The sequence below is a fragment of the Oncorhynchus mykiss genome, chromosome 5 (assembly GCF_013265735.2).
Source record: "Oncorhynchus mykiss isolate Arlee chromosome 5, USDA_OmykA_1.1, whole genome shotgun sequence".
NCBI classification, from domain to species: domain Eukaryota; kingdom Metazoa; phylum Chordata; class Actinopteri; order Salmoniformes; family Salmonidae; genus Oncorhynchus; species Oncorhynchus mykiss.
Window position 1 is genome coordinate 3,131,729 of NC_048569.1, and position 71,659 is coordinate 3,203,387.

General features: G+C 45.5%; 2 protein-coding genes across 7 annotated transcripts; one reads left to right on the plus strand and one right to left on the minus strand.

Annotated features, from left to right (window-relative positions):
• Positions 1–8,313: 8,313 nt before the first annotated feature.
• On the plus strand, positions 8,314–16,862 carry si:busm1-57f23.1 (CY domain-containing protein). Of its 4 annotated transcripts, none has more exons than XM_036976612.1 (5): positions 8,314–8,373; positions 13,744–13,881; positions 14,728–14,879; positions 15,899–16,003; positions 16,534–16,862. In XM_036976612.1, exons 2-5 carry the CDS (start codon positions 13,776–13,778, stop codon positions 16,618–16,620), a joined length of 450 nt encoding a protein of 149 aa, XP_036832507.1. In that variant the 5' UTR covers positions 8,314–8,373; positions 13,744–13,775; the 3' UTR covers positions 16,621–16,862. The 4 variants fall into 4 exon arrangements, with proteins under 4 accessions (XP_036832507.1, XP_036832508.1, XP_021457194.1 ...); XM_036976613.1 differs by lacking the exon at positions 8,314–8,373 and adding an exon at positions 8,690–8,869; XM_021601519.2 differs by lacking the exon at positions 8,314–8,373 and adding an exon at positions 8,931–9,386.
• Positions 16,863–24,954: 8,092 nt separating this feature from the next.
• Positions 24,955–53,481, minus strand: rassf6 (Ras association domain family member 6). Of its 3 annotated transcripts, none has more exons than XM_036976616.1 (11): positions 52,899–53,481; positions 51,452–51,527; positions 49,603–49,681; positions 36,905–37,059; positions 36,707–36,810; positions 31,737–31,939; positions 27,483–27,584; positions 27,312–27,363; positions 26,949–27,067; positions 26,743–26,857; positions 24,955–26,493 (listed from the first exon to the last, which is right to left on the minus strand). In XM_036976616.1, exons 2-10 carry the CDS (start codon positions 51,496–51,498, stop codon positions 26,792–26,794), a joined length of 927 nt encoding a protein of 308 aa, XP_036832511.1. In that variant the 5' UTR covers positions 51,499–51,527; positions 52,899–53,481; the 3' UTR covers positions 24,955–26,493; positions 26,743–26,791. The 3 variants fall into 3 exon arrangements, with proteins under 3 accessions (XP_036832511.1, XP_036832509.1, XP_036832510.1); XM_036976614.1 differs by having other exon boundaries at positions 26,743–26,840; positions 52,899–53,473; XM_036976615.1 differs by lacking the exon at positions 52,899–53,481 and adding an exon at positions 52,261–52,292 and having other exon boundaries at positions 26,743–26,840.
• Positions 53,482–71,659: the final 18,178 nt, after the last annotated feature.

Genomic DNA, 71,659 nt, shown 5'->3' on the forward strand with positions numbered 1-71,659 from the left:
TAAAGATATCCATAAAAAAGTGTTGTTTAAAGTTTGCCACAAGCCACCTGGGAGACACACCAAACATGTGGAAGAAGGTGCTCTGGTCAGATGAAACCAAAATTGAACTTTTTGGCAACAATGCAAAACGTTATGTTTGGCGTAAAAGCAACACAGCTGAACACACCATCCCCACTGTCAAACATGGTGGTGTCAGCATCATGGTTTGGGCCTGCTTTTCTTCAGCAGGGACAGGGAAGATGGTTAAAATTGATGGGAAGATGGATGTAGCCAAATACAGGACCATTCTGGAAGAAAACGTGATGGAGTCTGCAAAAGACCTGAGACTGGGATGGAGATTTGTCTTCCAACAAGACAATGATCCAAAACATAAAACAAAATCTACAATGGAATGGTTCAAAAATAAACATATCCAGGTGTTAGAATGGCCAAGTCAAAGTCCAGACCTGAATCCAATCGAGAATCTGTGGAAAGAACTGAAAACTGCTGTTCACAAATGCTCTCCATCCAACCTCACTGAGCTCGAGCTGTTTTGCAAGGAGGAATGGGAAAAAAATTCAGTCTCTCGATGTGCAAAACTGATAGAGACATACCCCAAGCGACTTACAGCTGTAATCGCAGCAAAAGGTGGCGCTACAAAGTATTAACTTAAGGGGGCTGAATAATTTTGCACGCCCAATTTTTCAGTTTTTTAATTGTTAAAAAAGTTTGAAATATCCAATAAATGTCGTTCCACTTCATGATTGTGTCCCACTTGTTGTTGATTCTTCACAAAAAAATACAGTTTTATATCTTTATGTTTGAAGCCTGAAATGTGGCAAAAGGTCGCAAAGTTCAAGGGGGCCGAATACTTTCGCAAGGCACTGTATATAATATAACATATAACATATAATATATAATAAAATATATAATTGAACATAAAATATAACATAATATAACTTAATATAACACATAATGACATAATATAAGATAATATATAATATAACATACAATAAAACATATAATATCATATTTAATATAACATATAACAGAATCAATAGACCATTTATTTTGGCATTGCCCTCAGGTTGCCTGTTTCTGGTCTCAGGTTCAGGAATGGCTGAAAATGCAGAACATTGATCTAAAATTGACCCTAGAAATATTACTGTTAGGAGATCTGGAGAGACCGGGTCAGTCAATTACTAATATACTCAAATCAAATCAAATCAAATTTTATTTGTCACATACACATGGTTAGCAGATGTTAATGCGAGTGTAGCGAAATGCTTGTGCTTCTAGTTCCGACAATGCAGTAATAACAAGTAATCTAACTAACAATTCCAAAACTACTGTCTTGTACACAGTGTAAGGGGATAAAGAATATGTACATAAGGATATATGAATGAGTGATGGTATACTAATACTCTTACTAAAAGTATTTATCTTCAACACGCAATCTGTAGATTCTATTCAATTAGATAGATTGAAACATCACAGCAAAGTTGAAAGATATGTGTTGCGTAGAAACACGAAGTGGGTGGACAGCAGAGATAGATGGGACGGGCTGAGGGTTGGTATGTGGAACTGGAGATAGATGGTATGGGCTGAGGGAAGCTGAGGGTTGGTATGTGGAACTGGGGATAGATGGGATGGGCTGAGGGAAGCTGAGGGTTGGTATGTGGAATTGGAGATGGATGGGATGGGCTGAGGGAAGCTGAGGGTTGGTATGTGGAACTGGAGATAGATGGGATGGGCTGAGGGAAGCTGAGGGTTGGGATGGGATGGGCTGAGGGAAGCTGAGGGTTGGTATGTGGAATTGGAGATGGATGGGATGGGCTGAGGGAAGCTGAGGGTTGGTATGTGGAATTGGAGATGGATGGGATGGGCTGAGGGAAGCTGAGGGTTGGGATGGGATGGGCTGAGGGAAGCTGAGGGTTGGGATGGGATGGGCTGAGGGAAGCTGAGGGTTGGTATGCGGAACTGGAGATGGATGGGATGGGCTGAGGGAAGCTGAGGGTTGGTATGTGGAACTGGAGATAGATGGGATGGGCTGAGGGAAGCTGAGGGTTGGTATGTGGAATTGGAGATGGATGGGATGGGCTGAGGGAAGCTGAGGGTTGGGATGGGATGGGCTGAGGGAAGCTGAGGGTTGGTATGTGGAATTGGAGATGGATGGGATGGGCTGAGGGAAGCTGAGGGTTGGGATGGGATGGGCTGAGGGAAGCTGAGGGTTGGGATGGGATGGGCTGAGGGAAGCTGAGGGTTGGTATGCGGAACTGGAGATGGATGGGATGGGCTGAGGGAAGCTGAGGGTTGGTATGCGGAACTGGAGACAAGTGGGAGTGGAGTTGCTGTGTGAGAGAGAGAATGATGGTCAAAAGATAAAGGAAAGAACATTTAAAATAAATCATAATAAAAGTACATTTGAATGACACTAAGTGGCAGTGTTTTTACAACTACTGGCGGTTTGCCTGAGGCTGATGCCGTGCAGGTGTTGGTACACATGCATATACCCACACTCTCATTCAAATAAACACATACTGTACAAGAACACACATATACATGTAATAGTGCCAGACATGCACACAAACATACAGTCGGCATTGCTGTTATGATTTTAGTTGTCCTTGAAGTCCTTTGTTTAAAAATAAATATAATATTTTTTTTGCATTGTTGTTTGCTGTTTTCTTCGGTCTTTTCCTTTTTGTCTTTAGTTCATTCTCTTGGTTGTTGGTGCATTGGGGGGGGGGGGGGGGTTCTTGGGGGTGGGGGTTCATTCTCTTGGTTGTTGGTGGTTCTTGGGGGAATTTAGTTATTTATTTTCTTCCCGGGGGGTGGGGGGGCTGTGGGAGGGGTCTTGAATGGTTGAGAGACAGCTATTGGGGAACTGTGGGGGGGATCTTGGAGGGTTCGGGTTTCACTAGATTGTAATCATGAAAAAGGAAACTATGACATATATTTTAAATCCCTATCATGCACACGCATCCTCAAACATAAGGATGGCTGTATTGTTTGTCCTTCATGTTCTAATACTTTAATGTTACCCCTTCCTTGTGTTTTTAGTAATAAATCATTATAAAGGACTGAATATCAGCCATTGTCTTTGAATGAAAGGCAAATGTCAGCACAATGGAACTCTCTGATGATCTTTTAAAGTTGATCCTTAGCATGGTGGTGATAGATGATGATGATACGTAGTAAATGGTTTTCCATTGTTGCTAGGGATCTATTTACCGTAGCTAAAATTCTCCCTAATCCCCAGAAACACATACTACACTTTGTAGAAAGACCGATGGCTACACATCACTCAAATGTAAACTTGCATACTTGCTACGTCTCGAACGCTACCCCCAGAGGTATAGCACCACAGTCGTTGTATAGATGGTTAGAGCAGAGCAAGTTTTTGAAAACAGCTTACAGACATTTTACTAATATTTGAGACTTGTTATTGAGTTTTTACCTGAAATTGTAACATTCTGAAATTGTCGCAATAGCGGAAACCTATCCTCCCCACAAAAACATGTAAAATGTAGATCATACAAATAGGACATGTTTTTCATTTGTAACATTGTGTGGTAATCTCAGAGGTAGCACCAAACAATCCCTTAAAGTACTACTTAAGTAGGTTTTCGGGGGTCTCTGTACTGTAATATACTATTTTATATTTTTGACAACTTACTATTACTCCACTATATTCCTAAAGAAATAAGGTACTTTTTACTCCATACGTTTCCTCTGACACACAAAAGTACTCGTTAAATTTAGAACGCTTTGCAGGACAGGAAAATGGTCCAGTTCACGCACACATCAAGAGAACATCCTTAGTCAGCCCTACTGCCTCTGATCTGGAGGACTCACTAAACAGAGAACATCCCTGGTCATCCCTACTGCCTCTGATCTGGAGGACTCACTAAACAGAGAACATCCCTGGTCATCTCTACTGCCTCTGATCTGGAGGACTCACTAAACAGAGAACATCCCTGGTCATCCCTACTGCCTCTGATCTGGAGGACTCATTAAACAGAGAACATCCCTGGTCATCACTACTGCCTCTGATCTGGAGGACTCACTAAACAGAGAACATCCCTGGTCATCACTACTGCATCTGATCTGGAGGACTCACTAAACAGAGAACATCCCTGGTCATCCCTACTGCCTCTGATCTGGAGGACTCACTAAACAGAGAACATCCCTGGTCATCACTACTGCATCTGATCTGGAGGACTCACTAAACAGAGAACATCCCTGGTCATCCCTACTGCCTCTGATCTGGAGGACTCACTAAACAGAGAACATCCCTGGTCGTCCCTACTGCCTCTGATCTGGAGGACTCACTAAACAGAGAACATCCCTGGTCGTCCCTACTGCCTCTGATCTGGAGGACTCACTAAACAGAGAACATCCCTGGTCATCACTACTGCCTCTGATCTGATAGACTCACTAAACAGAGAACATCCCTGGTCATCCCTACTGCCTCTGATCTGGAGGACTCACTAAACAGAGAACATCCCTGGTCATCCCTACTGCCTCTGATCTGGAGGACTCACTAAACAGAGAACATCCCTGGTCGTCCCTACTGCCTCTGATCTGGAGGACTCACTAAACAGAGAACATCCCTGGTCGTCCCTACTGCCTCTGATCTGGAGGACTCACTAAACAGAGAACATCCCTGGTCATCACTACTGCCTCTGATCTGATAGACTCACTAAACAGAGAACATCCCTGGTCATCCCTACTGCCTCTGATCTGGAGGACTCACTAAACAGAGAACATCCCTGGTCATCACTACTGCCTCTGATCTGATAGACTCACTAAACAGAGACCATCCCTGTTCATCCCTACTGCCTCTGATCTGGAGGACTCACTAAACAGAGAACATCCCTGGTCATCCCCTGCCTCTGATCTGGCGCACTCACTAAACACACATGCTTCATTTGTAAATGATGTCTGTGTTGGAGTGTGCCCCTGGCTATCAGTAAATAAAAATGTAATTAAATTTAAAAAGTGTCAATGTAGAAAACTGCCTGTTCAAATTCTGCACCAGATGGAACATGCGGGCATTGATGGTCTGACAGAAAAAAAGAAAGACAATGAAGGATACATGGAAAACCACAATTTAGGTTTTCCTTATAAATACAGATTAATCACACATATAGTTTAACGTATACTGTATGTGCAACACAGTCTTACCTCACTTTCCAGCTCCATATTTGGACCAGTTCTGTTGAGATCCTGAAAAAAGATGTTATATGTGCCGATTCTAGACAACAGCATAAATACATATTTTCCTCCCCAAGCCTCTGCAACTCCTGGAAAAATATACCTGTAAGTGTACTGAGATATATACATGGATCAACCTGACAAGATTACAAACATACATTTGTTTATATCAGTAGCTGCTGCACCTGTTGGTGTGGTGGTTGTGGAGGCTGCCCCTGCTGGTGTGGTGGTTGTGGAGGCTGCCCCTGCTGGTGTGGTGGTTGTGGAGGCTGCCCCTGCTGGTGTGGTGGTTGTGGAGGCTGCCCCTGCTGGTGTGGTGGTTGTGGAGGCTGCCCCTGCTGGTGTGGTGGTTGTGGAGGCTGCACCTGCTGGTGTGGTGGTTGTGGAGGCTGCACCTGTTGGTGTGGTGGTTGTGGAGGCTGCTCCTGCTGGTGTGGTGGTTGTGGAGGCTGCCCCTGTTGGTGTGGTGGTTGTGGAGGCTGCCCCTGTTGGTGTGGTGGTTGTGGAGGCTGCACCTGTTGGTGTGGTGGTTGTGGAGGCTGCCCCTGCTGGTGTGGTGGTTGTGGAGGCTGCCCCTGTTGGTGTGGTGGTTGTGGAGGCTGCCCCTGTTGGTGTGGTGGTTGTGGAGGCTGACCCTGCTGGTGTGGTGGTTGTGGAGGCTGCCCCTGCTGGTGTGGTGGTTGTGGAGACTGCCCCTGTTGGTGTGGTGGTTGTGGAGGCTGCCCCTGCTGGTGTGGTGGTTGTGGAGGCTGCCCCTGCTGGTGTGGTGGTTGTGGAGACTGCCCCTGCTGGTGTGGTGGTTGTGGAGACTGCCCCTGCTGGTGTGGTGGTTGTGGAGACTTCCCCTGTTGGTGTGGTGGTTGTGGAGGCTGCCCCTGCTGGTGTGGTGGTTGTGGAGACTGCCCCTGCTGGTGTGGTGGTTGTGGAGGCTGCCCCTGTTGGTGTGGTGGTTGTGGAGGCTGCCCCTGCTGGTGTGGTGGTTGTGGAGGCTGCCCCTGCTGGTGTGGTGGTTGTGGAGACTGCCCCTGCTGGTGTGGTGGTTGTGGAGACTGCCCCTGTTGGTGTGGTGGTTGTGGAGGCTGCCCCTGCTGGTGTGGTGGTTGTGGAGACTGCCCCTGCTGGTGTGGTGGTTGTGGAGACTGCCCCTGCTGGTGTGGTGGTTGTGGAGGCTGCCCCTGCTGGTGTGGTGGTTGTGGAGACTGCCCCTGTTGGTGTGGTGGTTGTGGAGGCTGCCCCTGCTGGTGTGGTGGTTGTGGAGACTGCCCCTGTTGGTGTGGTGGTTGTGGAGGCTGCCCCTGCTGGTGTGGTGGTTGTGGAGACTGCCCCTGTTGGTGTGGTGGTTGTGGAGGCTGCCCCTGCTGGTGTGGTGGTTGTGGAGACTGCCCCTGTTGGTGTGGTGGTTGTGGAGGCTGCCCCTGTTGGTGTGGTGGTTGTGGAGACTGCCCCTGCTGGTGTGGTGGTTGTGGAGGCTGCCCCTGCTGGTGTGGTGGTTGTGGAGGCTGTCCCTGCTGGTGTGGTGGTTGTGGAGGCTGCCCCTGCTGGTGTGGTGGTTGTGGAGACTGCCCCTGTTGGTGTGGTGGTTGTGGAGGCTGCCCCTGCTGGTGTGGTGGTTGTGGAGACTGCCCCTGCTGGTGTGGTGGTTGTAGAGACTGCCCCTGCTGGTGTGGTGGTTGTGGAGGCTGCCCCTGCTGGTGTGGTGGTTGTGGAGACTGCCCCTGCTGGTGTGGTGGTTGTGGAGGCTGCCCCTGCTGGTGTGGTGGTTGTGGAGACTGCCCCTGTTGGTGTGGTGGTTGTGGAGGCTGCCCCTGCTGGTGTGGTGGTTGTGGAGACTGCCCCTGCTGGTGTGGTGGTTGTAGAGACTGCCCCTGCTGGTGTGGTGGTTGTGGAGGCTGCCCCTGCTGGTGTGGTGGTTGTGGAGGCTGCACCTGTTGGTGTGGTGGTTGTGGAGGCTGCCCCTGCTGGTGTGGTGGTTGTGGAGGCTGCCCTGCTGGTGTGGTGGTTGTGGAGACTGCCCCTGCTGGTGTGGTGGTTGTGGAGGCTGCCCCTGCTGGTGTGGTGGTTGTGGAGGCTGCCCCTGCTGGTGTGGTGGTTGTGGAGACTGCCCCTGCTGGTGTGGTGGTTGTGGAGGCTGCCCCTGCTGGTGTGGTGGTTGTGGAGACTGCCCCTGCTGGTGTGGTGGTTGTGGAGACTGCCCCTGCTGGTGTGGAGGTGGAGGATGCAGATTTTATTTTATCAGGGATCCGAGGAGTTTCCTCTACATGAGGCATCAGGTGATCAGCGCTTATGTCGTCATCTAGTTTGCCCCTTGTCCTCTGCACTCATGTTGACTTATACAGTTGAAGTCGTAAGTTTACATACACCTTAGCCAAATACATTAAACTCAGTTTCACAGTTCCTGACATTTGATCCTAGTAAAAATGACCTGTCTTAGGTCAGTTTAGATCACCACTTTATTTTAAGAATGTGAAATGTCAGAGTGATTTCAGCTTTAATTTCTTTCAACACATTCCAAGTGGGTCAGAAGTTTACATACACTCAATTAGTATTTGGTAGCATTGCCTTTAAATTGTTTAACTTGGGTCAAACATTTCGGTTAGCCTTCCACAAGCTTCTCACAATAAGTTGGGTGAATTTTAGCCCATTCCTCCTGACAGAGCTGGTGTCAGGTTTGTAGGCCTCCTTGCTCGCACATGCTTATTCAGTTCTGCCCACACATTTTCTATAGGATTGAGGTCAAGGCTTTGTGATTTGAAAATAAAAGAGAGCCGCTCACTCTAAGAGCTCAGATGCAAAAATTTAAAACCAACGTTTCGACAGCCAAACTCAAGAAAACAATGTCCCTTTTTCTATCTTCCAGTTTTTCTTGCGCTTTTCGATGAAACACACGCTCTGTTATAGTCACAGCCGTGATTTAACCAGTTTTAGAAACTTCAGAGTGTTTTCTATCCACACATACTAATCATATGCATATACTATATTCCTGGCATGAGTAGCAGGACGCTGAAATGTTGCGCGATTTTTAACAGAATGTTCGAAAAAGGAGGGGGTAGACTGAAGAGTTAACAATAAATTATCAAGGTCACCCCCTCTCCGAGGGAGGGTGACATGTTCGATGCCAATATAACGCAGAGACGAAATCGAGTGGCCTGCCTCCAAGAAGTGGGCCGCAACTGGGTAAGTAAAGTTTTTACACCTAATGGTGCTACGATGCTCTGAGATACGTACATTTAATTTGCGCTTTGTTTTACCTACATCATTTTTACCACAAGGACAAGTTATAAGATAAATAACTGCCTTAGTGGAGCACGTAATAACACCTTTTATTGGGATCGATTTCCCTGTTTGTGGGTGTTTGAATGATCTACATTTATAAGTGTCATTGCATTGAGCACAGCCATTACATTTGTAATTTCCATCCAGTAGGGGTACAAATAGACGTTGTTCAGGAATATCTTGGGGTGGTTAATCAGAATTTACCAATTGGTCTCTGAGATTTCTGCCCCTCGAGAATACGACCAAGGGAAGGTCCGAAAACACATTATGGAGACTATCATCGGATTATAGGATGTGCCAATGTTTGAACAATTCCCTTAATTTGTTCAGAGCACTTTGAATAGCGGGTAGTTAGAACGCAAGAATGCGTCTTTTTGCGAGACTGACCCTGAAAAAGGTCATGTCTCGTTTTGTTTTGAATTTTCTCAATGGCAATATTAATCTGATCACTCTTGTAGCCCCTCTCCAGGCGCCTACCCTTCTGATGCTCCCAGTATCTCATGTGTATTTTGCGCTGGTGAGCATTTCCTGGTCGACTGCCAACAGGTGAAGGCACAGCCACACGAAGCCAAGGTTGAGTTTCTGAGATCAAAAGGCCTTTGTTTTGGCTGTTTGATGAGGGGACACTTAAGCAAAGAATGTAAAAGAAGGTTGACCTGTCAGAAATGTCAAAGACAGCACCCCACTATCCTGCACATTGAAGGAAGAGAGAGATTTAGATCTCTGAAGGCAGATACGAGGGGTGTAGCGGTAAAGACCAAAGGAAGCCACTACATTCAAGTCAAAAAACTCAGTGAAGGATTTCTATCGGAAGGAAATCTCCGGTTCGGACACACGCTGGATATTGTTCTATTTGTAATTGCATGTAAGGACAGCTCGCTTGGAAGGATTTGAACTACTAGAATTCGCCAGCCGTGAGTAACCACTGCGAATGAATGAGCTGCCCTGTTCAATGCGATCGTTTGATCATGCTTATTATGGAAGCGCAAATGTGCTTTTAATTGGAATGTTTGATAAACTTGGGAATGGAATTCAAAACACAGCGCTGTGAAAACAATTAAGAAGTTTAAGTTTGGGAAACACTGAGATCCTACGCACAATGTAGCCTAATCTTACGTCTAATATTTGGCCTAACGTGGAAATGCAATGGATCAACGCAACGCATGCAATCTAAGGATACTGCGTGTTTAAACTTCATTAAAGGGACAACTTATAATGGGATGAAATGTTTAAAACGCATCTAAAATGACGAACTTGCACATGTTCAATTCAAAATGGGTCAATATGCTGAAATGGAGGACTGTGTTTTAAAGCATTAAAGGAGGTCTAAAGGGACATTGCGTTTAACAATCAAAAACCAACAACTGTGTCATTGTAAATTGAGTGAACTAAAAGTGAATGATGGAGGCTGAAATCCCAAATAAGACTCCACTGGAGAGGGCAGAGGGGCATCTAAATTCACTCCATGCAGCCCGGAGAGGCAAACTTGGAGTGTGTACACGCAAAATGAATGAAATAAAAGCCCTTCTTGTTGATAGAGGAAACATTGAAACTGTGGATGAGAGTCTTGAAGCATTTCATGCTGTTCTCAATGACTTTAAGAATGCTCATGATTCTGTGCTAGAGCTGGTCACAGAGGAGGAACACGAACAGGAGAGCATTAACTATTATCAACCAAGAATGAGAACTTATGAACATTTCCTGAAAGAGGTGGAAATATGGAAAAAAGCTGAAATCGAGTCACAAACGCTAATTGAACCACATGACAGCATTTCCAATGTGTCAAAAACATCAAGTAAAACAAAGTATTCTAAGACTGCTTCCTCAGTGTCCTCTGCACGCCTAAAAGCTGAGGCAGAACGAGCAGCTCTACTAGCTCGCCAAGCATCATTACAGGACAAGCATGCATTGGAACTGGAGAAAGCTCAACTGAAACAACAGAAAGCTCAACTGGAACAACAGAATGCTCAACTGAATGTTAGGATGGAAAAAATGGCACTGGAAACGGACATAGCAGCATATAATGCCAAACTGAAGGTTCTGGAGAGTGTTGATTCAACTTCTCAATCCCATGCTGTGGCAGCCCATTTTCTAAGCCAAGAGGATGGAATGAACTCATATTTTGAGAACCAGGAACCCGAGGTCTATAAGGAACCTGAACCATCACCTGTTGAGTTTGCTACATTAGGTGCAGTTCCAAAGAGTTTTACAACAACCGACCACAAAGCCATCAAAACCTATTCAGAAAACAGTCATAAACCACACCCTTCAGCAGCCAACATCAAGGTCTAGCAATCAACACAGAATCAACACTGCGGGTATCAGCCATAATACCAGCCATGATAACCTCTCTACTGTCATGCAAAGGCAGAATGAAATTGCTGACCTCCTTGTACTACAGCACAAACAGGCCACACTCCCTGTTAGGGAGATGCCTATGTTTGACGGTGATCCTCTAAACTTTAGGCCATTTATGCGTGCATTTGAGCATGGTATAGAAGATAAGACAAGCAGTCACCAGGATAGGCTTTATTACCTGGAACAGTACACCTCTGGTCAGCCCAAGGATCTGGTCCGTAGTTGTCTGCATATGGAAGCCAGAAGAAGCTAGTCCTTTACATACACTCAATTAGTATTTGGTAGCATTGCCTTTAAATTATTTAACTTGGGTCAAACATTTCGGTTAGCCTTCCACAAGCTTCCCACAATAAGTTGGGTGAATTTTGGCCCATTCCTCCTGACAGAGCTGGTGTAACGGAGTCAGGTTTGTAGGCCTCCTTGCTCGCACATGCTTTTTCAGTTCTGCCCACACATTTTCTATAGGATGAGGTCAGGGCTTTGTGATGGCCACTCCCATACCTTGACTTTGCTGTCCTTAAATTTTGTCACAACTTTGGAAGTATGCTTGGGGTCATTGTCCATTTGGAAGACCCATTTGCGACCAAGCTTTAACTTCCCGACTGATGTCGTGAGATGTTGCTTCAATACGTCCACATCATTTTCCTCCCTCATGATGCCATCTATTTTGTGAAGTGCACCAGACCCTCCTGCAGAAAAACACCCCCACAACATGATGCTGCCACCCCCTTGCTTCACGGTTGGGGTGGTGTTCTTCGGCTTGCAAGCCTCCCCCTTTTTCCTCCAAACATAACGATGGTCATTATGGCCAAACTGTTCTATTTTTGTATCATCAGACCAGAGGACATTTATCCAAAAAGTACAATCGTTGTCCCCATGTGCAGTTGCAAACCGTAGTCTGGCTTTTTATGGTGGTTTTGGAGCAGGGCTTCTTCCTTGCTGAGCGGCCTTTCAGGTTATGTCGATATAGGACTCGTTTTACTGTGGATATAGATACTTTTGCACCCGTTTCCTCCAGCGTCTTCACAAGGTCCTTTGCTGTTGTTCTGGGAATAATTTGCACTTTTCGCACCAAAATACGTTGATCTCTAGGAGACAAAACGCGTCTCCTTCCTGAGCGGTATGACAGATGCGTGTTTATACTTGCGTACTATTGTTTGTACAGATGAACGTGGTATCTTCAGGCATTTGGAAATTGCTCCCATGGATGAACCAGACTTGTGGAGGTCTACAATTTTTCTTGGCTGATTTCTTTTGATTTTCCCATGATGTCAAGCAAAGAGGCGCTGAGTTTGAAGGTAGGCCTTGAAATACATCCACAGGTACACCTCCAATTGACTCAAATGATGTAAATTAGCCTATCAGAAGCTTCTAAAGCCATGACACAATTTTCTGGAATTTTACAAGCTGTTTAAAGGCAGTCAACTTAGTGTATGTAAACTTGTTACCCCCTGGAATTGTGATACAGTGAATTATTGTAACAGCTGTTGGAAGGAGGTGCGGACCAAAGCACAGCGTTGTTCATGATTTTTATTTGACTGAACACTAAAACACAAAACAACAACTTGAATAAACGAAACCGAAACAGTCCTGTAAGGTGCATAAACACTAAACAGAAAATAACTAACCACAAGACACAGGTGGGAAAAGGCTACCTAAGTATGGTTCTCAATCAGAGACAACGATAGACAGCTGCCTCTGATTGAGAACCACACCCGGCCAAACACACAGAAATAGAAAACATAGATCAGAAAAAAACATGCCCACCCCAAATCACGCCCTGACAGAACCAAAATAGAGACATAAAAGGGATCTCTAAGGTCAGGGCGCAACAATTATAATTGAAATAATCTGTCTGTAAATAATTGTTGGAAAAATGACTTGTGTCATGCACAAAGTAGATGTCCTAACTGACTTGCCAAAACTATAGTTTGTTAATAACAAGACATTTGTTGAAAAAAACGAGTTTTAATGACTCCAACCTAAGTGTATGTAAACTTCTGACTTCAACTGTATATTTTAATTTATTTATTTATTATTATCATTATGTATTATTATTTATAGTTAACTTTCATTCAGAAATTACTTCATATTTCTGAGTTAGTCAGATATTAGTTTAGAAAGATTTGGGATCTAACTAGCTAGCATGCTACCAGCTAGCTATTACTAGCTAGCTGCTTATGAAAGGTAGGTAACTGGTTAATTTGACACCCAAATAATTGTTCAAACTATTTCTCAATGTTTCTCAATTACTGTCGCTGGCTAATGAATTTGATCATGCTTTGTGACACAGCCAGTTTTATGTTGTTTTAGTCCACACATGTTGCCCTGTCACCTACAGTAGAACATGAAGAACAGCATTGGTGAATGTAGGGTGTGTCTATATATATTTAAACTCTGCATCGTTGGGAAGGGCTAGTCAGTCAGTCCGTGATGGTAAAGTCTGTTGTATTCGGTGCATGTGACAAATACAATGTGATTTAGGTTCACATAGAAACATCCACACCTTTGAAAACCCCTACACACACAAAATACACACACCCACAAAATACACACACCCACACAATACACACACCCACACAATACCCATCCACCCAATGCCCAGTCATCTATATTAAAGCCCTGCTGACTGGCATAATACCCACCCACCCAATGCCCAGTACTCAGTCATCTATATTAAAGCCCTGCTGACTGAGTACTCAGCTCTTACTGCTGTTACTGCCAGGAAGAGGGTGTGGACTTAACTGGCTGGTTAAACATTCCACTGCCTAAATACAGAACCCTTCCTTTCTCTCATTCAACAGCAAACTGACTCAGACCACAGAGGATAGCTACTGGTAATACAGCTGTCTCTGTGTCTCTCTCCCTCTCTCTCTCTGTGTCTCTCTCTCTGTCTCTGTTTCGAGCTAACAGCTTCATCTAACTGCCCAGGATACCATAGCACCATGGCTCCCCAGTTGTTGCCGTTGTTGTCTCTGGTCTCAACTCTCTACCTGGTGGCCCAGGGACAGGAGCAGCCTCAACCCATAGAGGAGGAACCTATCACAGCGAGTAAGTACTGTGGACTAGCTTATCTTACCTTACTGTTATTTACCTCAGTTAATGCCTGTTCACTAACTGGTCCTACTGCAGACTAGATTCCATTTTAAGATAACTCTGCATCCAATCCAAAGTTGTTGCTTTTTGTTAATGATAAACTCAACTGCGTAATGTATTTCAGTGTGTTGTGATCGTGTCTGTTTTGAAGTTGTAACAATGTGTGTTATGAATGATACTATAGGAAATGTAACTACAAACTTGACACTGGAATGATTGTGTACTTTACTAATGAACCCCAAACAGGGAAAGTATGAAATGGTTCAATTCCTTCATCCAAACCCAGTTCATTTGATGATTCATTAAAAATGTTGATGTCAACAGAACTAACAAGACATAGTGTTTTAAAAGTCTGCTTGCTCTGGTGGACGTGAAACATTTAATGGGGCAATCCGGAATTGGTGCCAATTTGGACTTTAAGAAAAATATATACAATCCAAACAATTGGTACATACATTTTTGGCCTCAACTCTTTTTCGAATCCCCAAATGCCATTCTAAGGTGTTTAAAAAAACTGTCTGTTGTCCAGACATTAATGAGTCTCAGAAATATCAGAGCAGTTGATGTCATATGTTGAGTTGGGCAGAAGGCAGAAATGACTCAATTTGCGGCTGGTTATTTTCCCTTTTTACCGCAATATTGACGCCATCCTGCCCACTCAGCTCTCTGGTTCCTATGAGTCAGAGGAGTTGGACTGTGTTGTTGTTCTGTTTTTACTGACTGCTCCTACTTTAGTACAGGAGTTAGCTTCCTAACCTCACTGCTTGTTCAGCTCCATGTAACTGAGTGTTGTGGTTGTAGAGAACATCCAGCTTCTGGGTGGCTGGTTCAGCAGAGACCCAGAGAGCCTGGAGGTGCAGACCACTGCTAAAGCTGCTGTGGACCACTTTAACACCCAGTCTAATGCCAGGAAATTCTTCAGACTGATCAATGTCATCTCTGCTGAGACTCAGGTGACAGTATTATCCAGGTTTCATCCTAGATGGTCCCCTATTTCCTCTAGGCTACATCCTAAATGGTCTCCTATTACCTCTAGGCTACATCCTAAATGGTCCCCTATTTCCTCTAGGCTACATCCTAAATGGTCCCCTATTTCCTCTAGGCTACATCCTAAATGGTCCCCTATTTCCTCTAGGTTACATTCTAAATGGTCCCCTATTTCCTCTAGACTACATTCTAAATGGTCCCCTATTTCCTCTAGGCTACATCATAAATGGTCCCCTATTTCCTCTAGGCTACATCCTAAATGGTCCCCTATTTCCTCTAGGCTACATCATAAATGGTCCCCTATTTCCTCTGTTACATCCTAAATGGTCCCTATTTCCTCTAGGCTACATCATAAATGGTCCCCTATTTCCTCTGTTACATCCTAAATGGTCCCTATTTCCTCTAGGTTACATTCTAAATGGTCCCCTATTTCCTCTAGACTACATTCTAAATGGTCCCCTATTTCCTCTAGGCTACATCCTAAATGGTCCCCTATTTCCTCTAGGCTACATCCTAAATGGTCCCCTATTTCCTCTAGGCTACATCATAAATGGTCCCCTATTTCCTCTGTTACATCCTAAATGGTCCCTATTTCCTCTAGGCTACATCCTAAATGGTCCCCTATTTCCTCTAGGCTACATCATAAATGGTCCCCTATTTCCTCTAGGCTACATCATAAATGGTCCCCTATTTCCTCTAGGCTACATCCTAAATGGTCCCCTATTTCCTCTAGGCTACATCCTAAATGCCCTCCTATTAACCCTAGAGTGCACTACCTTTTTCATTTGGGACACTGTCCTATTCTTCTAACTACCTCCCTTTAAGTGGTAAAGTCATTTACACAACTTCTGCTATTCATGTATAACATTCATTGTATATACTTGCACAAACATCTCTTATTATTAATTTATTCAACTAAAAAGCTGATGTCAACAGGTGGTATGGTTGTTTCTTACTAAGGCTCTCCTTTATATGACCCAAACAGGTGACTAACATGATCAACTATAGGATCGAGGTGATCATCGGGAAGACCAAGTGCCTCAAGACAGAGCACAACTCAGATGTGGAGTCCTGTGTTCTGGGGAAAAAGGTTACTTTTTCTGATGCTCATGGATATACAGAGCAAAGATGATACGGATATACTGTACGGGACTTAGAAACTGGATGTATGTCCCACATGGCACCATATTCCCTATACAGTGCACTACTATTGACCAGAGTAGTGCACTACTTTTCACCAGAGTAGTGCACTACTAAGGGAATAGGGTCCCACATGGTGTTACATAAGTATAATTATGATATAAGTGCTTCTGCATTGGAAAGCTACAGATTTAGCAGTTCTTTCCTTTTAATGGAGAGATTTAAGCACTGAATGCAGATACTGAGCTGGGCATTAGAGCCTTTTACTTACGTAAGTAAAACAAAATGACAATTTTATAGCATGCAGTACATACCTGGTGGTACCAGAACGGTTTGTGTTATCATTCCACTCCATGTCATGTCCCAGACAGGTCTGGTACTCAGGCTATACATACAGTACACCATGTAATATTGACCTCATAGATCACAGTGTCTATACAGTTTATTGACATTAATGTGACGTAATCGTTTGTTTTACAGCGCCTGACATGTACATTTGAGGTGTGGTTTAACCCTCGCAATGAAAAGTACGAGATCACCAACTCCTCTTGCCAGAAGCAAATCTGACTCCAGATCAGTTTCAACCAACAACTACATGATCTGTCCTCTTCCTCCTGTAATAAGTAACACTGACTCTAGACCAGTCATCACAGTCTACTGACTACCTGAACATGACAATGACTATCTACAGAGTTACGCTACAACGGAATGCTTCATCATTGAATGACTTGACTTTTCAAAACTGCTTAGATTTCTTTTAGGATTTGATGTGATTTTGTTTCTAATAAAATCGTTTTCAACTGACATTATTTAAGGACCTATTTTTTGTGGTTTTTAATCATATGATTTTGGGGGAAATGTTATCAGTGGATGACCAGATTCATTTTACTCTTGGACAGAAATGACAGAGTTCCCTACAGGGACAGAGATGACATAGTTCCCTACAGGGACAGAGATGACATAGTTCCCTCCTGGGACAGAGATGACACTGGGACAGAGATGACATAGTTCCCTCCTGGGACAGAGATGACAGAGTTCCCAACAAGACCAGAGATGACATAGTTCCCTACTGGGACAGAGATGACACTGGGACAGAGATGACATAGTTCCCTCCTGGGACAGAGATGACATAGTTCCCTCCTGGGACAGAGATGACATAGTTCCCTCCTGGGACAGAGATGACATAGTTCCCTCCTGGGACAGAGATGACATAGTTCCCTCCTGGGACAGAGATGACATAGTTCCCTCCTGGGACAGAGATGACATAGTTCCCTCCTGGGACAGAGATGACATAGTTCCCTCCTGGGACAGAGATGACATAGTTCCCTCCTGGGACAGAGATGACATAGTTCCCTCCTGGGACAGAGATGACATAGTTCCCTCCTGGGACAGAGATGACATAGTTCCCTCCTGGGACAGAGATGACATAGTTCCCTCCTGGGACAGAGATGACATAGTTCCCTCCTGGGACAGAGATGACATAGTTCCCTCCTGGGACAGAGATGACATAGTTCCCTCCTGGGACAGAGATGACATAGTTCCCTACTGGGACAGAGATGACATAGTTCCCTACTGGGACAGAGATGACAGTGTTCCCTACTTGGACAGAGATGACATAGTTCCCTCCTGGGATAGAGATTGCATAGTTCCACACTGTGACAGAGATTACATAGTTCCCTACTGGGACAGAGATGACAGAGTTCCCTACTGGGACAGAGATGACATAGTTCCCTACTGGGATAGAGATTACATAGTTCCCTACTGTGACAGAGATGACATAGTTCCCTACTGGGACAGAGATGACATAGTTCCTTACTGGGACAGAGATGACATAGTTCCTTACTGGGACAGAGATGACATAGTTCCCTACTGGGACAGAGATGACATAGTTCCCTACTGGGATAGAGATAACATAGTTCCCTACTGGGACAGAGATGACATAGTTCCTTACTGGGACAGAGATGACATAGTTCCTTACTGGGACAGAGATGACATAGTTCCCTACTGGGATAGAGATGACATAGTTCCCTACTGGGATAGAGATAACATAGTTCCCTACTGGGATAGAGATTACATAGTTCCCTACTGGGACAGAGATGACATAGTTACTTACTGGTTACAGTCATGACATAGTTCCCTACTGGGCCAGAGATGACATAGTTCCCTACTGGGATAGAGATGACATAGTTCCCTCCTGGGATAGAGATTGCATAGTTCCCCACTATGACAGAGATGACATAGTTCCCTACTGGGACAGAGATGACATAGTTCCCTACTGGGACAGAGATGACATAGTTTCCTATTGGGATAGAGATTACATAGTTCCCTACTGGGACAGAGATGACATAGTTACTTACTGGTTACAGTCATGACATAATTCTCTACTGGGACAGAGATGACATAGTTCCCTACTGGGATAGAGATAACATAGTTCCCTACTGGGATAGAGATGACATAGTTCCCTACTGGGACAGAGATGACATAGTTACTTACTGGTTACAGTCATGACATAGTTCCCTACTGGGACAGAGATGACATAGTTCCCTCCTGGGATAGAGATTGCATAGTTCCCCACTGTGACAGAGATGACTTAGTTACTTACTGGTTACAGTCATGACATAGTTCTCTACTGGGACAGAGATGACAGAGATGACATAGTTCCCTACTGGGACAGAGTTGACATAGTTCCCTACTGGGACATAGATGACATAGTTCCCTACTGGAACAGAGATGACATAGTTCCCTCCTGGGATAGAGATTACATAGTTCCCTACTGGGACAGAGATTACAAAGTTACTTACTGGTTACAGTCATGACATAGTTCCCTACTGGGACAGAGATGACATAGTTCCCTACTGGGACAGAGATGACAGAGTTCCCTACTGGGACAGATATTACATAGTTCCCTACTGGGACATAGATGACATAGTTCCCTACTGGGACAGAGATGACATAGTTCCCCACTGGGACAGAGATGACATAGTTCCCTACTGGGATAGAGATGACATAGTTCCCTACTGGGACAGATATTACATATTTCCCTACTGGGAGAGAGATGACATAGTTCCCTACTGGGACAGAGATTACATAGTTTCCTACTGGGACAGAGATGACAGAGTTCCCTACTGGGACAGAGATGACAGTGTTCCCTACTGGGACATAGATGACATAGTTCCCTACTGGGACAGAGATGACATAGTTCCCCACTGGGACAGAGATGACATAGTTCCCTACTGGGATAGAGATGACATAGTTCCCTACTGGGACAGATATTACATATTTCCCTACTGGGAGAGAGATGACATAGTTCCCTACTGGGACAGAGATTACATAGTTCCCTACTGGGACAGAGATGACAGTGTTCCCTACTGGGACAGAGATGCCCACTCTGTAGGACTGCATGGCCTCAGACAGTTCCATCACCAAGTACGCTGACAACACAACAGTATTAGGCCTGATTACCAACAGCGACGAGACGGCCTACAATGAGGAGTAAGGCACTCTGATGGCGTCGTGCCATGTAAACAACCTCTCCCTCAACGTTAGCAAAACAAAGGAGCTGATTGTGGACTTCAGGAGGAACCAGGCTGAACTCAACCTCATCCTCATTACCGTGGAGACCGTCAATAACTTCAAATTCTTTGGTGTACACATCTTAGAGAAGCTGAAATGGTCAAACCACACGGACACTGTGGTGAAGAAGGCACGACAGCGACTCTTCAACCTCAGGATGCTGAAGAAGTTTGTCCCGGGGGCCTCACATTGATTTACAGGAGCACCAGCGAGAGCATACTGTTGGGATGCATCACATCATGGTACGGCAACTCCCCTGCGGACTGCAAGGCACTTCAGAGGCTGATATGTTCAGCCAAGTGCACTATTGGGTGACCAACAAAAACCAGCACTATTTTGTCCTTACAGTGAAATTCTTACTTACAAGCCCATATTAACCAACAATGCAGTTAAGAAAAATACATGTTAAGAAAGTATTTTCTCAAATAAACTGAAGTAAAAAATAAATTAAAAAAATAAATAAAAAACAGTCCAAATAAACAGTACCAGTCAAAGTGTGGACACACCTACTCATCCCAGGGTTTTTCTTCATCTTTATTATTTTCTACATTGTCGAATAATAGTGAAGACATCAAAACGAACAAACAACACACATGGAATCATGTTATATCCAACACAGTGTTAAACAATGATGAAAGCAAAGATGAAAGCTTTGCACATGCTTGGCCTTCTCTCAACCAGCTTCATGAGGTAGTCGCCTGGAAAGCATTTTAATTAAGAGGTGTGCCTTGTTAAAAGTTCATTTGTGGAATTTATTTCCTTCTTAATGCGTTTGAGACAATCAGTTGACTTGTGACAAGGTAGGGGTGGTATACAGAAGATAGCCCTCTTTAGTAAAAGACCAAGTCCATATTATGGCAAGAACAGCTTAAATAAGCAAAGAGAAACGACATTCCATCATTACTTTAAGACATGAAGGTCGGTCAGTGCGGAACATTTCAAGAACTTTGAAAGTTTCTTCAAGTGCAGTCTCAAAAACCACCAAGCGCTATGATGAAACTGTCTCTCATGATGACCGCCACAGGGAAGGAAGACCCAGAGTTACCTTTGCTGCAGAGGATACGTTCATTAGAGTTACCAGCATTAGAAATTGCAGCCCAAATAAATGCTTCACATAATTCAAGTAACAGACGCATCTCAACATCAACTGTTCAGAGGAGACTGTGAATCAGGTCTTCATGGTTGAATTGCTGCAAAGAAACCACTACTAAAGGACTCCAATAAGAAGAAGAGACTTGCTTGGGCCAAGAAACACGAGCAATGGACATTATAACGATGGAAATGTGTCCTTTGGTCTGAAATCCAAATTGGAGATTTTTGGTTCCAACCACTGTGTCTTTGTGAGACACTGTGTGGGTGAATGGATTATCTCCGCATTTATATTTCCCACCATAAAGCAGTGAGGAGGTGTTATGGTTTTGGGGTGCTTTGCTGCTGACACTGTCTGTGATTTATTTAGAATTCAAGGCACACTTAACCAGCATGGATACCACAGTATTCTGCAGCGATACACCATTCCATCTGGTTTGGGCTTAGTGGGACTATCATTTGTTTTTCAACAGGACAATGACCCAACACACCTCCTGGCTGTGTAAGGGCTATTTGACCAAGGAAAGTGATGGAGTGCTGCATCAGATGACCTGGCCTTCACAATCACCCGACCTCAACCAAATTGAGATGGTTTGGGATGAGTCGGACTGCAGAGTGAGGGAAAAGCAGCCAACAAGTGCTCATCATATGTGGGAACTCCTTCAAGACTGTTGGAAAAGCATTCCAGGTGTTGCTGGTTGAGAGAACGCCAAGAGTGTGCAAAGTTGTCATCAAGGCAAAGGGTGGCTATTTTAAATATATTTAGCTTTATTTATATCTGTTTAACACTTTTTTGGTTACTACATGATTTCATATATGTTAGTTCATAACAGGCTTTGATTACATTTCCAATATCCTTGCGGAAATTCTGTAAGAATAATGGGTATACCAAGTATTTGATGGTCTGACCGCATTCTGTCCTCTGTCAACACATTTGAAACTTTTGGTGCAAGAAAGAATAACATGAGAAAGCAGTCAAGACGACTAGCTTCATTAAAGCCTCGGCAATGTATCTCTCACTAGGTCAGGATATTTAAGTCTCCATATATCCACTAATTCCAATATATTCATGACTTTCGTAATTTCCTTCAGTGCCCGAGGGTGAAAGTTTGTAGTGTGATTTCCTGTAAGGTCCATTGAGGTATTTAAAACCGTGTTATATTCTCCCCATATTGAGTTGTCCTCCCAGTGACTGGCTGACCATCCCTGTACTCATGGATCCTAGGGGCCTTTAAGAGATATGGACCTATCCTTTAGAAGACCACATGAATCCTAAGGGCCTTTAAGAGATAGGCTCAGGTGGTAAAAAGCTATTTTGGTCACATTCCTAAAGTGTGATTCAATCAAATCCTTTGTTTTGTTGACATTGAGGAAGAGGTTGTCATGGCACCACAATGCCAGTTCATGTTTGCTGACAACACCACAGTTGTAGGCCTGATAACCAACAATGAAGAGTCAGCCTACAGGAAGGAGGTAAGTGAACTGGCATTGTGGACAACCTCTCCCTCAATGTCAACAAAACAAAGGAGTTGATTGTTGACTTCCGGAAGCAGAGGAGGGAACATGCCCCGATCCACTCTCTGCAGTAGAGAGAGTCAGCAGCTTGAAGTTCCTGGTCGTCCACATCACAGAGGACTTTACATGGACCAACAACACCACCACTCTGGACAAGATGGCACAACAGTGTCTCTACTTCCGAAGGCAGCTGAAGAAATTCAGCATGCCACCCCAGGTTCATCTCCAAATACTACCCCTGCACCATCGAGAGTGTCCTGACCAGTTGCATCACGACCTGGTACGGGTCCATGACCGCAAGGCCTTCCAGCGGGTGGTGAAGACGGCCCAGTACATCACATCCATCCAGGCCTAACCCGGACAGGAAGAGCACGTCAGACTCAAGTGACGCCTCCTGAAGTGACGCCACACCTCCTGAGTCTAAATAGGACTCTTTTTTTCCGGGATGAATGGAACTAGCTTTATGTTCCTATTCTCATTGTTTATTATTTCTGACTGTCCAGAAGGAACCTGCATTTTGTTGGAAGATGTATACCATGTGTGTCATGTGGTACTAATTAAACCTCAAACTTCTTGTCTGTCACTATTTCCTCAAACTATCCTCTATATTCCCACAACACGCTTTTCTCTCGTCAATACATTGCATTCAAGGTAACAAAATAATGTCGATAAAGCTGAAATTGGTGAAAGTCTCAGTCAGACAGACGGACAAAGAGACAGACAGGTCAAATCTAATCAAACTTTATTTATACAGCACATTTCAGACGTGGAATGCAACACAATGTTCTATTTAAAACAACTAAAGAATAATAATATAACCTGAACGACTCAAATCACCCTAAGGAAAATCAAAGCTAAAATTGTGTGTTTTGATCTCTTTTAAAAATGTCCACAGTGGCAGGTTATTCCAGAGACGGAGGGCATATTAATTAAAGGTTGCCTCTCCATGTCTCTTGGTCCCCCTCAGGTTCTCTGGCATTCTATTCCAGAGGCTGGGGGCATAGTAATTAAAGGTTGCCTCTCCATGTCTCTTGGTCCCCCTCAAGTTCTCTGGCAGACTATTCCAGAGAATTGAGGGCATAGTAATTAAAGGTTGCCTCTCCTTGTCTCTTGGTCCCCCTCAGGTTCTCTGGCATTCTATTCCAGAGACTGAGGGCATAGTAATTAAAGGTTGCCTCTCCTTGTCTCTTGGTCCCCCTCAGGTTCTCTGGCATTCTATTCCAGAGACTGAGGGCATAGTAATTAAAGGCTGTCTCTCCATGCCTCTTGGTCCCCCTCAGGTTCTCTGGCATTCTATTCCAGAGGCTGTGGGCATAATAACTAAAGTTTGCCTCTCCATGTCTCCTGGTCCGAGGCTTTGGGATAGTTAAAAGGCCAGTACCAGAGGACCTGAGGAACATACTGGGTACAAAACTTAAGTGCGTGTGTGTATTGGGGTTAGAATAATCTTTAAATTAATTCCAAAACTCACAGGCGGCCAGTGCAGAGACCTTAGAACTGGTGTAATGTGTTCTCTCCGTCTAGTCTTGGTCAGTACCCGCGCTGCAGCATTCTGTATGTTTTGCAGTTGACCAATGGCTTTCTTGAGTAGACCAGACAGGAGAGCATTACAGTAGTCAAGCCTGCTTATAATAAAAGTATGGATGAGTCTCTCTGTATCAGCCTGAGAGAAACGCCTGCACCGTGGCAATGTTCCTCAGGTGGTAAAAAAACTATTTTGGTCACATTCCTAAAGTGTGATTCAAAATGGAGTTCAGAATCTAAAATAACAGCCAGTTTTTTAACTGGTGTTTTATCTTTATTGCCTGTGATTTAAAATGTGCGTTGAGATTCTCTCTCTGTGCTTTGTCTACAACAACTATTAGAAGGACATCATGGTCAACAGTCAGGAATGCACCATTTAAATACAAGGACATAGAGCTGTTTGGCATCTGTATTGGCTCTAGGATCATTTGCCTCTAACTAAGGCTGTCTCTCTGTTGGCTCTGGGATCATTTACCACTTGAACTAACGCTGTGGTGGGCTGCAAAACCAGATTGGTATTTGTCAAAAATACAGTTGGCACTTTAAAAATCATTCAGCTGTTTGAAAACTAATTTTTCCAGGATTTTGGTTAAGAATGGAAACTATTTTGAAGAAGGTGGTGGGGACATACAGTATCTGGTACTGTAAGACAATTAGGACCAATGGAGGTCAACAATCCTTTTGGGCAGATTGAATTCAGATTTCATATGCCGGGTCAAAACTGTCCCCTGGTCACAAATATTTGAAACTCTTCAAAACCACCCCTATGACCCCCAGTTAAGTCACGTCCTGTAATCACAGGAATCTGAAAATATATGTACGGCCTCCAGAAAAACATGAAGCATCCGGAGGAAGCTCCCAATGTAAATGACGCCACTGGCCAATATTAGGTAATTATAATCTTTGCTATGATCAGACAATCACTTTATAGGGCTTATTAAACAGTTAGTCCGGGACAAGTAATCTGATTGGTCAAAAGTACATTCCAGCCATGATGTTAGTGATCATAACACCTCCACTAGCCAGTTAGTTAGCTAGCCGCGTGTTATTGAAAAATGACTGAATCACTTCATGATTCAACAGTAACAAACTGGCAGCTAGCTAGCATTTATTTGTTGTGTTGTCAAGCCTCTATTACAGAAACAGGAGTTAGCTGTCTAGGCGGAGGAATGACAACTCATTCAGGAGCTAGCTGTTTGCTGTGTAGGTGGAGGGATGACTACTAGTTCAGCAGTCTAGGTGGAGGGATGACTACTAGTTCAGCTGTGTAGGTGGAGGGATGACTACTAGTTCAGCTGTGTAGGTGGAGGGATGACTACTAGTTCAGCTGTGTAGGTGGAGGGATGACTACTAGTTCAGCTGTGTAGGTGGAGGGATGACTACTAGTTCAGCTGTGTAGGTGGAGGGATGACTACTATTTCAGCTGTGTAGGTGGAGGGATGACTACTAGTTCAGCTGTGTAGGTGGAGGGATGACTACTAGTTCAGCTGTGTAGGTGGAGGGATGACTACTAGTTCAGCTGTGTAGGTGGAGGGATGACTACTAGTTCAGCTGTGTAGGTGGAGGGATGACTACTAGTTCAGCTGTGTAGGTGGAGGGATGACTACTAGTTCAGCTGTGTAGGTGGAGGGATGACTACTAGTTCAGCTGTGTAGGTGGAGGGATGACTACTAGTTCAGCTGTGTAGGTGGAGGGATGACTACTAGTTCAGCTGTGTAGGTGGAGGGATGACTACTATTTCAGCTGTGTAGGTGGAGGGATGACTACTAGTTCAGCTGTGTAGGTGGAGGGATGACTACTAGTTCAGCTGTGTAGGTGGAGGGATGACTACTAGTTCAGCTGTGTAGGTGGAGGAATGACTACTAGTTCAGCTGTGTAGGTGGAGGGATGACTACTAGTTCAGCTGTGTAGGTGGAGGGATGACTACTAGTTCAGCTGTCTAGGTGGAGGGATGACTACTAGTTCAGCTGTGTAGGTGGAGGGATGACTACTAGTTCAGCTGTCTAGGTGTAGGGATGACTACTAGTTCAGCTGTGTAGGTGGAGGGATGACTACTAGTTCAGCTGTGTAGTTGGAGGGATGACTACTAGTTCAGCTGTGTAGGTGGAGGGATGACTAGTCCTTCTGGTACCAAAAGGGCTTTCTATTAGATGCATCAGGTTCATTGAAAAATATTTCCATATTTAACTTTTTTCTACTTGTTGCTTTCAGTTCATCACTGATCATCATCTTTCAGGTTGACATTGAACAATACCTTCCCTGGACATCTGTTTCCTCCTGCAGTCTTTCAGGTTTAGTTATGGTGTAGTATGTCTGAGTCCCAAATGGCACCCTATTCCCTATACAGCGCAACGTCCTGGTCTAAGGTAGTGCACTATATAGGGAATAGGGCTCTGGTATAAAGTAGTGCACTATATAGGGAATTGGGCTCTGGTCTAAAGTAGTGCACTATATAGGGAATAGGGCTCTGGTCTAAAGTAGTGCACTATATAGGGAATAGGGTGCCATTTGGGTCACAAGTATTAGTTTAATCTTGAACGTCCTCTTCCCTGGACACTATGTCCCTTCATGTATTCTGTGTACTGTTGTTCTGGTATGTGTTGTGTGAAGTCCAGTCTGTGTGAAGTCCAGTCTGTGTGAAGTCCAGTCTGTGTGAAGTCCACTCCTTACACCTCTGTCTCGGTCTTGGTGATCTTGGAGCTGAGAAGCTGAGACAAGACTATTTGCTGCTGGTTGTACCTATAGGACACAAAAACAGCACATAACTGTTTAGCTACAGGTGACACATCACCGTTTAACTACAGGTGACACATCACTGTTTAACTACAGGTGACACAGAGTAAACACAGTACGGTTTAGATTCCAGATTGACCCAGTTGACCTGACAGGGTTGATTCAGTGCATGTTAACCCAGAACCTAGTCTGAATGTTTCGGTCCCCCTCTACTTTAGATAACAGTTAGGATAGTTTAACTCCTTCATAACTCACTTGGTGGTGATTCTCTGCACCGCTCTGTTCTCCTCTTCCTCCAGCTTCACTAGAACCCCCTCCAGGATGGGCAGCTCCAGGTTGAGGTACTGGGCCACCTGGGCAGAGAGCAGAGCTAGTCATAGGCAGGGGGTTAGTGCACTGTGTGTGGCTAGTGTCCGAAACTCATTCTGGCCCCAAAACCCTGCTGAAGGGCAGACACTCACATCGTTGCTGACTTCCTCTTCATCTCTGTCCATTAGGAACATCTTCATGATGGTCTCTGCTGGGCCCTGAACAAGCCTCTCCCACAGTGGCAGATCTGAGTCCGACAGCTTCTTCTTCTCTATAGGAGGAAATAGACACTATTAATTCTAACCCTGGAGAACCCTAACCCTGGAGAACCATAACCTTGGAGAACCCTAACAATGGAGAACCCTACCCCTGGAGAACCATAACCTTGGAGAACCCTAACAATGGAGAACCCTGGAGAGCCCCAGTTTACACCAATTATACCCCGTCCAACGTGTTAATGATGTCAGAAGGATAGCAGCATCAGTTGTGTTCTGGAAGAGAATGGCTCAACGTACCTCCACTTTGATGGACACAGTAGAGGGCAAACTCATTAGGATCATTTTCTATCTGCAACACAACATGGAAACACAGCAGTGAACCAGACACACGTACTATTAGAACCAAACCAGAAGACTTCCCCCAAGTGATCTAACAACAATACAACCTGGTCATTTGACATAATTCACCTTGAATTTCTGAAGGAGCTGTGATATGACCTGATGTGTTGTCATTTTGCTGTTGATACGGACGTTAGTGGATGTTCCATAGGTTGGAGTGAATATAGCCGTCTAGAGAGAGAGAGAGAAACAGAGACAGAGACAGACAGAGAGAGAGAGAGAAACAGAGACAGAGAGAGAGAGAGAAACAGAGACAGAGAGAGAGAGAGAAACAGAGACAGAGAGAGAGACACGAAGAGAGAGAGAGAGAGAAACAGAGACAGAGAGAGAGACACAAAGAGAGAGAGAGAGAGAGAGAGAGAAACAGAGACAGAGAAAGAGAGAGAAACAGAGACAGAGAAAGAGAGAGAAACAGAGACAGAGAGAGAGACACAAAGAGAGAGAAAGAGAGAAACAGAGACAGACACAAGAGACACAAAGAGAGAGAAACAAAGACAGAGAGAGAGAGAGAAACAGAGACAGACACAAGAGACACGAAGAGAGAGAAAGAGAGAGAAACAGAGACAGACACAAGAGACACGAAGAGAGAGAAAGAGAGAGAAACAAAGACAGAGAGAGAGAGAAACAGAGACAGAGAAAGAGAGAGAAACAGAGACAGACAAGAGACACGAAGAGAGAGAAAGAGAGAGAAACAGAGACAGACACAAGAGACACGAAGAGAGAGAAAGAGAGAGAAACAAAGACAGAGAGAGAGAGAGAAACAGAGACAGACACAAGAGACACGAAGAGAGAGAAAGAGAGAGAAACAAAGACAGAGAGAGAGAGAGAAACAGAGACAGAGAAAGAGAGAGAAACAGAGACAGAGAAAGAGACACAAAGAGAGAGAAAGAGAGAGAAACAAAGACAGAGAAAGAGAGAGAAACAGAGACAGAGAAAGAGAGAGAAACAGAGACAGAGAAAGAGACACAAAGAGAGAGAAAGAGAGAGAAACAAAGACAGAGAAAGAGAGAGAAACAGAGACAGACAAGAGACACGGAGAGAGAAAGAGAGAGAAACAGAGACAGAGAAAGAGAGAGAAACAGAGACAGACACAGAGAAAGACAGAGACGAGAGAGACAGACGAGAGAGACAGAGACAGAGAGAGACAGAGAGAGAGAGAGAGAGAGAGAGACAGAGACAGTTTAAAAACAACTTTATTGGGTCTGGGAACCCACAACACAATAAACACTCAAACAACCAAGCAGATCCCCTCAGTGAGGGGCCAACCAAGGAGATCCTCTCAGTGAGGGGCCAACCAAGCAGATCCTCTCATTGAGGGGCCAACCAAGCAGATCCTCTCAGTGAGGGGCCAACCAAGCAGATCCTCTCAGTGAGGGGCCAACCAAGCAGATCCCCTCAGTGAGGGGCCAACCAAGCAGATCCTCTCAGTGAGGGGCCAACCAAGCAGATCCCCTCAGTGAGGGGCCAACCAAGCAGATCCTCTCAGTGAGGGGCCAACCAAGCAGATCCCCTCAGTGAGGGGCCAACCAAGCAGATCCTCTCAGTGAGGGGCCAACCAAGCAGATCCTCTCAGTGAGGGGCCAACCAAGCAGATCCTCTCAGTGAGGGGCCAACCAAGCAGATCCTCTCAGTGAGGGGCCAACCAAGCAGATCCCCTCAGTGAGGGGCCAACCAAGGAGATCCTCTCAGTGAGGGGCCAACCAAGCAGATCCTCTCAGTGAGGGGCCAACCAAGCAGATCCCCTCAGTGAGGGGCCAACCAAGCAGATCCTCTCAGTGAGGGGCCAACCAAGCAGATCCTCTCAGTGAGGGGCCAACCAAGCAGATCCCCTCAGTGAGGGGCCAACCAAGCAGATCCTCTCAGTGAGGGGCCAACCAAGCAGATCCCCTCAGTGAGGGGCCAACCAAGCTGCTTAGCATTGCTGACAGCCTGGCTAGACTGCAGAGTCAAACCCAGGAAGTCATTGCCCAGGCGATATTCTCCCACTCCATAATTGTAGATCAGTTCATCCACAAAGTCATCATCATTCTCTGGCCCAAAGCCGACCATTGTCTTGCTCTATTCTCCATCATGAGGGCCCTTAACAAGTTTACATCCTTCTTCAAACTCTTTGTGACGTAAAATCTTCATGCCGAGCACATCTAGGTAAAAGGTAGCCGTTTTGCTTCAGTCACCCAGTTTGAAAACGAAAAGCAAGGCTCGTCTCAAAGCCACTATATTCCAAGTGAGTTTGCTATGTACTTTACGATTATTATATATCACACTCGGTTTGTCCACGTTGATTAAGGATCCTTGCAATTGATTGTCAATATAGAAAAGAGACAACCAGAAGCCAGAAGAAAAAACCCACCCTAAAAGGATCATCATCATTGCTCTCATTTCTCTGAACCTGACCATGTTTCCCACTACCTTTTATTGCCGTAACAGCAGTAACACATTTCCTCAGGAGGAAACTCTTCTCTTCACACTCAACTGGTCTAACCCCACCATCGTCTGTAACACCACAGCTGACCTCACAAACTTATCAACATCCCAAAAAATCTGCCAATTTGACAGATTTCCCCAAAGTCTGATCCAGGAATCAATTTACCTCATCTACATTGTAAATTGAGTCGTCACCAGCTGCTATCTTATCAATAGAGATGTCCTTATCCTTCTCCTGATCCTCCTCAACTGAGGCCACAGTCTGACTCCCCTCTGCCACATCCCTCTCAATACTCCCCACTTGCACCCCATCACTCGTACTGAGCATCTCCTCCACTACCTGGGAGACTAGCTCCACCTGAACCCCATCACGAGTACTGGGCATCTCCTCCACTACCTGGGAGACTAGCTCCACCTGAACCCTCTTCTGTACCCCATCACTCGTACTGGGCATCTCCTCACCAGTCTGGGGAAATGGCACCCCAAGATCCTTCCTTACCTCCTCCAACAATATTTTTCTGCTGAACATCAGACACTATGTTCCCCTCTGGTACAAGCAGCAACTCAGTACCCTCAACATGGACAACTTGTTCCTCAGCAACAGGTGCTTGTGGCTGCTCTACCACTGTCGGCCCCACCTCTCCCTACATCAGTGGGCACAGGCGTTACGATGCCCACCTCTCCCTACATCAGTGGGCACAGGCGTTACGATGCCCACCTCTCCCTACATCAGTGGGCCCAGGCGTTATGATCCCCACCTTTCCCTCCATCAGTGGGCACAGGCGTTACGAGGACCACCTCTCCCTACATCAGTGGGTCCAGGCGTTACGAGGACCACCTCTCCCTACATCAGTGGGCCCAGGCGTTACGAGGACCACCTCTCCCTACATCAGTGGGCCCAGGCGTTACGATGCCCACCTCTCCCTACATCAGTGGGCCCAGGCGTTACGATGCCCACCTCTCCCTACATCAGTGGGCCCAGGCGTTACGAGGACCACCTCTCCCTACATCAGTGGGCCCAGGTGTTACGAGGACCACCTCTCCCTACATCATTGGGCCCAGGCGTTATGATCCCCACCTTTCCCTACATCAGTGGGCCCAGGCGTTACGATGCCCACCTCTCCCTACATCAGTGGGCACAGGCGTTACGATGCCCACCTCTCCCCACATCAGTGGGCCCAGGCGTTACGATGCCCACCTCTCCCTACATCAGTGGGCCCAGGTGTTACGAGGACCACCTCTCCCTACATCATTGGGCCCAGGCGTTACGAGGACCACCTCTCCCTACATCAGTGGGCCCAGGCGTTACGAGGACCACCTCTCTCTACATCAGAGGGTCAGGCATTACGAGGCCCACCTCTCTGTACACCAGTGGGTCCAGGCATTATGAGGCCCACCTCTCCCTACATTAGTGGGTCAGGCATTATGAGGCCCACCTCTCCCTACATTAGTGGGTCAGGCATTATGAGGCCCACCTCTCCCTACATTAGTGGGTCAGGCATTATGAGGCCCACCTCTCCCTACATTAGTGGGTCAGGCATTACGAGGACCCTCTGTGCATCTCCCAAAGCCTCTACCACAAAAAAATCATCATTTATAGAAAAGAAAACCACCAAGAAAAGAAAACAAGAAAGATTACACAGGCGATCCAACTCCAGACACCGCTCACAAAATTCCCAGCATGCACTAAACACTCCCAGCATGCAAAGAAAGAAAGAAAGAAAGAAAGAAAGAAAGAAAGAAAGAAAGAAAGAAAGAAAGAAAGAAAGAAAGAAAGAAAGAAAGAAAGAAAGAAAGAAAGAAAGAAAGAAAGAAAGAAAGAAAGAAAGAAAGAAATTTGATGGATCAAATCATGTCCTAGATAGGTAATGATCAGGTCAGTTCTCTCATTGACGTTACCTTGTAGTTATAGAAGTGTCCGTTGATGGAGAAGCAGTGTTGCCTGTTCCTCTCTCTCTGTGAGGGACTCCTCTTCACCCTCCTCTTCACCAAGGAAGCATCACTCATACAGCGGATCAGGTTGGACTGCTCCTCCTCCACCTCCGTCTTCTGCTTTGTGGGGGTGGGACGCAGCGTACAGCTTTCATAACTCCTGTAGCTCCCTGGACAGTAGAGTTGGGCGATATTACCTCACCCTTTCCCAATCCCCTCCAACTCACAAGACAGGCAATTCTCTTAACCTCATCTTTACTAGTCTCTGTTCTCCTACTAATCTCACTGTGACCCCCTCCAGGTCTCTGTTCTCCTACTAATCTCACTGTAACCCCCCTCCAGGTCTCTGTTCTCCTACTAATCTCACTGTAACCCCCCCGGTCTCTGTTCTCCTATTAATCTCACTGTAACCCCCCTCCAGGTCTCTGTTCTCCTATTAATCTCACTGTAACCCCCCTCCACATCTCACTGTAACCCCCTCCAGGTCTCTGTTCTCCTACTAATCTCACTGTAACCCCCCTCCAGGTCTCTGTTCTCCTACTAATCTCACTGTAACCCCCTCCAGGTCTCTGTTCTCCTACTAATCTCACTGTAACCCCCCTCCAGGTCTCTGTTCTCCTACTAATCTCACTGTAACCCCCCTCCAGGTCTCTGTTCTCCTATTAATCTCACTGTAACCCCCCTCCACATCTCACTGTAACCCCCTCCAGGTCTCTGTTCTGTTACTAATCTCACTGTAACCCCCCTCCATGTCTCTGTTCTCCTACTAATCTCACTGTAACCCCCCCCGGTCTCTGTTCTCCTACTAATCTCACTGTAACCCCCCTCCAGGTCTCTGTTCTCCTACTAATCTCACTGTAACCCCCCCAGTCTCTGTTCTCCTACTAATCTCACTGTAACCCCCTCCAGGTCTCTGTTCTCCTACTAATCTCACTGTAACCCCCCTCCAGGTCTCTGTTCTCCTATTAATCTCACTGTAACCCCCTCCATGTCCCTGTTCTCTGTTTCGACCCTACTCCACTCCCATTCCGCATTTTATGACTCGCACTCTCCCCTTTCCTCCCAGCTGGTTCGGCCTTCCGCTCCTGCTACGTCGCTGAGTGACTCATTGTGAAGCTTACAGAACAGGGCTGCGGGCAGCTGAGCAAATATTTTTTTAAATACTAAACTTCCCGAGGACCTATCATCCTTTCACTCCCTCCTGTCTCTTTCTGTTCCTCTGTATCTGCTGCTAAAGCCACTTTCTACCATTAAATGTCATGGTTCTACCCTGAAACTATTTTCTACCTTCTCCTCCATCCTTAATCCCCCCCCTCCCTCTCTGCAGGTGACTTTTAGATTGACGATTGACGATATCTTTTACTCATTCACATCCTATTGATCATCCCCTCCTCTCTTCTCCAGGCCATCTCTGGAGACCTTCTCCCATTCCTCACTTCCCTCATCAACTCATCCCTGACCAGTGGTTGCGTCTGACTTCAAAATGGACAGTTGTTCCCTTTCCCTTTTAGTTGTTCTTAAACGTTTGACTAGTGGTGTAAATATACAGTTCCAGTCAAAATGCACCTACTCATTCAAGGGTTTCTTTATTTTCTACATTGTAGAACAATAGTGTAGAAATCAAAACTATGAAATAACACATCGAATTATGTAGTAACCAAAAAAAATGTAAACAAATCTAAAACATTTTTTTTAGGTTCTTCAAAGTAGCCTTGATGACTGCTTTGCACACTCTTGGCATTCTCTCAACCAGCTTCATGAGGTAGTCACCTGAAATTCATTTTAATTAAGAGGTTTTGCCGTAAAGTTATTTTGTGGAATTTATGTCCTCCTTTATGCGTTTGAGCCAATCAGTTGACTTGTGACAAAGTAGGGGTGGTATACAGAAGATAGCCCTATTTGGTAAAATACCAAGTCCATATTATGGTAAGAACAGCTCAAATATACAAAGAGAAACGACAGACCATCATGACTCTAAGACATGAAGGTCAGTCAATACGGAAAATGTCAAAAACGTTGAAAGTTTCTTAAAGGGCATTCACAAAAACCATCAAGCGCTATGATGAAACTGGCTCTCATGAGGTCCATCACAGGAAAGGAAGACGCAGAGTTACCTCTGCAGAGGATAAGTTCATTAGAGTTACCAGCCTCAGATTGTAGATAAATTCCTCACAGAGTTCAAGTAACAGACACATCTCAACATCAACTGTTCAGAGGAGACTGCGTGAATCAGGCCTTCGTGGTCGAATTGCTGCAAAGAAACCACTACTAAAGGACACCAATAATAAGAAGAGACTTGCTTGGGCCAAGAAACACAAGCAATGGACATTAGACCTGTGAAAACCTGTCATTTGGTCTGATGAGTCCAAATAAAAACAAATTGGTTCACCGCAGTGTCTTTGTGAGACGCAGAGTAGGTGGACGGATGATCTCCACATGTTCCCACCATGGAGGAGGAGGTGTGATGTTGTGTGGGTTCTTTGCTGGTGACACTCAGTGATTTATTTAGAATTCAAGGCACACTTAATAAGCATGGCTACCACAGAATTCTGCAGCGATATACCATCCCATCTGGTTTGTCCTTAGTGGGACTACCATTTGTTTTTCAACAGGACAATGACCCCAAATACACCTCCAGTCTTTGAAAGGGCAATTTGACCAAGAAGGAGAGTGATTGAACTCTGCATCAGATGACTAGGCCTCCACAATCACCCAACCTCAACCCAATTGAGATGGTTTGGGATGAGTTGGACCGCAGTGAAGGAAAAGCAGCCAACAAGTGCTAAGCATATGTGGGAACTCCTTCAAGACTGTTTGAAAAGCATTCCAGGTGAAGCTGGTTGAGAGAATGCGAATGCAAGAGTGTGCAAAGCTGTCACCAAGGCAAAGGGTGGCTACATTGAAGAGTTTAAAATATATTTGGTTTTGTTTTAACACTTTTTTGGTTACTACATATCTCCATATGTGTTATTTCATAGTTTTGATGTCTTCATTGTTATTCTACAATGTAGAAAATAGTACAAATAAAGAACAGCCCTTGATTAAGTAGGTGTTCTAAAACTTTTGACTGGTACGAAATATACATATATATATTACACATCATAATGTTTTATGGGCAAATAATCACGATCGGATAAGGGTTGACATCTCACAACCTTATAATACAGAGCTTTCAATAACCCCTGTATCCTGAGACAGAATAGGTGTACGGTATCCATATTAGGACAGTCTCAGCAAGAGATGTTTCAGTCTCAGCAGGAGTTGCAACTGTCTCATGACTCATTCGTTAAAATGACGTTGTCCTAATATGGACACCGTACAGCAAATTTAGTTAATTTCTCTATGGAGACATTAATTGGAGATTAATTTAGACCTTCAATCAACTATTCATTCAACTGATGGATTTAGTGTCAATGAACTGAAGGGAAATACCTGCAGTGTGGTTGTTAAGGTGAGTTTACCTGCAGTGTGGTTGTTAAGGTGAGTTTACCTGTAATGTGGTTAGGGTGAGGTTACCTGCAGTGTGGTTGTTAAGGGGAGTTTACCTACAGTGTGGTTGTTAAGGGGAGTTTACCTGCAGTATGGTTGTGAAGGTGAGTTTACCTGTAATGTGGTTAGGGTGAGGTTACCTGTAATGTGGTTGTCAAGGTGAGGTTACCTATAATGTGGTTAGGGTGAGGTTACCTGTAGTGTGGTTGTTAAGGTGAGGTTACCTGTAGTGTGGTTGTAAAGGTGAGGTTACCTGTAGTGTGGTTAGGGTGAGGTTACCTGTAGTGTGGTTAGGGTGAGGTTACCTGTAGTGTGGTTGTTAAGGTGAGGTTACCTGTAGTGTGGTTGTTAAGGTTAAGGTGAGGTTACCTGTAGTGTGGTTAGGGTGAGATTACCTGTAGTGTGGTTGTAAAGGTGAGGTTACCTGTAGTGTGGTTAGGGTGAGGTTACCTGTAGTGTGGTTCGGGTGAGGTTACCTGTAGTGTGGTTGTTAAGGTTAAGGTGAGGTTACCTGTAGTGTGGTTGTAAAGGTGAGGTTACCTGTAGTGTGGTTAGGGTGAGGTTATATGTAGTGTGGTTAGGGTGAGGTCACCTGTAGTGTGGTTGTTAAGGTTAAGGTGAGGTTACCTGTAGTGTGGTTAGGGTGAGATTACCTGTAGTGTGGTTGTAAAGGTGAGGTTACCTGTAGTGTGGTTAGGGTGAGGTTACCTGTAGTGTGGTTCGGGTGAGGTTACCTGTAGTGTGGTTGTTAAGGTGAGGTTACCTGTAGTGTGGTTGTTAAGGTGAGGTTACCTGTAGTGTGGTTGTTATAGTTAAGGTGAGGTTACCTGTAGTGTGGTTGTTATAGTTCAAATCAAATCAAATCAAATGTAGTTATATAGCCCTTCGTACATCAGCTGATATCTCAAAGTGCTGTACAGAAACCGAGCCTAAAACCCCAAACAGCAAGCAATGCAGTTGTACAAGCACGGTGGCTAGGAAAAACTCCCTAGAAAGGCCAAAACATAGGAAGAAACCTAGAGAGGAACCAGGCTATGTGGGGTGGCCAGTCCTCTTCTGGCTGTGCCGGGTGGAGATTATAACAGAACATGGCCAAGATGTTCAAATGTTCATAAATGACCAGCATGGTCCAATAATAATAAGGCAGAACAGTTGAAACTGGAGCAGCAGCACGGCCAGGTGGACTGGGGACAGCAAGGAGTCATCATGTCAGGTAGTCCTGAGGCATGGTCCTAGGGCTTGGGTTCTCCGAGAGAGGAGTTAGTTAAGGTGAGGTTACCTGTAGTGTGGTTGTTATAGTTAAGGTGAGGTTACCTGTAGTGTGGTTGTTAAGGTGAGGTTACCTGTAATGCGGTTGCTATAGTTAAGGTGAGGTTACCTGTAGTGTGGTTGTTATCGTTAAGGTGAGGTTACCTGTAATGTGGTTGCTATAGTTAAGGTGAGATTACCTGTCGTGTGGTTGCTGGTCTCCTCTGCAGGATGCTGCTTGTTGGTCTCCTCTGTCTCATTGATCTGATGGAGATCTTCAAACTCCCCCCATCGTGTCATCCCCCTGACAGACAGAGAGGGTTTAGCCTGAGTGATGCTTGTATTACTCCATTTTATCTATGGTATTGACATAATGCATGATAAAGGTCAAAGGTAACCTCTTGCGTCCATGAGGACTGACTGGACTGACTGGGTCAGGTGACAGGAGGCTGGTGATTGGTTGTTGTTTGTCATCCTGTATTTTGAGCCTGATGGGCTGCCGTACTCCCCAGGAGATAGTCAGGAATCCCTCGAACACCACCTCTCCATCTCTCTAGTGGAGATAAACACAGTTCTTAGTCTTAACATTTCAAATATAACATATACTGTATGTTGATTAGGTTTTAACGGTACAGGGGTCCAGAACTGTAAACACGTTGGTTAGGTTTTAACGGTACAGGGGTCCAGAACTGTAAACACGTTGGTTAGGTTTTAACGGTACAGAGCTGTAAACACGTTGGTTAGGTTTTAACGGTACAGGGGTCCAGCGCTGTAAACACGTTGGTTAGGTTTTAACGGTACAGGGGTCCAGAGCTGTAAACACGTTAGTTAGGTTTTAACTGTACAGGGGTCCAGAGCTGTAAACACGTTGGTTAGGTTTTAACGGTACAGGGGTCCAGAGCTGTAAACACGTTAGTTAGGTTTTAACGGCACAGGGGTCCAGAGCTGTAAACACGTTGGTTAGGTTTTAACAGTACAGGGGTCCAGAGCTGTAAACACGTTAGTTAGGTTTTAACAGTACAGGGGTCCAGAGCTGTAAACACGTTAGTTAGGTTTTAACAGTACAGGGGTCCAGAGCTGTAAACACGTTAGTTAGGTTTTAACGGCACAGGGGTCCAGAGCTGTAAACACGTTGGTTAGGTTTTAACGGCACAGGGGTCCAGAGCTGTAAACACGTTGGTTAGGTTTTAACGGCACAGTGGTCCAGAGCTGTAAACACGTTGGTTAGGTTTTAACAGTACAGAGCTGTAAACACGTTAGTTAGGTTTTAACGGCACAGGGGTCCAGAGCTGTAAACACGTTGGTTAGGTTTTAACGGCACAGTGGTCCAGAGCTGTAAACACGTTGGTTAGGTTTTAACAGTACAGAGCTGTAAACACGTTAGTTAGGTTTTAACGGTACAGGGGTCCAGAGCTGTAAACACGTTGGTTAGGTTTTAACGGTACAGGGGTCCAGAGCTGTAAACAGGTTGGTTAGGTTTTAACGGTACAGGGGTCCAGAGCTGTAAACAGGTTGGTTAGGTTTTAACGGCACAGGGGTCCAGAGCTGTAAACACGTTGGTTAGGTTTTAACGGTACAGGGGTCCAGAGCTGTAAACAGGTTGGTTAGGTTTTAACGGCACAGGGGTCCAGAACTGTAAACACGTTGGTTAGGTTTTAACGGCACAGGGGTCCAGAGCTGTAAACACGTTGGTTAGGTTTTAACGGCACAGGGGGTCCAGAGCTGTAAACTGAGCTGTTTTTTGGGTTGTTAAAAAGTGGTAATTAGATGCATCTATCGTCCACCCGATTCTGACATTGGTCGTTTCGCTGATATCCTTGCATCAACCTTGGATTTGATTGGGTGATTAATTTCTATTGGATGTTTTCAACATAAGTTAAATTAAAAATGAGAACCACTCACTGACACCTGATACTCCATCTATCTGTGTCCCCTCATCTATAAGACCACAGACTGACCAGTTCACCTGTATCCCCTCATCTATAAGACCACAGACTGACCAGTTCACCTGTATCCCCTCATCTATAAGACCACAGACTGACCAGTTCACCTGTATCCCCTCATCTATAAGACCACAGACTGACCAGTTCACCTGACACCCTTATTGATCATATTTTTACAAATTCTTTGAATAATGTGGCTAATACAGGTATACTGTATTCTGACATTTCTGACCACTTTCCAATTTTCCACTTCTCTTTGGCAGTTGGACATGAACAGATGGGAATGATTAGTAGCATTAAGGGTAGAATATTTAACTAAAGTAATTGTGAGCTCATTAAGATGTTGATTGATGATATTTCATGGTAAAATGTTTATAATCAGGCTGATGTGGAGTCTGCTTTACCTGACTTTTCTCACATCATTTAATTGTGTATTTCCCCACTGCTTTCCCTTAGTCAAACCATGTAAGAGAGCACAAGAAGGGTTCAGGAGACCTTGGTTTACAACCGGTCTCAAAACATTCTCTGCACATTACAAAAAGTGTATGAGCAAATTTAATCTCTTACTTCGGAAAAAAATATATTTTCCTAACATATTCCAAGAATCCTTAAATAATATATAAAGTCAACTTGGAAAATCATCAATCAACTGTTGAATAAGAAATAGGCATCTACAACTATTCCATCTCAATGTATTGTGGGAAATAAGACCGATATTGATCTTGACTGTATTTCATGTTAATTTAAAAACTTTTTTGGTGAATGTTGGTTCCTCTCTGTCAAAGAAAATAGAGAACTGATGTAAATCTCCTGGATTACATTAAGGGACACGTCCCTCTTCTGCTTCTGTTTGATCCTCCTGGTGTAATGGAGGGGATGGAAGTAATTGGTAACTTAGAGATATCAGCAGCAGGTCATGATGAGATTGGTGCCTCTTTGGTGAAATCAGTGTCTCATGATTGCTGAGCCTCGAATGTATATTTTCACCAAATCATTGCAAACTGGTAATGCTCCTAAAGATTAAAAAAATTGCCAAAGTTATCCCCCTCTATAGATTTGGGGATCCCAGATTGTTTTTACAAATTACCACCCCATATCAGTACTATGTTTTTCTAAAATCCTAGAAACATGGTGTATAAGAGAATGTTAATTGTAATGAATTTAAGAGAATGTTGAAGCATTTAAATCAACCCTGTATTCTATATTCTGTATTCTATATGAGAACCAATATGGTTTTGGTAAAAACCACTCCACAGATGTGGCTCTTTAGCAACTCGTTGATAAAATCTTTACTGCCCTTTAAAACAATGAATACGGTCTTGGCATATCTTGATTGGCGCTCTTGATATTGATCCAAATGTTGGTCATGAAATATTACTTTCCAAATTGCATTACTACAGTTTCATGGTTATACATATAATTATACAGCTCATTCTGAAAGTATTCTAACCCCTTCCCTTTCCCATGTTTTGTTTCAGCCTTATTTACAAATGGAGTCAATCATTTTTTTACATTTAAAAAAGAAAATCCTTTACCCGATAGTTACAAAGTGAAAACAGGTTTAAATAATTTGTTTCACATTTATAAAAAAAAATGTTTTAAAATGGATTTACATAATAATTCAGACCCTTTGCTATGAGACTCGAAATTGAGCTCAGGTGCATCCTGTTTCCACTGATCATCCTTGAGATGTTTCTACAACTTGATTGGAGTCCACCTGTGGTAAATTCAATTAGTAGGATATGATTTGTAAAGGCAAACACATGTCTTTATAAGGTTCCACAGTTGAGAGCGCATGTCAGAGCAAACACCATGCAATGTTGAAGGAATCGTCCGTAGAGCTCCGAGACAGGATTCTGTCGAGGCACAGGTCTGGGGAAGGGTACCAAAAATGTTCTGCAGCATTGAAGGTCCTCAAAAACACAGTGGCCTCCGTCATTCTTAAACGACAGAAGTTTGGAACCACCAGGACTCTTCCTAGAGCTGGCCGCCCGGCCAAATTTAGCAATCGGGGGAGAAGTGCCTTGGTCAAGGCGGTGACCAAGAAACCGATAGTCACTCTCTCAGTTCCTCTGTGGAGATGGGAGAACCTTCCAGAAGGACAACCATGTCTGCAGTACTCCATCAATCAGGCCTTTATGGTAGTGGCCAGACATAAGCCACTCTTCAGTAAAAGGCACATGACAGCCCGCTTGGAGTTTGCAAAAAGGTACTTAAAGGACTCTGACTATGTGAAATAATATTCTCAGGTCTGATGAAAGATTGAACTCTTTGGCTTGAATGGCAAGCATCACATCTAGAGGAAACCTGGCACCATCCTTACGGTGAGGCACGGTGGTGGCAGCATCATGCTGTGGGGATGTTTTTCAGTCATAGGGACTGGGAGACTAGTCAATATCAAGGGAAAGATGAACAGTGCAATGTACAGAGAGAAACTTGATGAAAACCTGCCCCAGAGCGCACAGGACCTCAGACTGGGGTGAAGGTTCACCTTCCAACAGGACAACGACCCTAAACACACAGCCAAGACAACGCAATAGTGGGACAAGTCTCTGAATGTCCTTGAGTGGCACAGCCAGAGCCCGGACTTGAACCCGATCTAACTTGAACCTGATCTAACATCTCTGGAGAGACCTGAAAATAGCTGTGCAACGACGCTCCCCATCCAACCTGACAGAGCTTGAGAGGATCTGCAGAGAAGAATGGGAGAAACTCTCCAAATACAGGTGTGCCAAGCTTGTAGCGTAATACCCAAGAAGACTGGAGGCTGTAATCGCTGTCAAAGGTGCTTCAACAAAGTACTGAGTAAAGGGTCTGAATACTTATGTTAATGTGATATTTCAGTTTTTTATATATATATAAATTAGCAATAAAATTCTAAACTTGTTTTTGCTTTGTCATTATAGGGTATTGTGTGTAGATTGATGAGCGAAAAAAACATATTGAATCCATTTTAGAATAAGGCTGTAACGTAACAAAATGTGGTCTGAATACTTTCCGAATGCACTGTCGTTATGTTTATGATAGAGAACAATTTGTTTATGCAAATGGATGTGCATGTACCAGGGCCAAGATATCCTGTGGCGTCCCACAGGGTATGATCATTGGACCTTAGTTATTCCTAATCTCCATGACCTTGCTGCTGTATCTTCTACCGTACTTCCCATTCTCTTTGCTGAGGAAACCAACTGGATTTATCACACTAAAATGAATGAAGCCAACTGGATGTATCACACTAAAATTAATGAAGCCAACTGGATTCATCACACTAAAATTAATGAAGCCAACTGCATTTATCACACTAAAATGAATGAAGCCAACTGGATTTATCACACTAAAATGAATGAAGCCAAATGCATTTATCACACTAAAATGAATGAAGCCAACTGGATTTATCACACTAAAATTAATGAAACCAACTGGATTTATCACACTAAAATTAATGAAGCCAACTGGATTTATCACACTAAAATTAATGAAGCCAACTGGATTTATCACACTAAAATTAATGAAGCCAACTGGATTTATCACACTAAAATTAATGAAGCCAACTGGATTTATCACACTAAAATTAATGAAGCCTACTGGATTTATCACACTAAAATTAATGAAGCCAACTGGATTTATCACACTAAAATTAATGAATCCAACTGGATTTATCACACTAAAATTAATGAAGCCAACTCAGGAATGGATACATTTCTGAATGGTTCCAGAAAAACAAATTATATTTAAATATAAAAAAGATCTAACTGTATTGTATTCACTAGTAAGAATAAGAAAGATTGTAAAAAAAAAGAAAAAAGAGCCAGAATCTCAATTGGTGGCAATGAAATGGACCAAGGCACATCCACTAGATTTGTCTGAGTTGTAATTAATGAGAAGGTATCCTGGAAAAATCATTCTCATTCAGTCTGAAGTGAAGTGAAGAAATGTGTTGGTTTCATCAGAAAGATTTCTGGTTTGGTTCATCAGGCTTGCTTCCTAACTCTTTACTGTAGCTTAATTTACCCATATCTCATTTACTGTAATATTGTCTGGGCCAGTACATTTGCCTCCTACCTACACAAATTACTCACCATACAAAATATATTTGCAAGACTAGCCACCTCTAATTACGTGGCTCCATCTGCACCTTTGTTTTAGAAACTCTATCTTGCCTATTTACGACATTAATGTACGCCAATTATAAATTTTAATCTGCAAATACTCATACCTCCCAGACAGTTTAACAAAACTCTCCAATGGATTGTACCAGGTCCCAGACAGTTTAACAAAACTCTCCAATGGATTCTACCAGGTCCCAGACAGTTTAACAAAACTCTCCAATGGATTCTACCAGGTCCCAGACAGTTTAACAAAACTCTCCAATGGATTCTACCAGGTCCCAGACAGTTTAACAAAACTCTCCAATGGATTCTACCAGGTCCCAGACAGTTTAACAAAACTCTCCAATGGATTCTACCAGGTCCCAGACAGTTTACCTAAACCCTTCAATGGATTCTACCAGGTCCCAGTTTACGTAAACCCTTCAATGGATTCTACAAGGTCCCAGTTTACCTAAACCATTTAATGGATTCTACCAGGTCCCAGTTTACCTAAACCCATCAATGGATTCTACCAGGTCCCAGTTTACCTAAACCCTTCAATGGATTCTACCAGGTCCCAGTTTACCTAAACCCTTCAATGGATTCTACCAGGTCCCAGTTTACCTAAACCATTTAATGGATTCTACCAGGTCCCAGTTTACCTAAACCCTTCAATGGATTCTACCAGGTCCCAGTTTACCTAAACCATTTAATGGATTCTACCAGGTCCCAGTTTACCTAAACCCTTCAATGGATTCTACCAGGTCCCAGTTTACCTAAACCCTTCAATGGATTCTACCAGGTCCCAGTTTACCTAAACCATTTAATGGATTCTACCAGGTCCCAGTTTACCTAAACCCTTCAATGGATTCTACCAGGTCCCAGTTTACCTAAACCCTTCAATGGATTCTACAAGGTCCCAGTTTACCTAAACCCTTCAATGGATTCTACCAGGTCCCAGTTTACCTAAACCCTTCAATGGATTCTACCAGGTCCCAGTTTACCTAAACCCTTCAATGGATTCTACCAGGTCCCAGACAGTTTACCTAAACCCTTCAATGGATTCTACCAGGTCCCAGTTTACCTAAACCCTTCAATGGATTCTACCAGGTCCCAGTTTACCTAAACCCTTCAATGGATTCTACCAGGTCCCAGACAGTTTACCTAAACCCTTCAATGGATTCTACCAGGTCCCAGTTTACCTAAACCATTTAATGGATTCTGCCAGGTCCCAGTTTACCTAAACCCTTCAATGGATTCTGCCAGGTCCAAGTTTACCTAAACCCTTCAATGGATTCTACCAGGTCCCAGTTTACCTAAACCCTTCAATGGATTCTACCAGGTCCCAGTTTACCTAAACCATTTAATGGATTCTGCCAGGTCCCAGTTTACCTAAACCCTTCAATGGATTCTGCCAGGTCCAAGTTTACCTAAACCCTTCAATGGATTCTACCAGGTCCCAGTTTACCTAAACCCTTCAATGGATTCTACCAGGTCCCAGTTTACCTAAACCATTTAATGGATTCTGCCAGGTCCCAGTTTACCTAAACCCTTCAATGGATTCTACCAGGTCCCAGTTTACCTAAACCCTTCAATGGATTCTACCAGGTCCCAGTTTACCTAAACCCTTCAATGGATTCTACCAGGTCCCAGTTTACCTAAACCCATCAATGGATTCTACCAGGTCCCAGACAGTTTACCTAAACCATTCAATGGATTCTACCAGGTCCCAGTTTACCTAAACCCTTCAATGGATTCTACCAGGTCCCAGTTTACCTAAACCCTTCAATGGATTCTTCCAGGTCCCAGTTTACCTAAACCCTTCAATGGATTCTACCAGGTCCCAGACAATTTACCTAAACCCTTCAATGGATTCTACCAGGTCCCAGTTTACCTAAACCCTTCAATGGATTCTTCCAGGTCCCAGTTTACCTAAACCCTTCAATGGATTCTACCAGGTCCCAGACAGTTTACCTAAACCCATCAATGGATTCTACCAGGTCCCAGTTTACCTAAACCCTTCAATGGATTCTACCAGGTCCCAGACAATTTACCTAAACCCTTCAATGGATTCTTCCAGGTCCCAGTTTACCTAAACGCTTCAATGGATTCTTCCAGGTTAATTCTGAAATCTATCTATATAACACCAGACACTGTGATAAACTTCACCCTCCCCACTGCTCTGGAATTCCAAACTCTGGAATTCTTATCTTCACATTGTCAAACTCAGTAACCAAAACTCAGTAATCTCCATGAAGACTGGGGGTCAACCTGATGAACCAAACTACTCAGTAATCTCCTCCATGAAGACTGGGGGTCAACCTGATGAACCAAACTACTCAGCAATCTCCATGAAGACTGGGGGTCAACCTGATGAACCAAACTACTCAGTAATCTCCATGAAGACTGGGGGTCAACCTGATGAACCAAACTACTCAGTAATCTCCATGAAGACTGGGGGTCAACCTGATGAACCAAACTACTCAGTAATCTCCTCCATGAAGACTGGTAAGCCTGATGAACCAAACTACTCAGTAATCTCCTCCATGAAGACTGGGGGTCAGCCTAGTGAACCAATGAAGACTGTGGGTCAGCCTGATGAACCAAACTACTCAGTAATCCCCTCCATGAAGACTAGGGGTCAGCGTGACGAACCATGAAGACCGGGGGTCAGCCTGATGAACCAAACTACTCAGTAATCGCCTCCATGAAGACTTGAGGTCAGCCTTATGAACCAAACTACTCAGTAATCTCCTCCATGAAGACTGGGGTCCCAGACAGTTTACCTAAACCCTTCAATGGATTCTACCAGGTCCCAGTTTACCTAAACCCTTCAATGGATTCTACCAGGTCCCAGTTTACCTAAACCCTTCAATGGATTCTACCAGGTCCCAGACAGTTTACCTAAACCCTTCAATGGATTCTACCAGGTCCCAGTTTACCTAAACCCTTCAATGGATTCTACCAGGTCCCAGTTTACCTAAACCCTTCAATGGATTCTACCAGGTCCCAGTTTACCTAAACGCTTCAATGGATTCTACCAGGTCCCAGTTTACCTAAACGCTTCAATGGATTCTACCAGGTCCCAGACAGTTTACCTAAACCCTTCAATGGATTCTACCAGGTCCCAGTTTACCTAAACCCTCCAATGGATTCTACCAGGTCCCAGTTTACCTAAACCCTTCAATGGATTCTACCAGGTCCCAGACAGTTTACCTAAACCCTCCAATGGATTCTACCAGGTTCCAGTTTACCTAAACCCTTCAATGGATTCTACCAGGTCCCAGTTTACCTAAACCCTTCAATGGATTCTACCAGGTCCCAGTTTACCTAAACGCTTCAATGGATTCTACCAGGTCCCAGTTTACCTAAACCCTCCAATGGATTCTACCAGGTCCCAGTTTACCTAAACCCTTCAATGGATTCTATCAGGTCCCAGTTTACCTAAACACTTCAATGGATATAACCAGGTCCCAGTTTACCTAAACCCTTCAATGGACTACCAGGTCCCAGTTTACCTAAACCCTTCAATGGATTCTACCAGGTCCCAGTTACCTAGACCATTTAATGGATTCTACCAGGTCCCAGTTTACCTAAACCCTTCAATGGATTCTACCAGGTCCCAGTTGACCTAAACTCTTCAATGGATTCTACCAGGTCCCAGTTTACCTAAACCCTTCAATGGATTCTACCAGGTCCCAGACAGTTTACCTAAACCCTCCAATGGATTCTACCAGGTCCCAGTTTACCTAAACCCTTCAATGGATTCTACCAGGTCCCAGTTTACCTAAACCCTCCAATGGATTCTACCAGGTCCCAGTTTACCTAAACCCTTCAATGGATTCTACCAGGTCCCAGTTTACCTAAACCCATCAATGGATTCTACCAGGTCCCACTTTACTTAAACCCTTCAATGGATTCTACCAGGTCCCAGTTTACCTAAACCATTTAATGGATTCTACCAGGTCCCAGTTTACCTAAACCGTTCAATGGATTCTACCAGGTCCCAGTTTACCTAAACCCTTCAATGGATTCTACCAGGTCCCAGTTTACCTAAACCCTTCAATGGATTCTACCAGGTCCCAGACAGTTTACCTAAACCCTTCAATGGATTCTACCAGGTCCCAGTTTACCTAAACCATTCAATGGATTCTACCAGGTCCAAGTTTACCTAAACCCTTCAATGGATTCTACCAGGTCCAAGTTTACCTAAACCCTTCAATGGATTCTACCAGGTCCAAGTTTACCTAAACCCTTCAATGGATTCTACCAGGTCCAAGTTTACCTAAACCCTTCAATGGATTCTACCAGGTCCCAGTTTACCTAAACCCTTCAATGGATTCTACCAGGTCCAAGTTTACCTAAACCCTTCAATGGATTCTACCAGGTCCCAGTTTACCTAAACCATTTAATGGATTCTACCAGGTCCCAGTTTACCTAAACCCTTCAATGGATTCTACCAGGTCCCAGTTTACCTAAACCATTTAATGGATTCTACCAGGTCCCAGTTTACCTAAACCCTTCAATGGATTCTACCAGGTCACAGTTTACCTAAACCCTTCAATGGATTCTACCAGGTCCCAGTTTACCTAAACCATTTAATGGATTCTACCAGGTCCCAGTTTACCTAAACCCTTCAATGGATTCTACCAGGTCCCAGTTTACCTAAACCCTTCAATGGATTCTACAAGGTCCCAGTTTACCTAAACCCTTCAATGGATTCTACCAGGTCCCAGTTTACCTAAACCCTTCAATGGATTCTACCAGGTCCCAGTTTACCTAAACCCTTCAATGGATTCTACCAGGTCCCAGACAGTTTACCTAAACCCTTCAATGGATTCTACCAGGTCCCAGTTTACCTAAACCCTTCAATGGATTCTACCAGGTCCCAGTTTACCTAAACCCTTCAATGGATTCTACCAGGTCCCAGACAGTTTACCTAAACCCTTCAATGGATTCTACCAGGTCCCAGTTTACCTAAACCATTTAATGGATTCTGCCAGGTCCCAGTTTACCTAAACCCTTCAATGGATTCTGCCAGGTCCAAGTTTACCTAAACCCTTCAATGGATTCTACCAGGTCCCAGTTTACCTAAACCCTTCAATGGATTCTACCAGGTCCCAGTTTACCTAAACCATTTAATGGATTCTGCCAGGTCCCAGTTTACCTAAACCCTTCAATGGATTCTGCCAGGTCCAAGTTTACCTAAACCCTTCAATGGATTCTACCAGGTCCCAGTTTACCTAAACCCTTCAATGGATTCTACCAGGTCCCAGTTTACCTAAACCATTTAATGGATTCTGCCAGGTCCCAGTTTACCTAAACCCTTCAATGGATTCTACCAGGTCCCAGTTTACCTAAACCCTTCAATGGATTCTACCAGGTCCCAGTTTACCTAAACCCTTCAATGGATTCTACCAGGTCCCAGTTTACCTAAACCCATCAATGGATTCTACCAGGTCCCAGACAGTTTACCTAAACCATTCAATGGATTCTACCAGGTCCCAGTTTACCTAAACCCTTCAATGGATTCTACCAGGTCCCAGTTTACCTAAACCCTTCAATGGATTCTTCCAGGTCCCAGTTTACCTAAACCCTTCAATGGATTCTACCAGGTCCCAGACAATTTACCTAAACCCTTCAATGGATTCTACCAGGTCCCAGTTTACCTAAACCCTTCAATGGATTCTTCCAGGTCCCAGTTTACCTAAACCCTTCAATGGATTCTACCAGGTCCCAGACAGTTTACCTAAACCCATCAATGGATTCTACCAGGTCCCAGTTTACCTAAACCCTTCAATGGATTCTACCAGGTCCCAGACAATTTACCTAAACCCTTCAATGGATTCTTCCAGGTCCCAGTTTACCTAAACGCTTCAATGGATTCTTCCAGGTCCCAGACAGTTTACCTAAACCCTTCAATGGATTCTACCAGGTCCCAGTTTACCTAAACCCTTCAATGGATTCTACCAGGTCCCAGTTTACCTAAAGCCTCCAATGGATTCTATCAGGTCCCAGACAGTTTACCTGAACCCTTCAATGGATTCTACCAGGTCCCAATTTACCTAAACCCTTCAATGGATTCTTCCAGGTTAATTCTGAAATCTATCTATATAACACCAGACACTGTGATAAACTTCACCCTCCCCACTGCTCTGGAATTCCAAACTCTGGAATTCTTATCTTCACATTGCCAAATTCAGTAACCAAAACTCAGTAATCTCCATGAAGACTGGGGGTCAACCTGATGAACCAAACTACTCAGTAATCTCCATGAAGACTGGGGGTCAACCTGATGAACCAAACTACTCAGTAATCTCCTCCATGAAGACTGGGGGTCAGCGTGATGAACCATGAAGACCGGGGGTCAGCCTGATGAACCAATGAAGACTGTGGGTCAGCCTGATGAACCAAACTACTCAGTAATCCCCTCCATGTAGACTGGGGGTCAGCGTGATGAACCATGAAGACCGGGGGTCAGCCTGATGAACCAAACTACTCAGTAATCTCCTCCATGAAGACTGGAGGTCAGCCTTATGAACCAAACTACTCAGTAATCTCCTCCATGAAGACTGGGAGCCAACCTGATGAACCAAACTACTCAGCAATCTCCTCCATGAAGACTGGGGGTCAGCCCGATGAAGCAAACTACTCAGTAATCTCCTCCATGAAGACTGGAGGTCAGCCTGATGAACCAAACTACTCAGTAATGTCCTCCATACAGCTTAACTCTCACATTCACATTTAAACAAAAAAATACATATTTTTTTGTGATTATTGATTTATACATTCATAATTAGTTGTTTGTGTTCTCTGTTGTAACAAACGTGTTTAATTGTTGTACTTGTGTATATAGTTTTGGTTTCATATCAGCCCTTGGGTTTCACCACACTGGTGTTTGTATTTATTAGTTCAAATAAGTGCAAATAAATTCAACTTTAACTAAAATGTAAACTGCAGAAGTTTGATTTAATTAGTAAATATTTTAATTGTTTTTATTACGTGTTTCCTTTGCTGCAAATAAAACATGTAAATAATTCAATGGAGCAGCGAGGGTCAACCTACCTCATAGAAGACAAGATGCTGCTGGGTCTTGTCTTTCAGAAAACAGTTGTATGTGTTCAGCAATGACAAGAACTCAGCCCTGTCAGAAACACAAGGTACACAGTAAATCAAGGATAGTTAAAAAAATATATATTGTTAAATTGACTCTATTGGGAGTTATCTAATCCCTCAAGAGAGTGGTACACTGCCTGGAGTTTATTATTTTAACTAGGCAAGTCAGTTAAGAACAAATTCATATTTTCAATGACAGCCTAGGATTAGTGGGTTAACTGCCTGTTCAGGTGGCAGAACAACAGATTTGTACCTTGTCAGCTCCGGGGTCTGAACTCACAACCGTCCAGTTGCAGTCCACTGCTCTAACCACTAGACTACACTACCACCCCAAAACATTTAAGTTAATGCTGATAACTGGAGTTCATTGGGACGGAGTACTTTTAACTCCATTAAGTAACCAGAGACAGGGAGTTAAATCTATGGAGTTATCCACAGATGTGGGATTGGCCTCATTGTCGTATTTCCCATCATGCTCTGTTGCAGGCAGATTTTTTTTTAATTGTTTATTTCAATATCTGTGTTTTTTGATTTTATGCTACACAAAAAGGTAAGAAACCATTTTTTTCTAAACTAATCCAATCTGAAAGTGAATGGATTTATGAAAACCGTTAGTTAGATAAATGTTCCAGATGACATGGTGACAGGCATTTGAAATGAAAGTTGTGAGTGATCTAAAAGTAATGAGATATTTGTTGTGAGTGAGCTAAAAGCAGGAGCTATTTGTTGTGAGTGAGCATAAAGCAGGAGCTATTTGTTGTGAGTGATCTAAAAACAGGATATATTTGTTGTGAGTGATCTAAAAACAGGATATTTGTTGTGAGTGATCTAAAAACAGGAGATATTTGTTGTGCGTGATCTAAAAGCTCAAGATATTTTTCTGCAGATTGGCTTCCAACACAGATTGGATATCACATTGCAATCCACCCTAATGTGCCACGTTAATAAATATTCAAACAAGGCTTTACACCCTTATAACTGAAAGGAAATACACGGAAACAGAAATGTACTCTGTTGGTGTTAATTCCTCATTTAAAACGCCACAGAAAAATGTAAAATGGCAAGGGAGTTGATTGGCGTGGCAGTCTAAGGCACTGCATCTCAGTGCAAGAGGCGTCTCAGTCCCTGGTTCTATTCCAGCCTGTATCACATCCGGCCGTGATTGGGAGTCCCATAGGGTGGCGAACAATTGGCCCAGTGTTGGCTGGGGTAGGGAGTCATTGTTATTAAGAATTTGTTCTTAACTGACTTGCTTAGTTAAATAAAGGTTACATTTAAAAAAACAACAACACTGAAAATAGTGAAATGGCAGTTGGAGTTCAATTTAATCAACTCTCTGAGAGTTTGATATTTGCTCCATTTACCATCGTTTAACTCCAAAAATATCAACACCATGACCAGAGTAGTTTTAACACAATATAAGGGTTGGACCATATAAACCCCAAAATACTGTTTAATTTAACTCCATAGGAGGTGAATTAACTCTTGCAATTTCACTGTGTATGTTTAATAGTGAATTGTTAGAATGCCAAAACATTCTGGAGTAACATCCAAGATATTAGTTTGGATATAAAGCACAAGATAATACACAGCTGAGATATACAGTGTGAAAACTGAAAGCACAACTCTCCTTTGTTATAGCTCACTTGGTTGTTATGTATATACAGTATCTCGCTTGGACTTTTGAACTCTAATTTAGACTTCTAGTTCCTTCTCAAGCCTTCTGTACGGACCTTCACGTATTATATCATCTTGGAACAATCAACAGAGTCAGTAAAAAAACACAGTAATGACATACCTTGACAGCACTCGCCCGTCTCTCATAACTACATGTGTATTCATCATGGAGTCATGGATTCAAACCCGATAGTCACCTGCAAGGACAAATATTAACCGTGTTATTAACCCAGTAAACACGTTAACAATCCTTCTACGTCTGAAACAAATGGCTGCAGTGCATTTCATTGTAACATGTTTCCACTTCAGAAATCATCTGTATTCTATTGGTCAGAGTAATGTTGTTGTGTCAGACAGCGTTCTGATAGTTGAGACTCTCCCAAATGGCATGTTATTCCCTCTATAGTGCACTACTTTCGACCTAGACCTACACACTTTATAGGGAATAGGGTGACATTTGGGATGCTAAAACAGTATCCTAATGCCTCCCCTCTATGTCTAAACCTGTGCTGGTTGTTGGAAAGGAATCCAAACTATTTAAAACCAACAGCTGCCAGCGATACAGTCAGTCAGTCCGTCAGTCAATCAGTCAGTCAGTCAGTTAGTCAGACAGTCAGTCAGTCAGTCAGACAGTCAGTCAGTCAGACAGTCAGTCAGTCAGTCAGTCAGTCAGTCAGTCAGTCAGTCAGTCAGTCAGTCAGAGAGTCAGTCAGTCAGTCAGTCAGAGAGTCAGACAGTCAATCAGACAGTCAGACAGTCAGTCAGTCAGACAGTCAGTCAGTCAGTCAGTCAGTCAGTCAGACAGTCAGTCAGACAGTCAGTCAGTCAGTCAGTCAGTCAGAGAGTCAGTCAGACAGTCAGTCAGTCAGACAGTCAGTCAGTCAGACCATGCTTAAACATAGTGAATAGAGCAACCCACTAAACACTAACCCAGATGAAGCCTCTTAACTCTCCCTCTCACTCATTCTTTATCTCTCTCTCTTTCTCTAAATAATGTCTCTGCTGAGAGATTTAATACGTGCCTCAGTCGGTAGACTACTTCAGAGGGAGTGGCCTGGCTCTGTCTGAACCTGTGTGTTGTAACTTTCACAGTGCGTCCTCTCAGCAGCGAGAAAAGACCTTGGAACCAGGGACCCAACGGAAACATTCCAGAGTCAACAGCAGCAGTACTTTCAACAGAAATGAATTGTCCCTGTTTGTAACATCCAATCCTGTGAGCTCTTAATAACATGTAGCCGGAGGGGCGTTATACTGGTCTGCCTGCCTGCCTGCCTGCCTGCCTGCCTGCCTGCCTGCCTGCCTGCCAGCCTGCCTGCCTGCCTGCCTGCTCCACACCACACCAGTTTAGAGGATAGACTCTTTCAAAACAACATGAGTAGCCCTCACTGTATTCACATCATTAATGAGACAAGTTATCAATTCATGTCTTTGTCTACACTTTTACAGACTGACTTTTCCCTACTCAAACACATGCAAATGAGAAGCATTTGATTACGGCAGGAATACGAACTCTGGCCGATTCATTATTTGTTTACGAAGCACACATATACAGCACAATAATAACTCACCTTCTTACAGCCTGAATTCTGTGTGATTGAGCTGCTAGCCAGGTCATCATCCCTCCATACTGGTGTTGTAATTCCCCGTGTCTCTTCCTGTGTGTGTTCCTGTGTCTCTTCCTGTGTGTGTTCCTGTGTCTCTTCCTGTGTGTGTTCCTGTGTCTCTTCCTGTGTGTGTTCCTGTGTGTGTTCCTGTGTCTCTTCCTGTGTCTCTTCCTGTGTCTCTTCCTGTGTCTCTTCCTGTGTATGTTCCTGTGCCTCTTCCTGTGTCTCTTCCTGTGTCTCTTCCTGTGTCTCTTCCTGTGTCTCTTCCTGCGTGTATTCCTGTGTATTTTCCTGTGTCTCTTCCTGTGTCTCTTCCTGCGTGTGTTCCTGTGTCTTTTCCTGTGTCTCTTCCTGTGTCTCTTCCTGTGTCTCTTCCTGTGTCTCTTCCTGCGTGTATTCCTGTGTATTTTCCTGTGTCTCTTCCTGTGTCTCTTCCTGCGTGTGTTCCTGTGTCTTTTCCTGCGTGTCCAGAATGAGAAGCACGTTGACGTTGTGAAGTGAAAGAGAAGAGCGTGGAGGCAGAAAAGGAGTTAATCATTACAGAACATGTAGAGGCAGACGGTAAGAGAGGGAGGTGGCTGAGTGTGTGTGTGTGTGTGTGTGTGTGTGTGTGTGTGTGTGTGTGTGTGTGTGTGTGTGTGTGTGTGTGTGTGTGTGTGTGTGTGTGTGTGTGTGTGTGTGTGTGTGTGTGTCACACCACAGGGTAGAGTGTGTATGAATTAACACACTTTTACCTCCGGGAACAACACTTCACCGCTCAACCACCTCAGATCACCTGTTTACCCAGAGGGCCAGACACCACTCAACCACCTCAAATCACCTGTTTACCCAGAGGGCCAATCACCACTCAACCACCTCAAATCACCTGTTTACCCAGAGGGCCAATCACCACTCAACCACCTCAAATCACCTGTTTACCCAGAGGGCCAATCACCACTCAACCAACTCAAATCACCTGTTTACCCAGAAGGCCAGACACCACTCAACCACCTCAAATCACCTGTTTACCCAGAAGGCCAGACACCACTCAACCACCTCAAATCACCTGTTCACCCAGAGGGCCAATCACCACTCAACCACCTCAAATCACCTGTTCATCCAGAGGGCCAGACACCACTCAACCACCTCAAATTACCTGTTCATCCAGAGGGCCAGACACCACTCAACCACCTCAGATCACCTGTTTACCCAGAGGGCCAGACATCACTCAACCACCTCAAATCACCTGTTTACCCAGAGGGCCAATCACCACTCAACCACCTCAAATCACCTGTTCATCCAGAGGGCCAGACACCACTCAACCACCTCAAATCACCTGTTTACCCAGAAGGCCAGACACCACTCAACCACCTCAAATCACCTGTTTACCCAGAAGGCCAGACACCACTCAACCACCTCACATCACCTGTTTACCCAGAAGGACAGACACCACTCAACCACCTCAAATCACCTGTTTACCCAGAAGGACAGACATCACTCAACCACCTCAAATCACCTGTTTACCCAGAAGGCCAGACACCACTCAACCACCTCAAATCACCTGTTTACCCAGAAGGACAGACATCACTCAACCACCTCACGTCACCTGTTTACCCAGAGGGCCAGACACCACTCAACCACCTTAGATCACCTGTTTCCCCAGAAGTCCATGCGTTCCTAATGCACCACAACACTGTTCCGTTGTGTAAAATACTGTGTAAGATGTAATGTGGCTAATGTGATCAATAACTATGTTAGAATCATTGTTATCCTTTACTCTAAAGCCCCGTTCATACCTGGTGATGACATGCGTCATTTGTCCTGATCTTCTACTCATTATGATTGTCCCCACATTGTTAGACAGGTGTAGATGTTAAAAACACTAAACGCATTTCTTTTAAGTGGACACAGATCTAGACAGTGAAGCAATTTAAATCAGAATTAGCTCACCCTTTAAGACTTTTGGTATCAATGTGTCTTTAAGATACATACATAAAATAAAGGCTGGGCCATTAGACTATGAAATGGAGGATGAGAGCAGAATGTTCTGACTGGTTGCGACTGGTTCTAGGTGTTTACAGTGTGACAAAAGATATGTCCCAACAAACAGTAATAGCTGCGCTACCAGGACTCAGTAACATGGCAATAACACGTCCTCATCGACAGTAACAGTCCTCTCAGTAACAGTCCTCTCAGTAACAGTCCCCTCAGTAACAGTCCATTCAGTAACAGTCCTCTCAGTAACAGTGCTCTCAGTAACAGTCCTCTCAGTAACAGTCCTCTCAGTAACAGTCCCCTCAGTAACACGTCCCCATCGACAGTAACATTCCTCTCAGTAACAGTCCTCTCAGTAACAGTCCTCTCAGTAACAGTCCCCTCAGTAACAGTCCATTCAGTAACAGTCCTCTCAGTAACAGTCCTCTCAGTAACACGTCCCCATCGACAGTATCATTCCTCTCAGTAACAGTCCCCTCAGTAACAGTCCTCTCAGTAACAGTCTTCTCAGTAACAGTCCTCTCAGTAACAGTCCTCTCAGTGACAGTCCTCTCAGTAACAGTCCTCTCAGTAAGAGTCCTATCAGTAACACGTCCCCATCGACAGTAACATTCCTCTCAGTAACAGTCCCCTCAGTAACAGTCCTCTCAGTAACAGTCCTCTCAGTGACAGTCCTCTCAGTAACAGTCCTCTCAGTAAGAGTCCTATCAGTAACACGTCCCCATCGACAGTAACAGTCCTCTCAGTAACAGTCCTCTCAGTAACAGTCCTCTCAGTAACAGTCCTCTCAGTGACAGTCCTCTCAGTGACAGTCCTCTCAGTAACAGTCCCCTCAGTAACAGTCCATTCAGTAACAGTCCTCTCAGTAACAGTCCTCTCAGTAACAGTCCCCTCAGTAACAGTCCTCTCAGTAACAGTCCTCTCAGTAACACGTCCCCATCGACAGTAACATTCCTCTCAGTAACAGTCCCCTCAGTAACAGTCCCCTCAGTAACAGTCCATTCAGTAACAGTCCTCTCAGTAACACGTCCCCATCGACAGTAACATTCCTCTCAGTAACAGTCCCCTCAGTAACAGTCCATTCAGTAACAGTCCTCTCAGTAACAGTCCTCTCAGTAACAGTCCCCTCAGTAACAGTCCTCTCAGTAACAGTCCTCTCAGTAACACGTCCCCATCGACAGTAACATTCCTCTCAGTAACAGTCCCCTCAGTAACAGTCCATTCAGTAACAGTCCTCTCAGTAACAGTCCTCTCAGTAACAGTCCATTCAGTAACAGTCCCCTCAGTAACAGTCCATTCAGTAACAGTCCTCTCAGTAACATTCCTCTCAGTAACAGTCCTCTCAGTAACAGTCCTCTCAGTAACACGTCCCCATCGACAGTAACATTCCTCTCAGTAACAGTCCCCTCAGTAACAGTCCTCTCAGTAACAGTCCTCTCAGTAACAGTCTTCTCAGTAACAGTCCTCTCAGTAACAGTCCTCTCAGTAACACGTACCCATCGACAGTAACATTCCTCTCAGTAACAGTCCCCTCAGTAACAGTCCTCTCAGTAACAGTCTTCTCAGTAAAAGTCCTCTCAGTAACAGTTATCTCAGTAACAGTCCTCTCAGTAACAGTCCTCTCAGTAAACAGACCCCTCAGTAACAGTCCTCTCAGTAACAGTCCTCTCAGTGACAGTCCTCTCAGTGACAGTCCTCTCAGTAACAGTCCTCTCAGTAACAGTCCCTCCAGTAACATTCCTCTCAGTAACAGTCCTCTCAGTAACAGTCCTCTCAGTAACACGTCCCCATCGACAGTAACATTCCTCTCAGTAACAGTCCCCTCAGTAACAGTCCCCTCAGTAACACGTCCCCACTGGCAGTAACAGTCCCCACTGGCAGTAACAGTCCCCTCAGTAACAGTCCTCTCAGTAACACGTCCCCACTGGCAGTAACATTCCTCTCAGTAACAGTCCCCTCAGTAACAGTCCCCTCAGTAAATGTCCTCTCAGTGACAGTCCCCTCTGGCAGTAACAGTCCCCACTGGCAGTAACAGTCCCCTCAGTAACAGTTCCCTCGGTAACAGTCCTCTCAGTAACAGTCCTCTCAGTAAAACGTCCCCAATGGCAGTAACAGTCCCCTCAGTAACATTCCTCTCAGTACCAGTCCCCTCAGTAATAGTCCCTTCAGTAACAGTCCCGTCAGTAACAGTCCTCTCAGTAACAGTCCTTGCAGTAACAGTCCTCTCAGTAACAGTCCCCATCGACAGTAACAGTCCCCTCAGTAACAGTCCCCATCGACAGTAACAGTCCCCTCAGTAACAGTCCCCTCAGTAACAGTCCCCTCAGTAAATGTCCTCACAGTAACAGTCCCCTCTGGCAGTAACAGTCCCCACTGGCAGTAACAGTCCCCTCAGTAACAGTTCCCTCTGTAACAGTCCTCTCAGTAACAGTCCTCTCATTAACAGTCCTCTCAGTCAGTAACAGTACTCTCAGTAACCTGTCCCCAATGGCAGTAACAGTCCCCTCAGTAACATTCCTCTCAGTACCAGTCCCCTCAGTAACAGTCCTCTCAGTCAGTAACAGTACTCTCAGTAACATGTCCCCAATGGCAGTAACAGTCCCCTCAGTAACAGTCCTCTCAGTAACAGTCCCCTCAGTAACAGTCCCCACTGGCAGTAACAGTCCCCTCAGTAACAGTCCTCTCAATAACACGTCCCCACTGGCAGTAACAGTCCTCTCAGTAACATTCCTCTCAGTAACAGTCCTCTCAGTTTCAGTCCTCTCAATAACAGTTCTCTAAGTAATAGTACTCTCAGTAACATGTCCAGACTGGCAGAACCATTCCTCTTAGTAACAGTCCCCCCAGTAACGGTCCTCTCAGTAACACGTCCCAAATGGCAGTAACAGTCCCCTCAGTAACAATCCTCTCGGTAACAGTCCTCTCAGTAACACATCCCCACTGGCAGTAACTGTTAAGGTGCGTGAATGAGGACCCAAAAGCGAATTAACAAAACAGAGTTACTTTAATGACGAAACACACGTAGGCTCAGATGGACAGGCAGATTCCGACAGGACAGGACAAGGATAGATGAACAGGCAGATTCCGACAGGACAGGACAAGGTTGCAGCAAACACGACGATAGTCTGGTTCAGGCATGAGTAACACAAACGAGAATCCGACAAAGACAGGAACAAAAACAGAGAGAGATATAGAGGACTAATCAGAGGGAAAAAGGGAACAGGTGGGAAAAGGGGTGACGAGGTAGTTAGGAGGAGACAAGGAACAGCTGGGGGAAAGAGGGGGAGAAAAGGTAACCTAATAACAACCAGTAGAGGGAGACAGGGTGAAGGGAAAGGACAGAAACAAGACACAACATGACAATACATGACAGTACCCCCCCACTCACCGAGCGCCTCCTGGCGCACTCGAGGAGGAAACCTGGCGGCAACGGAGGAAATCATCGATCAGCGCACGGTCCAGCACGTCCCGAGAGGGAACCCAACTCCTCTCCTCAGGACCGTACCCCTCCCAATCTACTAGGTACTGATGACCACGGCCCCGAGGACGCATGTCCAAAATCCTACGGACCCTGTAGATGGGTGCGCCCTCGACAAGGATGGGGGGGGGGGGGGGTAAGATGAGCGGGGGCGCGAAGAACGGGCTTGACACAGGAGACATGGAAGACCGGGTGGACGCGACGAAGATATCGCGGAAGAAGAAGTCGAACTGCGACAGGATTGATGATCTGGGAAATACGGAACGGACCAATGAACCGCGGGGTCAACTTGCGAGAAGCGGTCTTAAGGGGAAGGTTCTGAGTGGAGAGCCAAACTCTCTGACCGCGACAATATCTAGGACTCTTAGTTCTACGCTTATTAGCAGCCCTCACAGTCTGCGCCCTATAACGGCAAAGTGCAGACCTGACCCTCTTCCAGGTGCGCTCGCAACGTTGGACAAAAGCCTGAGCGGAGGGAACGCTGGACTCGGCGAACTGAGATGAGAACAGCGGAGGCTGGTACCCGAGGCTACTCTGAAAAGGAGATAGCCCGGTCGCAGACGAAGGAAGCGAGTTGTGGGCGTATTCTGCCCAGGGGAGCTGTTCTGACCAAGACGCAGGGTTGCGAAAAGAAAGACTGCGTAAGATGCGACCAATAGTCTGATTGGCCCGTTCTGCTTGACCGTTAGACTGGGGGTGAAAGCCGGAAGAGAGACTGACGGAAGCCCCAATCAAACGGCAAAACTCCCTCCAAAATTGAGACGTGAATTGCGGACCTCTGTCCGAAACGACGTCTGACGGAAGGCCATGAATTCTGAAAACATTCTCGATGATGATTTGTGCCGTCTCTTTAGCAGAAGGAAGCTTAGCAAGGGGAATAAAATGAGCCGCCTTAGAGAACCTGTCGACAACCGTAAGAATAACAGTCTTCCCCGCTGACGAAGGCAGTCCGGTGACAAAATCTAAGGCGATGTGAGACCACGGTCGAGAGGGAATGGGAAGCGGCCTGAGACGGCCGGCAGGAGGGGAGTTACCGGACTTAGTCTGCGCGCAGACCGAACAAGCAGCCACGAAGCGACGCGTGTCATGCTCCCGGGTGGGCCACCAAAAACGCTGGCGAATGGAAGCAAGCGTACCCCGAACGCCAGGGTGGCCGGCTAACTTGGCAGAGTGAGCCCACTGAAGAACGGCCAGACGAGTAGGAACGGGAACGAAAAGAAGGTTCCTGGGACAAGCGCGCGGCGACAGAGTTTGAGTGAGTGCTTGCTTTACCTGCCTCTCAATTCCCCAGACAGTCAACCCGACAACACGCCCCTCAGGGAGAATCCCCTCGGGGTCAGTGGAGGCTACTGAAGAACTGAAGAGACGAGATAAAGCATCAGGCTTGGTGTTCTTAGAGCCCGGACGATAAGAAATCACAAACTCGAAACGAGCGAAAAACAGCGCCCAGCGCGCCTGACGCGCATTAAGTCGTTTGGCAGAACGGATGTACTCAAGGTTCCTATGGTCAGTCCAAACGACAAAAGGAACGGTCGCCCCCTCCAACCACTGTCGCCATTCGCCTAGGGCTAAGCGGATGGCGAGCAGTTCGCGGTTTCCCACATCATAGTTACGTTCCGACGGCGACAGGCGATGAGAAAAATACGCGCAAGGGTGGACCTTGTCGTCAGAGAGGGAGCGCTGAGAAAGAATGGCTCCCACGCCCACCTCTGACGCGTCAACCTCGACCACGAACTGTCTAGAGACGTCAGGTGTAACAAGGATAGGAGCGGATGTAAAACGATTCTTGAGGAGATCAAAAGCTCCCTGGGCGGAAACGGACCACTTAAAGCACGTCTTGACAGAAGTAAGGGCTGTGAGAGGAGCTGCCACCTGACCGAAATTACGGATGAAACGACGATAGAAGTTCGCGAAGCCGAGAAAGCGCTGCAGCTCGACGCGTGACTTAGGGACGGGCCAATCAATGACAGCCTGGACCTTAGCGGGATCCATCTTAATGCCTTCAGCGGAAATAACAGAACCGAGAAATGTGACGGAGGAGGCATGAAAAGTGCACTTCTCAGCCTTCACAAAAAGACAATTCTCTAAAAGGCGCTGGAGGACACGTCGAACGTGCTGAACATGAATCTGGAGTGACGGTGAAAAAATCAGGATATCGTCAAGGTAAACGAAAACAAAGATGTTCAGCATGTCTCTCAGGACATCATTGACTAATGCCTGAAAGACAGCTGGAGCGTTAGCGAGGCCGAAAGGAAGAACCCGGTATTCAAAGTGCCCTAACGGAGTGTTAAACGCCATCTTCCACTCGTCCCCCTCCCTGATGCGCACGAGATGGTAAGCGTTACGAAGGTCCAACTTGGTGAAAAACCTGGCTCCCTACAGGATCTCGAAGGCTGAAGACATAAGAGGAAGCGGATAACGATTCTTCACTGTTATGTCATTCAGCCCTCGATAATCTATGCAGGGGCGCAGGGACCCGTCCTTCTTCTTAACAAAAAAAAACCCCGCTCCGGCGGGAGAGGAGGAGGGGACTATGGTACCGGCGTCAAGAGCTACAGACAAATAATCTTCGAGAGCCTTACGTTCGGGAGCCGACAGAGAGTATAGTCTACCCCGGGGGGGAGTGGTTCCCGGAAGGAGATCAATACTACAATCATACGACCGGTGTGGAGGAAGAGAGGTGGCCCTGGACCGACTGAACACCGTGCGCAGATCGTGATATTCCTCCGGCACCCATGTCAAATCACCAGGCTCCTCCTGTGAAGAAGAGACAGAGGAAACAGGAGGGATAGCAGACATTAAACATTTCACATGACAAGAGACGTTCCAGGAGAGGATAGAATTACTAGACCAATTAATAGAAGGATTATGACAAACTAGCCAGGGATGGCCCAAAACAACAGGTGTAAAAGGTGAACGAAAAATTAAAAAAGAAATGGTTTCGCTATGATTACCAGAGACAGTGAGGGTTAAAGGTAGCGTCTCATGCTGAATCCTGGGGAGAGGACTACCATCCAAGGCGAACAAGTCCGTGGGCTCCCTTAACTGTCTGAGAGGAATGTCATGTTCCCGAGCCCAGGTCTCGTCCATAAAACAGCCCTCCGCCCCAGAGTCTATTAAGGCACTGCAGGAAGCTGACGAACCGGTCCAGCGTAGATGGACCGACAAGGTAGTGCAGGATCTTGAAGGAGAGACAGGAGTAGTAGCGCTCACCAGTAGCCCTCCGCTTACTGATGAGCTCTGGCTTTTACTGGACATGAAGTGACAAAATGACCAGCAGAACCGCAATAGAGACAGAGGCGGTTGGTGATTCTCCGTTCCCTCTCCTTAGTCGAGATGCGGATACCTCCCAGCTGCATAGGCTCAGCACCCGAGCCGGCAGAGGAAGATGGTAGTGATGCGGAGAGGGGGGCAACGGAGAACGCGAGCTCCTTTCCACGAGCTCGGTGACGAAGATCAACCCGTCGCTCAATGCGAATAGCGAGTTCAATCAAGGAATCCACGCTGGAAGGAACCTCCCGGGAGAGAATCTCATCCTTTACCTCTGCGCGGAGACCCTCCAGAAAACGAGCGAGCAAAGCCGGCTCGTTCCAGCCACTGGAGGCAGCAAGAGTGCGAAACTCAATAGAGTAGTCTGTTATGGATCGATTACCTTGACATAGGGAAGACAGGGCCCTGGAAGCCTCCTCCCCAAAAACAGATCGATCAAAAACCTGTATCATCTCCTCCTTAAAGTCCTGATACTGGTTAGTACACTCAGCCCTTGCCTCCCAGATTGCCGTCCCCCACTCACGAGCCCGTCCAGTAAGGAGAGATATGACGTAGGCGACACGAGCAGTGCTCCTGGAGTAAGTGTTGGGCTGGAGAGAAAACACAATATCACACTGGGTGAGGAACGAGCGGCATTCAGTGGGCTCCCCAGAGTAACACGGCGGGTTATTGATTCTGGGCTCCGGAGATTCGAAAGCCCTGGAAGTGGCCGGTGGATCGAGGCGGAGATGGTGAACCTGTTCTGTGAGGTTGGAGACTTGGGTGGCCAGGGTCTCAACGGCATGTCGAGCAGCAGACAATTCCTGCTCGTGTCTGCCTAGCATCGCTCCCTGGATCTCGACGGCAGAGTGGAGAGGATCCGAAGTCGCTGGGTCCATTCTTGGTCGGATTCTTCTGTTAAGGTGCGTGAATGAGGACCCAAAAGCGAATTAACAAAACAGAGTTACTTTAATGACGAAACACACGTAGGCTCAGATGGACAGGCAGATTCCGACAGGACAGGACAAGGTTAGATGAACAGGCAGATTCCGACAGGACAGGACAAGGTTGCAGCAAACACGACGATAGTCTGGTTCAGGCATGAGTAACACAAACGAGAATCCGACAAAGACAGGAACAAAAACAGAGAGAGATATAGAGGACTAATCAGAGGGAAAAAGGGAACAGGTGGGAAAAGGGGTGACGAGGTAGTTAGGAGGAGACAAGGAACAGCTGGGGGAAAGAGGGGGAGAAAAGGTAACCTAATAACAACCAGCAGAGGGAGACAGGGTGAAGGGAAAGGACAGAAACAAGACACAACATGACAATACATGACAGTAACTGTCCTCTCAGTAACAATCCTCTCAGTAACAGTCCTCTCAGTAACACGTCCCCACTGGCAGTAAAAGTCCTCTCAGTAACAGTCCCCTCAGTAACAGTCCTCTCAGTAACAGTCCTCTCAATAACACGTCCCCACTGGCAGTAACATTCCTCTCAGTAACAGTCCTCTCAGTAACAGTCCTCTCAGTAAAATTCCTCTCAGTAACAGTCCTCTCAGTAACACATCCCCATTGGCAGTAATATTCCTCTCAGTAACAATCCTCTCAGTAACAGTGCTCTCAGTAACAGTCCTCTCAGTAACATTCCTCTCAGTAACAGTCTTCTCAGTAACAGTCCTCTCAGTAACACGTCCCCACTGGCAGTAACAGTCCTCTCAGTAACAGTCCTCTCAGTACAGTCCTCTCAGTAACAGTCCTCTCAATAACAGTTCTCTAAGTATTAGTACTCTCAGTAACATGTCCAGACTGGCAGAACCATTCCTCTCAGTAACAGTCCCCCCAGTAACGGTCCTCTCAGTAACACGTACCCACTGGCAGTAACAGTCCTCTCAGTAACACATCCCCATTGGCAGTAATATCCCTCTCAGTTACAATCCTCTCAGTTACAGTGCTCTCAGTAACAGTACTCTCAGTAACAGTCCTCTCAATAACACGTCCCCACTGGCAGTAACATTCCTCTCAGTAACAGTCCTCTCAGTAACAGTCCTCTCAGTAACAGTCCTTTCAGTAAAATTCCTCTCAGTAACAGTCCTCTCAGTAACAGTCCCCTCAGTAACAGCCCTCTCAGTAACACGTCCCCACTGGCAGTAAAATTCCTCTCAGTACCAGTCCTCTCAGTAACAGTCCTCTCAGTAACAGTCCCCTCAGTAACAGTCCTCGCAGTAACACGTACCCACTGGCAATAACAGTCCTCTCAGTAACACATCCCCATTGGCAGTAATATTCCTCTCAGTAACAGCCTTCTCAGTAACAGTGCTCTCAGTAACAGCCTTCTCAGTAACAGTCCTGTCAGTAACAGTCCTCTCAGTAACAGTTCCCATCGACAGTAACAGTCCTCTCAGTAACACGTGCCCACTCCACTGGCACTAACAGTCCCCATCGGCAGTAACAGTCCTCTCAGTAACAGTCCCCACTGGCAGTAACAGTCCCCATCGACAGTAACAGTCCTCTCAGTAACACGTGCCCACTCCACTGGCACTAACAGTCCCCATCGGCAGTAACAGTCCTCTCAGTAACATGTGCCCACTCCACTGGCACTAACAGTCCCCATCGGCAGTAACAGTCCTCTCAGTAACAGTCCCCACTGGCAGTAACAGTCCCCATCGACAGTAACAGACATCTCAGTAACACGTGCCCACTGACAGTAACAGTCTCCTCAGTAACAGTCCCCTCAGTAACAGTCCTCTCTGTAACATTCCTCCCAGTAACAGTCCCCTCAGTAACAGTCCCCTCAGTAACAGTCCCCTCAGTAACACGTTCCCACTGGCAATAAAAGTCCCCATCGACAGTAACAGTCTTCACAGTAACAGTCCTCTCAGTAACAGTCCCCTCAGTAACATTCCTCTCAGTAACAGTTTTCTCAGTAACAGTCCTCTCAGTAACAGTCCTCTCAGTAACAGTCCCCTCAATAACAGTCCCCTCAGTGACACGTCCCCACTGGCAGTAACATTCCTCTCAGTAACAATCCTCTCAGTAACATTCCTCTCAGTAACAGTCCTCTCCGTAACATGTCCCCACTGGCAGTAACAGTCCCCTCAGTAACAGTCCCCTCAGTAACAGTCCTCTCAGTAACATGTCCCCACTGGCAGTAACAGTCCTCTCAGTAACAGTCCTCTCAGTAACACGTCCCCACCAACAGTAACAGTCCTCTCAGTAACAGTCCCCTCAGTAACAGTCCCCTCAGTAACAGTCCTCTCAGTAACAGTCCCCTCAATAACAGTCCTCTCAGTAACAGTCCTCTCAGTAACACATCCCCATCGACAGAAACAGTCCTCACAGCAACAGTCCCAATCAACAGTACCAGTCCTCACAGTAACAGTCCCCATAAACAGTAAAAGTTATCTCAGTAACAGTCCCCATTGACAGTAACAGTCCGCTCAGTAACAGTCCCCTCAGTAACAGTCCTCTCAGTAACAGTCACCCTCAGTAACAGTCCCCTCAGTAACAGTCCACTCTGTAACAGTCCCCTCAGTAACAGTCCCCTCAGTAACAGTCCTCTCAGTAACAGTCCCCCCAGTGACAGTCCTCTCAGTAACATTCCTCTCAGTAACATGTCCCCACTGGCAGTAACAGTCCTCTCAGTAACAGTCCTCTCAGTAACAGTCCTCTCAGTAAGAGTCCCCTCAGTAAGAGTCCCCTCAGTAACAGTCCTCTCAGGAACACGTCCCCACTGGCAGTAACAGTCCCCTCATTAACAGTCTTCTCAGTAACATGTCCCCACTGGCAGTAACAGTCTCCTCAGTAACAGTCCTCTCAGTAAGAGTCCCCTCAGTAACAGTCCCCTCAGTAACAGTCCCCTCAGTAACAGTCCTCTCAGTAACACGTCCCCACTGGCAGTAACATTCCTCTCAGTAAAAGTCCTCTCAGTATCAGTCTTCTCAGTAACAGTCCTCTCAGTATAACGTCCCCACTGGTAATAATAGCCCCCTCAGTAACAGTCCTCTCAGTAACAGTCCTCTCAGTGACAGTCCTCTCAGTAACACGTCCCCACTGGCAGTAACAGTCCTCTCAGTAACAGTCCCCTCAGTAACATTCCTCTCAGAAACAGTCCTCTAAGTAACACATCCCCACTGGCAGTAACAGTCCCCTCAGTAACAATCCCCAGCGACAGTAACAGTCCTCACAGCAACAGTCCCCAATCAACAGTACCAATCCTCACATTAACAGTCCTCTCAGTAATAGTCCCCATTGACAGAAACAGTCCTCTCAGTAACAGTCCCCTCAGTAACAGTCCTCTCAGTAACAGTCCCCTCAGTAACAGTCCTCTCAGTAATAGTCCTCTCAGTAACAGTCCCCTCAGTAACATTCCCCTCAGTAACAGTTCCCTCGGTAACTGTCCTCTCGGTAACAGTCCTCTCAGTAACAGTCCTCTCAGTAACAGTCCTCTCAGTAATACGTCCCCACTGGTAATAATAGTCCCCCCAGTAACAGTCCTCTCAGTAACAGTCCTCTCAGTGACAGTCCTCTCAGTATCACGTCCCCACTGGCAGTAACAGTCCTATCAGTAACATTCCTCTCATTAACAGTCCTCTCAGTAACATGTCCCCACTGGCAGTAACAGTCCCCTCAGTATCAGTCCCCTAAGTAACATTCCTCTCAGTAACAGTCCTCTCAGTAACAGTCCCCACTGGCAGTAACAGTCCCCATCGACAGTAACAGTCCTCTCAGTAACACATCCCAACTGGCAGTAATAGTCCCAATCAACAGTAACAGTCCTCACAGTAACACGTCCCCACTGGCAGTAACATTCCTCTCAGTAACAGTCGTCTCAGTAACAGTCCTCTCAGTAACAGTCCACTCAGTAACAGTCCTCTCAGTAACAGTCCTCTCAGTCACACATCCCCACTGGCAGTAACAGTCCCCTCAGTAACAATCCCCATCGACAGTAACAGTCCTCACAGAAACAGTCCCAATCAACAGTACCAGTCCTCACAGTAACAGTCCCAATCAACAGTACCAGTCCTCACAGTAACAGTCCCCATCAACAGTAACAGTTCTCTCAGTAACAGTCACCATCAACAGTAACAGTCCTCTCAGTAACAGTCCCCATCGACAGTAACAGTCCCCATCGACAGTAACAGTCCCCATCGACAGTAACAGTCCCCTCAGTAACAGTCCCCTCAGTAAAAGTCCTCTCAGTAACAGTCCCCTCTGGCAGTAACAGTCCCCTCAGTAACATTCCACTCAGTAACATTCCTCTCAGTAACAGTCCTCTCAGTAAAAGTCCTCTCAGTAACAGTCCTCTCAGTAACACGTGCCCACTGGCAGTAACATTCCTCTCAGTAACATTCCTCTCAGTAACAGTCTTCTCAGTAACAGTCCCCTCAGTAACATTCCCCTCAGTAACAGTCCCCTCAGTAACAGTCCTCTCAGTAACAGTCCTCTCAGAAACAGTCCCCTCAGTAACAGTCCCCTCAGTAACAGTCCCCTCAGTAACATTCCCCTCAGTAACATTCCACTCAGTAACAGTCCTCTCAGTAACACGTCCCCACTGGCAGTAACATTCCTCTCAGTAACAGTCCTCTCAGTAACATTCCTCTCAGTAACAGTCCTCTTAGTAACAGTCCCCTCAGTAACAGTCCCCTCAGTAACACGTCCACACTGGCAGTAACAGTCCTCTAGGGAACAGTCTTCTCAGTAACCGTCCTCTCAGTAACAGTCCTCTCAGTAACACATCCCCAATGGCAGTAACAGTCCTCTCAGTAACAGTCTTCTCAGTTACAGTACCATCAGTAACAGTCCCTTCAGTAACAGTCCCCTCAGTAACTGTCCCCTCAGTAACAGTCCCCTCTGTAACAGTCTCCTCTGTAACAGTCCCCTCAGTAACATACTTCTCATAAAGGGCAGTGCAGGGTGTGGTTACATTGTATAACACTGGAGGGCAGTGCAGTGTGTAGTTACCTTCCCTAACACTAGAGGGCAGTGCAGGGTGTAGTTACCTTCTATAACACTAGAGGGCAGTGCAGGGTGTAGTTACCTTCTCTAACACTAGAGGGCAGTGCATGGTGTAGTTACCTTCTATAACACTAGAGGGCAGTGCAGGGTGTAGTTACCTTCTATAACACTAGAGGGCAGTGCAGGGTGTAGTTACCTTCCCTAACACTAGAGGGCAGTGCAGGGTGTAGTTACCTTATATAACACTAGAGGGCAGTGTGGGGTGTAGTTACCTTCTGTAACACTGGAGGGCAGTGCAGGGTGTAGTTGCCTTCTCTAACACTAGAGGGCAGTGCATGGTGTAGTTACCTTCTATAACACTGGAGGGCAGTGCAGGGTGTAGTTACCTTCTATAACACTAGGGTAGTGCAGGGTGTAGTTACCTTCTATAACACTAGAGGGCAGTGCAGGGTGTAGTTACCTTCTATAACACTAGAAGGCAGTGCAAGGTGTAGGTACCTTCTATAACACCAGAGGGCAGTGCAGAGTGTAGTTACCTTCTCTAACACTAGAGGGCAGTGCATGGTGTAGTTAGTTACCTTCTATAACACTGGAGGGCAGTGCAGGGTGTAGTTCCCTTCTATAACACTATAGGGTAGTGCAGGGTGTAGTTACCTTCTATAACACTAGAAGGCAGTGCAGGGTGTAGTTACCTTCTATAACACTGGAGGGCAGTGCAGGGTGTAGTTCCCTTCTATAACACTATAGAGTAGTGCAGGGTGTAGTTACCTTCTATAACACTAGAAGGCATTGCAGGGTGTAGTTACCTTCTATAACACTGGAGGGCAGTGCAGGGTGTAGTTCCCTTCTATAACACTATAGGGTAGTGCAGGGTGTAGTTACCTTCTATAACACTAGAGGGCAGTGCAGGGTGTAGTTACCTTCTATAACACTAGAGGGCAGTGCAGGGTGTAGTTACCTTCTATATTTCACTCAGTAGATAAGGAAGTTTATCAAAATTGGAAATTGTTTTCTAATTCTTTGTCGGTCTGTGTAATCTGAGGGAATTATGTGTCTCTAATATGGTCATACATTGGGCAGGAGGTTAGGAAGTGCAGCTCAGTTTCCACCTCATTTTGTGGGCAGTGTGCACATAGCATGTCTTCTCTTGAGAGCCATGTCTGCTTACGGCGGCCTTTCTCAATATCAAGGCTATGCTCACTGTACATTGTCAAAGATTTCCTTATTTGTGGGTCAATCACAGTGGTCAGGAATTCTGCCACTGTGTACTCTCTGTTTAGGGCCAAATAGCATTCTAGTTTACTCTGTTTTTTTGTTAATTCTTTCCAACGTGCCAAGTATTGAACTTCTTATTGGGTCTAATTGTCTTGCTGTCCTGGGGCTCTGTGGGGTATGTTTGTGTTTGTCAACAGAGCCCCAGGACCAGTTGGCTTAGGGGACTCTACCCCAGGTTCATCTCTCTTTGCCATTGATAAAATGCAATTGTGTTTGTTGTCCATATCTTATGCCTGCCCTCACCATAACGCCACCGCCATCATGGGGCACTCTGTTCTAGGGCTGTGGCGTTCATGACATTTTGTCAGCCAGTGATTGTCAAGCAAATAACTGCAGGTCTCACGGCAATTTACCGTTAATTAACATGCAGTGTTTTCGGAAAGTATTCAGACCCCTTGACTTTTTCCACATTTTGATACGTTACAGCCTTTATATATTATGAAAAATACAATTGAACAAAAATGAAAAAAATGTAAATTATATTTACTCCAAACGATTTGAGGGAGTGCACACATGCGGCTATTCCGTTAACAAAAGAAACAGGTTCTCCTATATACTTATGTTTCCCTGCCTGTGAGCATGTAGTAGACACTCCAAGGTGAAAGGTGAAAGGTGAATTGTAATCCTAGATGAAACAGTTTACAGCATTTTTGCTTTGTTTTTATTCCTCTCCACTTCAACTTTTCATATTTATTTCCCACGGGGCTTCACGCCCCCTAGTGGCTGGAATACAAAAGGTGGGGCTTCACGCCCCCTAGTGGCTGGAATACAATAGGTGGGGCTTCACGCCCCCTAGTGGCTGGAATACAATAGGTGGGGCTTCACGCCCCCTAGTGGCTGGAATACAATAGGTGGGGCTTCACGCCCCCTAGTGGCTGGAATACAATAGGTGGGGCTTCACGCACCCTAGTGGCTGGAATACAATAGGTGGGGCTTCACGCCCCCTAGTGGCTGGAATACAATAGGTGGGGCTTCACGCCCCCTAGTGGCTGGAATACAATAGGTGGGGCTTCACGCCCCCTAGTGGCTGGAATACAATAGGTGGGGCTTCACGCCCCCTAGTGGCTGGAATACAATAGGTGGGGCTTCACGCCCCCTAGTGGCTGGAATACAATAGGTGGGGCTTCACGCCCCCTAGTGGCTGGAATACAATAGGTGGGGCTTCACGCCCCCTAGTGGCTGGAATACAATAGGTGGGGCTTCACGCCCTCCTAGTGGCTGGAATACAATAGGCGGAGCTTCACGCCCCCTAGTGGCTGGAATACAATAGGTGGGGCTTCACGCCCCCTAGTGGCTGGAATACAATAGGTGGGGCTTCACGCCCCCTAGTGGCTGGAATACAATAGGTGGGGCTTCACGCCCCCTAGTGGCTGGAATACAATAGGTGGGGCTTCACGCCCCCTAGTGGCTGGAATACAATAGGTGGGGCTTCACGCCCCCTAGTGGCTGGAATACAATAGGTGGGGCTTCACGCCCCCTAGTGGCTGGAATACAATAGGTGGGGCTTCACGCCCCCTAGTGGCTGGAATACAATAGGTGGGGGTTCACGCCCCCTAGTGGCTGGAATACAATAGGTGGGGCTTCACGCCCTCCTAGTGGCTGGAATACAATAGGCGGAGCTTCACGCCCCCTAGTGGCTGGAATACAATAGGTGTATACAGGTGTATTAAGCCCCTTTACAACACCCTCCCATCAAAATGTTAATGTTATCCCAAACATTTCACTGGCCCCAAAACAAAATCAGAGGACATAAGTCATGAGAACACCTGAGAAAGCTGAACTACCAGCCATATAACTAGTTAGACATATCTACCTGTATGGACAAAGACCCACACGCACCATTATCATGCTGGGATTTGTTAAGGTTAAGAAAAAACCTGATAATCTCTAGTTGGTATCCTGATAAGAGCTTGGCAGACCTAAAGTGTTATAGATTAGAATGTTTCTGGGCCTCCACTGCAGGGATGAATGGCAGGGCAAGGTCATATGTGACCCCAATGAATTAGTGTCCACTTTATAGTCTCTGAGCCTACGGGGTCTCCCCGAGGACAGGCTGGCACTCCTTCACAGTGATGTTTCTATCATTCTGACCCTGTTCCTCACTATTATCACATACTAGCTGTGTACTACACTGTCTGCTCTCTTCACCCCTTCGGGACCTGTTGATGAATACTGGCTAAGAATCCTCGTCTGAGCTCTCAGACTCAGCGCTCCCAGCATATTGCTGCTTTTGCTGGGGTAGTTCCCTTCTCCACAGTCCTCTACGCTGGGGTGGTTCACTTCTCCACAGTCCTCTACGCTGGGTTGGTTCCCTTCTCCACAGTCCTCTACGCTGGGGTGGTTCCCTTCTCCACAGTCCTCTACGCTGGGTTGGTTCCCTTCTCCACAGTCCTCTACGCTGGGGTGGTTCCCTTCTCCACAGTCCTCTACGCTGGGTTGGTTCCCTTCTCCACAGTCCTCTACGCTGGGTTGGTTCCCTTCTCCACAGTCCTCTACGCTGGGGTGGTTCCCTTCTCCACAGTCCTCTACGCTGGGTTGGTTCCCTTCTCCACAGTCCTCTACGCTGGGTTGGTTCCCTTCTCCACAGTCCTCTACGCTGGGGTGGTTCCCTTCTCCACAGTCCTCTACGCTGGGGTGGTTCCCTTCTCCACAGTCCTCTACGCTGGGTTGGTTCCCTTCTCCACAGTCCTCTACACTGGGGTGGTTCCCTTCTCCACAGTCCTCTACGCTGGGGTGGTTCCCTTCTCCACAGTCCTCTACACTGGGGTGGTTCCCTTCTCCACAGTCCTCTACAC

Coding starts and splice junctions, on each gene's coding strand:
- si:busm1-57f23.1 (XM_036976612.1), top strand. CDS start 13,776: ATGGCTCCCCAGTTGTTGCCGTTGTTGTCTCTGGTCTCAACTCTCTAC. Junction 14,880..15,898: donor TCATCTCTGCTGAGACTCAG/GTGACAGTATTA, acceptor TGACCCAAACAG/GTGACTAACATGATCAACTA. Junction 16,004..16,533: donor CCTGTGTTCTGGGGAAAAAG/GTTACTTTTTCT, acceptor TTTGTTTTACAG/CGCCTGACATGTACATTTGA.
- rassf6 (XM_036976614.1), bottom strand. CDS start 51,498: ATGATGAATACACATGTAGTTATGAGAGACGGGCGAGTGCTGTCAAG. Junction 36,811..36,904: donor AGTCCTCATGGACGCAAGAG/GTTACCTTTGAC, acceptor TCTGTCTGTCAG/GGGGATGACACGATGGGGGG. Junction 31,940..36,706: donor GACCAGCAACCACACGACAG/GTAATCTCACCT, acceptor TCTACTGTCCAG/GGAGCTACAGGAGTTATGAA.